This window comes from Lissotriton vulgaris, chromosome 3_1 (assembly GCF_964263255.1).
Source record: "Lissotriton vulgaris chromosome 3_1, aLisVul1.2, whole genome shotgun sequence".
Lineage (NCBI taxonomy): Eukaryota > Metazoa > Chordata > Amphibia > Caudata > Salamandridae > Lissotriton > Lissotriton vulgaris.
The window spans coordinates 1776565544-1776637632 of record NC_141689.1 but is presented as its reverse complement, the minus strand read 5'-3'; positions in this window follow the sequence as shown (position 1 = coordinate 1776637632).

Below are 72089 nucleotides of genomic sequence, written 5' to 3'. Positions count from 1 at the left end.
AACTCATAAAAAGGACTTAGTTCATAAACAAAAGATGAAAGTGTATTTTGACCAAAGACGACATGCGAAGAACATTGTTTTTAAGAGAGTAGATCGAGTGCTCGCACGCCAGATGCGGAACAGAAACTCTGATGCTTCATTTGATGCAGAACATTTTCAAGTGGTGTCTACCAAGGGACACATGGTGACTGCCCAGTACTCTCACAAGTCTATTGCCAGAAACTCTTTGCAGTTCAATTCAACACTCATCAGATCTACATGTTGAAGGAGCGACTGGTTCTGAAGCACCATTGACTGCTGTTGCCTCTCCACTGTCAACGCAGATCCTGGACATTGATGGTGACAGTTTCCCAATTTCTAATGACAAGATCAGGTCAAACAATTAAAATAAAAGATTGATTGAAGGGATTTGACTGTATATTTTGTAAGGATAAAAAATCATTTAACAGAGGGGGAGATGTAGTGTCTTGCACGTTAGCAATGAAGATTGAGTTAGAATGTTGAGTTTGCAGTTACATACAGATGAATAAAGACTTGTAATTCTGTGCTTTGTGTGTGGCGTAGTCACTGGCGGGTACCCAGGCTGGAAGAGACGCTACAAATGCCACATGCTACGTAGCTCTACATGACGCTGTTTTGGGTACAAATTTACATTACGGCTGCTCAAAATATGTGACAAAGTTGATTTTTGGTGAACCAGTTCATAGACTAATATGCTCCAATCTCAGTAATTTCGTTTGACATGAATTTTGCATGCATCAGTGTGACTTAAAATGTTGTTCATTTCAGCAGGCAGTTTTCATTTGATGAAGTGTTCATCTGTAAACTTTGTGCTTGTTTCTGAAATCAGCAATTTCATGAACGCTCAGTCATAAGGGTGCAAATGTTGTTGTCCTCAAATGAAATGTTACAGTCATATTAGCTTTCTGAACATTCTCACATCAGATCCCCTAGCTATCTTTTTTTTAATGTTGCACACTTAACCCTCTCACAAATACAACTAATTCATCTTTTATATAAATAAAGAGTATCTCACCATCTTTGGTAGCAGGTTCCTCTTTTTCCAGCTGTGGAAATATTGGCTTTATGCTAGTGCGTTCAGAATACCAGCCGTGAAACATTTCCCATTTACAGAGTGTCATTATAATGTGGCTAAACAGCAAATGTGGTCTCAATCTCTCAGTAATATGACGAAGGATAAGCCGATCTCGACCCTTTGAAAACTCTATGATGATATATGTGTGTTATGAAACAAAGTCCTTTCAGCCTGAGATGACAAAAACTTGGTTGCATAATGTATAGGCTCGAAAATAGCCTGTTACTCTCAATGATAGAGCTACAACCAAAAGTCCTGCAGATCACGTAAAAACACTCAGAGGCAGATTTACAAGAAAGTGACTCAGTGCGTTCCGCAAGCCATTTGGCTGCGCCGCTCTGAGTCACTTTCAAAGCACAGGGATGTGACATATTTACAACAATATGTCGCACCTCTGTGCTTCCGCCTGCGGTGGCGCACAAACTGCTGCCATGCACTGTGGTGCAAGGATGCATCCATTGTTCCGGAAGGGTTCCCTTCAATCAACCAAATAAACCAATTTGGCAATTCTTAAGTCCGTTTTAATTCTGTCCTAAGTTTGTCTTACGTTTGTCTTAAGACTGTCTTAAGTCTGTCTTTAGTCTCTCTTAAGTCTGTTTTAAGTCAAACTTAAGACAAAATCCTAACTTTACTACTACTAAATGCCTTCTGTGAATACCAAAAGTAGTAGGACAGACTTAAGACAGACTTAAGACAGATTTAAGACAAACTTAAGACAAACTTAAGACAGACTTAAGACAAACTTATGACAGTCTTAAGACAGACTTAAGACAAAATCCTAACCTTACTACTACTAAATGCCTTCTGTGAATACCAAAAGTAGTAAGTTTAGGATTTTGTCTTGTTAGTTCTGTGAATTGGCCCCACAGAGACCACGTGTGGGAAGAAGCCAAGGCAAGAGTCACGAAAACACAGCACACCATTTATGAAGTTGGGGACAAGGCCGGCAAACTCCTGGCCGTGTTAGACAAAAAGGAACCGGCCGGTTGCTGGGTAGCACAACTTCAATTGGCCACTGGGGAGACAATAACGGATCCACACGCCATAGTCACAGTGTTCGCACACCACTACGAAACAATATACACACCCAAAGCAATGACATCCGTGGAGGAGAATTTGGCCTTCCTTCAGGATATACGTCTGCCAAGACTGGTGCCACAGGACATACAGGCGTTAGAGGCGGATCTCAAGGTTGATTAAATCACTGCAGCCATTAGAGGACTCCATCCAGGGAAAGCACTAGGTCTCAACGGTATTCCCGTGGAGCTTTATAAAAAAGAAGCGGACACACTGGTGCAGCATCTGCTGAGAATGTATGGGGCCAGCCTGGAAATGGGAACACTCCCTAGAGACCAGCGAGTAGCGATGCTTATAACAATCCCAAAATCAGGTAAACCCCCACAGGAGTGCACCTCCTACCGCCCAATTTCGTTCCTCAACGCGGAAGCGAAAATACTTGTGAAAGCGCTGGCGGCCTCGCTCCAGCCCTAGCTCACGACCCTAGTACACCCCGACCAATCCGGCTTTATGCCGGGCCTGAAAACGGCGATGAATCTCAGGAGACTTAATGGCATGCTGGCTCGCATACCCACTATCCAAGAAGAGGCGGTCATTCTCTAGCTGGAAGCCAGTATGGCCTGTGACCGTGTGGAATGGCCCTTTCTATTGGCAGTGATGCACAATTTTTGTTTCGGGCCCAAATTTTGTGCCTGGATTCAACTACTGTATGCACAGCGAATGGCACATGTAGTGGTCAATGGGCGGATCTCTGGAGACTTTCCCCAGGGGCGCAGGACCAGGCAGGGATGTCCTCTGTCCCCCCTCTTGTTTGCTTTAGTGCTCGAGCCATTGGCAGCGTGGATAAAGAGGGATCCTGTAATACGCGGATTGAGGTGGACAGAGGGTTGAAAGGACCGTATCTCACTTTATGCAGACAACATTTTGCTATATATGGCAAACTCTAGACGGTCAATCTCCTGCTTGCTTGACGTCTGCGAGTCATACAGTAGAGTTTCTGCCTACACTATCAACTGGGCAAAATCGATTTTATATATACTTAAGGGCCCCCCTCCACGCTTGCCCCGGGGTGTCGCGATTCAGTTCGCAGAAGATGGGTTCAAATATCTGGGCATAAATATCATGCCGCAACCCACACAATTTTTTTAGCTTAATCTATTGCCACCTCTGAAGAGACTCTGTAGTGACGTGAAATGCAGGCACTCCCTGCCACTGACACTCCTGAGCAGAGCGGCCTTGTTCAAAATGATGGCTCTACCCAGGTTTTTATACGCTATGCAAAACACACCTAGCCCAGTCTCTCACTCCTATTTCAAGTCAATTGTGGTGGAGGTAGGCCACTTCCTCTGGGAATGTGCAAGCTAATACAGGATTGGTACGATGGCGGAATTGCACTCTCGGCACAGATGGAATCCTGGGCCCAATATATTATAAATCGCGGAAACACACATTGATTGGCCCCACAGTGCACACGTACACATCTGGTTTATGGCACTTTGTGCGCTCGGTGGGAGGGAGTGCTAACACAACACACGCCACTCTGGGACACCACGCGGTTGGGCAAGCTGCACACAAGTAAGGGTTTCTCCCGTTGGGATCTAATAGGTATATCCAAGGTGGGGGACCTGTGGAAGAAGGGGGTGGGGGTCCCTTTTGCTCAGCTACAGGCAACATACCAGATGGCAGAGACGGGGCAATACCGATACTTGCAAATTAAACACGCACTAATGAGGGCCATACCTCCGGGAACTGATCTCCCCAAGTCCTCACTGCTCGAGGATCGACTATTGATGGACTATCTAACCAAAAAGTAATTTCTTTAACATACAGCAAATTGGTTAACCATCAGAAAGATCCCACATACAACCTTAGAGAAAAATGGCAGGCTGAGGTGGGAGAGATGGATGAGCAGGAATGGCAGGAGGCGCTAGCATCCCTGCAAGAAGTGGCGATCCCCTCCAGACTAAAACTTGTGCAACTCAAAATAATGCACAGTATGTATTACACCAGAACAACACTCCACAAAATAGGGAGGACTGATACACCTCTGTGTCTTCGGGGCTGTGGCTGGTGGGCACCTTTTACCACACATTGTGGGACTGTCCCAACATCACACAATACTGGGGGGCTGCCATGGCCATGATCACTCGGGTATGTTGCTGCAGCGTCCCCCCTGAACCAAGGAGGTGCCTCCTCAATGTGTGGGAGCCAACAGACCTTAACCATGCAGAGCGAACTAGGCGACCCTGGTTATCACACTTGCTAAACAGAACATTGCTCAACACTGGAGAGCGCAGATGGTCCCCTCTCACCAGCAGTGGTGTCGCAACCTAGACAGTGCTATGGTAGCGGAAAAGGCAGTATTTATTCATAGTGGGTGTCCCTGAAAATGGACGTGAGTGTGGGGGAAATGGAACACATTTCGAGGGAACATATGCGCCCCCCCTCCTGAAGAATCCAATCCGGAACTGAGGTATTGACAAACACAGACGAAGTTCCTCATGGCAGAATTTTTATGCACTGTGAAGGTGGGGCTAATGGTAGAGGTGGAGAAGCGTAAGTACATATACTCTGTTCCCTATCGAGCACTACCTTGTATATTATATGAACCAAGAAATACATGTGTCTATAATGAGCTATGTTTTATGCAAATAATAATAACCATTTTATAAATAAAAAAACATTGGGATTGGAAACAGTCACTGTAACCCCTCCCCCACAAAGTGAAGCATTTTTCACAATGTGATTAAGTTTGGGGTGGGAATAATAAATCTGAAAATCCCAAAGTACAACACTTTCCCACATGTGATTAAAGTTGGAGTGGGTATGTTTAATCTGCCTCCCACCTCCCAAAGTCCTACACTTTCCCAAAGGGGGGAACATTTAGAGTGGGATTAGTAAATCTGATCCCCACAAAAAATGTTCCCTTCTCAAAGTACAACATTGCTCCCAATGCCGTGAAGTTTGGAGTGAGAATAGTATATCTGACCCCCACCTCCCCAAGGCCAACACTTTCCCCAGCACGTGTACCGCCACTAACAACCTGGTACTACCTTCATAGACAACCTCAACTTCAAGATCAAGAAGGACGGCGAGTCAACCACTAAGGGAATCCTTGCCTACAGACTGCCAGGCCCAGACGGAATTTCAGCAACCTCATTACCGAACTCACCACCCATGACACCCTCAGAAGTTCTCCTCCTCTGCGACCTCAATTTCCATCTGGACGACACCCCTGATTCCAAAACCACCGACCTTCTGGACAGTCTCTTCAGTGTTGGCCTGATGCAGATCGTTACTGGCCCCATGCACACAGCAGCCAACACACTGGACCTCATCTTCTCCACTAGCAACACAGCCAAGGTCAGTTACACCCTCCTGCTCACCTGGACGGAGCACTTCATTTCCACATTGTAACACCACTGTACACACCAACAGTGACAACCCACACCCAGAGTTGCATCTAGAAAAACATCACCCAACAAGCATGGATCAACACGCTCAACCTACACCATTCAACTTTCTCTGATGATGCCGTCAGAAACATCCAGTGCCTCAATAAATGGATCACCACCAGTGTCAACAGCCTCAATCCCCTGAAGGCCACCAAACCCAGGAAACCCCCAAAACAGGCAAACTGGTACAGAGACACCCTCAGGAATGCCAAGAGACACTACAGAAAGTGGGAAAGGAAGTGATGATCCTATCTGAAGCCCACAGACAGTAGCACCTATAAGAACTCTCTCAGATCCTACCACCATGAACTGAAAAAGGCCATAAAGAGGGCCCTATCCCAGAGAATTGAAGCCAGCAACAACAAACCTAAAGAACTCTTCATTATTATCAAAGATTTCACCCACCCTGCAGTCACATCCAACTCCATCACCCCTACACAGGACATCTGCAATCAACTCTCAGACTTCTTCTGCAACAACATTTTCAACATATAAAAGAATTTCGATCCTCCACCTTCTCCCACTACCCTTCCTCATTCACTGTCCTTCACCTCAAGAGCCCCAAATCTCTGCAAATGGATCCCGAAAACCACAGAAAAAACCACAGCAATCTGGGCATCCACCCACTCAGGTGCCCCCATGGACCCCCTGCCTGCACCACCTCTTCAACCTAGGTAGCACAATGGTAAGATCTGTACTATAGTTCATCGTCAACACATCTCTCAATACTGCCACATTCACGATGGCCTGGAAACACACAGATGTCACACCTCTCCTTAAGAAAGCATCGCAGATCTTAATGTTCTCAGCAACTATTCACTCATCTCTCTGCTTCCCTTCCCTGGCAGAATCATGGAAAAAGCAATCAAAAGCCAGCTTTCTCACCACATTGAACAAACATGAACTCTTTGACCACTCACAATCAGGATTTTGCAACAACCATAGCACAGAGAGGGCCCTCATCGCAGCAATGGACGAAATTTTCACTATCATGGACTGAAGACACTTCGGAGTTCTAATTCTGCTCGGCCTCACCACCGCATTCGACACTGTCTTCCACCACACACTCATCACCAGAACCCACCAAGCAGGAATTTAAGGACCAGCCCTCCAATGGATGTGCTCCTTCCTGATTGGAATAACACAACAGGTCAGGCTGCCACCTTTAATCTCTGAACCAAAGACATCAGCTGGGGAGTCCCACAGGGGTCATCCCTCAGCCCCACCCTGTTCAACATTTACCTGCTGTCCCTTACGATGATCACCCACACTAGCAGACTCAGCATAAACTCATCCTCTCCCTCTCAGAAGACCCCATCAATACCAAAGACAACTTCAAATGCTGCATGACTGAAATTGCCAGATGGTTGCCCTCCAACTGTCTGAAAGCCAGCTCAGAGAAAATGAAAGTCCTGATTTTTAGACTCAACAACTGCCCCTGGGATGCCATGTGGTGGCCCACCAATGTGGGCCCCACCGAGACACCCACAGACAGAGCATTAAACCTGAGCATCATCCTGGACACCGAACTCTCAATGAGACCACAAATAAATGCCATAGCATCCGCCTGCTTCAACATTCTCCATATGCCCTGAAAGATCTTCAAACGGGTACTCCGGGAACACCAGAAAGAGTGGCACCGAAGCTTTGATCACGATCAGGTTCAACTATTGCAATGCTTTCTACCATGAAAGACCTACCCACCTCACACACAAGTTCCAAACCACCCAAAACACCACGGAAAGACTGGTTCTCAACCTACCCCACTGCACCCACATCATGCCTCACCTCCAGGAATTCAACCAGCTCCTCGTCCAGAAATGCTGCCAGTTCAAGACACTTACCCTCACCTTCAAAGCACTGCAACAGAAGGGACCCACCTACCTAAATGCCGTCTGCACTTCCACCAGCCAACCCAGAACCTCCGATCTACCTTGCTTTCACTCACCGACATCCCCTGCATTCGCAGAAGTAGGCCATGAGGGAGCTCATTCTCCTATATAGCAGCAAAGACATGGTACGCTCTCCCCAATGACATCACAACAGCCACAACCCTCACAATATTCTGCAAGAAACTGAAGACCTGGCTCTTCCACTGATGCCCCTGATCTTCCACATCTCCTCAGCATCTAGATGCCCTCATGGGTGATTAGTCCATGCTCTACAAATCTTCTTACATTACATTACATTGCATGTTTACGTTTGGAGTGGTAATAGTAAACCTGACTTGCCCCAAAGTCCAACAAAAACAAGGTGATGAATGGAGTGCTTGAATTAATCTTAGCCACTGTCAATCCTTCTGGTCCGCTTCCAAAGCCATTGTTTTTTTTGCCCACCCTATCATCTCAGTTTTCACCCTGCCATATGCAATTCTGTCTTGACTGTGCTCCAAGGGGACCACCAGTCCAGCCCATGCCAGGTCCTCCCTGAACTGGAACACAAGCAACACAGGAATGTTTTAGCCCTTATTAGGGCTCATCAGCCAGACATAGCTTGGTTCTAGTGGCAAGGTGAACTAGACGTGTCTAGACATACCTGTCCCACTTAGGGTGTTGCATTGAAGTGTACAGAAAAGTAATGGATGGAATGCTTAAACTAACCACAGCCTCAGGTAAATTCTAGGGCCACATCCCAGTCCATCGTTATTTTACACAACATGCTACCTCAGTTTGGACCCACCCATATGCACGTCAGTCTTGACCTTGTTTCAATAGAAAAAGCCAACCCAAATATCCAGGCCCGGTCCACCCTGAACTAGAGCACACTCAACTCATGACCACTTTCGCCCTCATTAGGGCTCATTGTGTATAGCTTGGTTCCATTTGCACAGTGTGCACAGGACACAAGTCTGAGCATACTGTCCTACTTTGGGAATTGTACTGAAGTATACAAAAACCTCATGGATGGAATACTTGAATTAATATCAGTCACTGGTAATTACTCGGGGCTGATCCCGGATCATCGTTATTTTGCACACCATGCCACCTCCGTTAGGACTCAGCCATATACAAATCAGTCTTGACCCTCCTCCAATACGAACAGGCCAGCCTGAACTACCAAGCCAGATCGTCACTGAAAGAGAACAAAAAGCAGCCCAAGACTTTTGCCCTTATTAGGGCTCATCAGTCAGGTAAAGCTTGTCCACGTCTGGACATGTCCGTCCCACTTAGGGCAGCGCACTGAAGTATACAAAAAAGAGATGGATAGAATGTTTCAATCAAACTCATCCACTGATAATTACTTAGGGCCACATCCCAGTCCATCATTGTTTAGTGGTTCTTTTATAGGGACAATTGTTTTAAAATTTAATGCGCAAATTCGATGTAAGTTGCATATTCTAGACTTCGGGTGTATTTTTATAAATGCTTCCATATGCTCTGTTTAAAATTCTAGGAGCACCTCTGATGGAGAGGAAATCTCATTTCATTTGTAGGGGGTTCATCATATTCACGTGTAGAGCGCATCCGCACATAATCTTGCAATGATGTTAGTGCAAGGTGTTAGAATTGTGAAATGTATTAACGTAACTACGTGACATATTTTATGTTATTGACAAGTAGCATGCAGAATTAATGTTGGAAATGAATGTAACTAGCAGAAAACGTTAGCATGAAGAACTTATGTTGTGAAGTTAACGCCACTCACATACTGAATGTGTTTAACAGTGATAGTTCTATAGTTTAGTAAATGTGTTAATTAAAACATAATAGCGTTATGCCAATCTGTAATGCTTAAAGTGACATGTTCTTATGTTAGCTAAAACTGTTGGCCTGAAATGCAAGTCACTGACAACTCTCACTTTAAAATTAATAGTTACACTTCATGTGCGCTGTAGAATCTGTTCTTTCTCATGTTTGCATTGCAGGTAGAGACGCATTCTTTTAGGAAAAGTAATGTCTTTGTTGTAGAAGCTAGGCAAGGAGAGAAGAAATTACAGTTACATAGTTTGGAGGTGATAAAGACGGAGATGGATTCACAGGGAGAAGTATGGAAACCAAAGATGAATTGTTACGAGAGATGTACATGGAGAACATTGTGGAAAAGTACTCGCCTGACTGTACCCAATGTGGATTATGCTCACGCTGTGCATTATGGGAATTGTACCTGTGGATAACTGATTGTAGGAATTAGGTAAAGTGCCCACTTCTTTCTTGCCTTCAGAGGGAAAGCATCTCAGAACGAGCTCTCTCTTTTGCGATAGTGCCTTTACTCTACTTGACCTACGCGACTTGACCTCTTGATGGTAGAGAGCTTCCTATGAAGACTCCATGTACTGACACCTTTCCTTTTCATTGAAACTGCTAATGTAGGGATGTCATCATAGCTCTAGAGTAGGCATAAATGTTTTTTACTCATCAACCCTCGATGCAGGGACATTTGGATTCATGTTTCTCGATTCTCTGTATCCTAATTCTTGAATTAATAGTCTTGTTCATGCTGCACTGTTTAAATTGGATGCATATATTTGGCTTCATGCTAGTTTCTTTGTATTTCTATACCATCGTGTTGAGGTGTCTCTATTTACAGTTATTTTTGGCTTAGTAATAAATCAACTAACCTTATATAGTGGTCCGTGGATTATTATGCATTAAGGAGAGTTCTTGGCTAACTGACTGTGTATTAATAATATTCTCCCTTTCACACTTTCATGCTGCGAAAAAGAACCATGGGAGTGTGTCTCTAGAAAAGGTCTAGAACTAATGGGTCTGGCCCTTTCACCTCTGAATTGCAGTGTGTGAGTCCATATTTAGTATAGTGGAAATCATCAAACTGTTCTATGGTGATTTTTTTAGGGTTATGGTTCTTACTGGGTTGATTTATATATGTCAGCATTTCATTGAAAGTTGAATTTTGTTAGGTAGCAGTGTATACACTAATGGGAGGATTATATTTTGGTATCGCCCATGTATTGTTTATATTTGACTGAATGATGAAGGGCAGGACTTAAACGTGCCATCCTTCATCAATGTGATATCATGTGTTGGCATTAGTAAATTGTTGTTAGTGCCATAAAGAGCAATTCTGCTCTCTTTATTGTGGTTGTCATATAATAAAACATTGCCTACTTATGTGTGGTGATGTCAATTTGTTATATGACTATTTTCTTCTTATTTTATAGGTACCACCAGTGTTTCCCTTGCTGTTCTATCTATCTATCTATCTATCTATCTATCTATCTATCTATCTATCTATCTATCTATCTATCTATCTATCTATCTATCTAGGCACCCTTCCCATCAATGCAAATTTCACTATATATGCAAATCTATCTATCTATCTATCTATCTATCTATCTATCTATCTATCTATCTATCTATCTATCTATCTATCTATCTATCTATCTATCTATCTATCTATCTATCTATCTATCTATCTATCTATCTATCTGTCTATCTGTCTATCTATCTATCTATCTATCTATCTATCTATCTGTGCTAACTCTCTTTGGCACACAGTCTATCTCTCTTTGCAACATTACCCTTGTAACACTATCTATCTTTTCAACACTATCTATCTATATAACCCTCACTCTGTCTTTGCAAGCCTGACCAGCTGTCTTTGCAAGCCTCACTATCTAGCTGTCTTTGCAAGCCTCTCTATTTGTAAGAAAGTTGTATAAAAATATTACAGTTAAACAATATGAAAGGTTAGAGGCTGGTAGCCAATATCAGGCCAATTGGCTTCTTAACCCCTTCCCGGCGGGGGTAATTCCCCTCTGTGCTGGGGGGGGCGCGCACAACGCCCCGGTGCTCGTGACAAGCTCAGCTCGTCACGCAGCACGGTGGCAATGTGCTCATGACGAGCTGAGCTCGTCACGGCCACACCCGTTTCTGTGGAACGCTCAGCACAGTGGGGGAATTAACCACGCATGCGAGCATTGCGGCCGTTATGACGAGCTCAGCTCGTCATGAGTACACGGCCACCGGCCACCGTGCCTCATGACGAGCTGAGCTCGTCCTGAGCACCCATGTGGTTAAGGTCTGGTGTTAGTCAAGGCCTTTCAATTTCACCTTAATTATTTGCGAGGCGAGAGGCGAGAGAGGTGACGAAAGAGACTGGGCAGCCGCAAGTGCCGCGAGTACTTCGAGAGCCGGGGAGGCCATTGAAGCACTGAGCAAAGCACACTGAGGAGCAGGAGAGCCACGGTCAGGGGCGGTGGTGAGGTGCAATTCTGCTAACTACCCCCGCTATTCTCCCGCGTCCCCCCCCCCACCCACGCTGCGTCTTCCAGCAGCCTGAAAACACCTGATAACGCTCAGGACACTGCTTGGAACACAGCCATGTTAGTGCCTGTGCCATTCCCAGGGGGCGTGTGGACTGAGCCCGCACCTGAGCCAGCCATCGAAAACCTTTCACTCAGCCGCCGAAGCTGCAACTGCGAGTGCAGCAGGGAGCCTCTAGCGCTACTGCCCCCGCTGTGTCTCGCCCGACGCCAAGAGGATCTGTGCTAACCCGGAGACCCACCGGGAGAGTGAACAGGAGGCACGGTGCAGTGGCCAAGAGGTTGGCAATGGCAGCCCCAAAAGACAAGATATTGCTGCTCAGCACCCAGACAGCACGATCTGCACCGTGAAGTGGGGAAGCGGAGCAGCCGGATGCGTGTGGGACGCGGGATACAGGTTACCGCCAGTCCTACCTGCTTCCAGAACGAACTTAGATCCTGCTTTCAGAACGAACTCCTCCTACTCAGAAGTGGTCTGAGATGCAGCAACACATCAGTAGATGAGCTAAGTTCTATCAAAACGCGGCCGGGGGGCCATTCCCTAACAACACAGGAGCCGCGGGGGGCTTTTCGGGCAGAAAAGGGGGATTACTGATACTGCCCCAGCTCACCTTTTGCAGCAGGCATCGCCCAGGTAGGAGATCAACAGTGCCTTAGATAAGAACAATATACATATATCCAACAGGAGATTTTGCCAGAGGGGCCGCTGACTCCGGGTGTCATGACAGCTCATAGAGGCTTTACAGAGGCCTTGTATCGGCACTTTGACTTTCGTATTCCCTTGCCAAGTGTTTCATAAGGGTGCAAATATAAAGACACAGTCTACTCAACATTAACACGAACTCCGCTTTCAGGCTCGAGCTCGGGCATCAATGTGCCGACTTAATGTATTCTGGGTGCTGTAGTCTCGTTTGGTGTTTGCTGAGCAAGTCTTTCAAACCAAGCACAGCTCATACACATTAACCAGGGGGCCCATAAGTACTGAATAGCACCGAATAGATTCCTCAAGAACCCCTGACGCCAGCACTTAAAGATGACGCTTAAAAAGACATAGCCAGGAATGGAGGTGGAGGTGGACCCCGCAGGCCCTGCACAAAGAAGGATAACAAGGAGCATAACTACCCAACAATCTCAGGAACTAATCAACGGTAACATCCTGCCCCAAAGACCCATCACTCACTTCTTTCAGGCCTCCAGTGGTCCAACAGTCTTGGACGAGGGGCAAGTGGAGACTGAGACCATCCCCAAACTATCAGGAACCCCAAAGACCAACAAGGGTCAGAGGGGGCACATTTCCTGTGAGCCTGCCACCACACAGAAAACTGGGAGTCCTGAGACCAGTCCTAAGCCCACTGCCAGGGCGAAAGGCCCAACAAGGATCACAGCTGATATCCATCAGTGGCCCAAAGAGGAGGATGATGAGCATGAGGAGGTGGTCGCAGCAAATCCCCCAATGAGCACATGCAAGAGAATTAACCCAACAGCGACACCCTGGGTAAACCAAAAGACAACTTCCCCTGGAATAGATGCCTTAACTACCTCATTCCTGCAAAAATTAGAACAGTCCATCGAACGAACGCTGGATGCAACACCAATAAATCCTGGAAGAACCGCTGACCTGAGAACGCTCCAAATAGAGGGTTGCAGCTCGTTGGGCCTAGCAGATCAGCAGGATGCAACGGTAGAGGCAACTCTCAAAGAGTTAAATCTGTCACCAATAAGAGAAGTACAGGACACAATGGCTAGGTCATTGCTATGGCAGAGTACAAAGATGGAAGTACAAATTGATTTACTGCAGTCAATGGCTAAGCACCTGGTGCGCCAAGACGACAAGCTGGTAAAACTAGAGGCGTCACTTGAAGCTTACAATGCCAACGCAGCATATACTAGCTCCTGTGCCGCCATCCTAGAAAAATGGTCAGGGCTACCAGAAGTATTAAAGGACATGCTGGCATTTGCCAAGGGCCAGAGGGAGAAGTTCCCTTTAGAACAAACAATCCCAAAGACACCAGCTGTGAAGACGGCGCCACCAGAAATTACCAACTACTTCCCAGCAGACAGCCGCGTACCCAAAGACCCACCAGCAGAGCCAAGTTTCAAGAACATCACAGAAGCACAAGGGAATTGGGACTCCGAGGCCCTACCACTTGACACAACTATCGACGTTTCACACGGTGTTGCTTCTCCGGCGGAGAAGGTGGGTGGAGTAGTGGCAGGGGCAGAAGCTCCACTGTCAAGGAGGGCGAAGAAAACGTTGAAGAAACAACTGAAGAAATCCAAATCCAAAAGAAGACAAATATTACCAGCAATACCAACTTCAGGTGCCACAGAGAACAAAAACAGCTCAAAGCCATTTTTCCCCATTTTTTACTTCAAACAGGTAACCAAGGCCAAGATGACAAGGGACAAACCCTCTGTGTCAGGGGAGGACCAAAGTCAAAAGAATACCCATTTGGAGGGCCCACAAATAGTCGGGCAAACTTTAGCGAGGACCCATGATGAGTGAGTTCAGCAGAGCACATTACAGGAGGAAGCCTGCACAAAATCCATGGACTCTAGCTCCCCAGGCTGGGAGCACCAACACAGGACTGCAAAATACCCTAAAACAAATCAGGACGATCTGCAAGAAGAACAAATAGAGGCAGAGCGGCCAAATGGGGAGACAGGCAGACATCACCCAGGAGACGTCCATAAAAACCCACTAAATCCAAATTTCCAGAGGTACACCACCTGGGGAGAAGGGCAGTTATTGCGCACCTCCAAGCATAACAATCAACCTGCAATACATGAGGTGATGCTTACTCCCAGATATACAGCCAAAGGCTCTTACGAAATTCTAAATAGGTCTAACATTGTCCGCCTTTTTGGCCACATTGAACCCTTGGCACAGATCACCTCAGATAAGATAGAGTGGGTGAAGTTTAGAAGTCTGGAGAGGGATACCCATGGTGACTCCACTGTGTTCGGATTCTTACAACAGCAGGCCCAACATGCCGTCCTCAAGGAAGCGTCACATCTCGCAGAATGGGGTATTGAAGTTACTGTCCTCAGTGCGCCAAAATATCCACACGTCCTTACGCCCAATTATGATCAGCAAGAATCTACATCAGTCCTCAAAGGTACAATGATCAAAAGCCTAGGTGGGGGTGCGAAAACAGGGAGGCCAAGAACCCCGTTAAAAATCAATATCTCGCACAGAGACACGCATCAGAGAGTGAACCCGCTCCAGCAAGTGCTGGGCCAAACTGAGGATATATGGCGACAGGGTCCCTAATCAAATACCCAGCAATTAAAACAGAGGATGTTCGAACTTAATTAGTGGCCAAGGGCCCGATTCACAGAACTAACTTAAGACAAAATCCTAAACTTACTACCATTTTGGTATTCACAGAAGGCACTTACTCATTTTGGTATTCACAGAAGGCACTTACTCATTTCGGTATTCACAGAAGTTAGGAGTCCTAAATTTAGGTCTCTTAAATGCCTTCTGTGAATACCGAAAGTCTTAAAATTAGGATTTTTTACAATTTAGTAGTAGTAAAGTTAGGACTCCTAACTTTAGGACTCCTAAATGCCTTCTGTGAATACCGAAAGTCTTAAAATTAGGATATTTCTCAGTTTAGTAGTAGTAAAGTTGAGAAAAATCCTAAATTTAAGACCTTCGGTATTCACAGAAGGCATTTAGGAGTCCTAAAGTTAGGAGTCCTAACTTTACTACTACTAAATTGCGAAAAATCCTAATTTTAAGACTTTCGGTATTCAAAGAAGGCATTTAGGAGTCCTAAAGTTAGGAGTCCTAACTTTACTACTAGTAAATTTCGAAAAATCCTAATTTTAAGACTTTTGGTATTCACTGAAGTCATTTAGGAGTCCTAAAGTTAGGAGTCCTAACTTTACTACTACTAAATTGTGAAAAATCATAATTTTAATACTTTCGGTATTCACAGAAGGCATTTAGGAGTCGTAAAGTTAGGACTCCTAACTTCTGTGAATAGCGAAATGAGTAAGTGCCTTCTGTGAATACCAAAATGAGTAAGTGCCTTCTGTGAATACCAAAATGGTAGTAAGTTTAGGATTTTGTCTTAAGTTAGTTCTGTGAATCGGGCCCCAAGATCGTAAGCTAACCCTTATCTCATGGAACATTGCCGGGCTCAGTAACATTTTTAGAGACAAGGCCACACTAGATTATCTCGCAAAGGGGGACGTGTTGTGCTTTCAGGAGACCTGGGCCAAGTCAACTACCCCAATTGGCGGCTTCTATGAACATTACATACCAGCGACCAAAAGGACCATCTTTGGACGCCCGTCTGGGGGCTTATCAAGTCACGCTTGCAAATTTAAAATCAAAGAAATAAAAGTAGAGTCATCTGACCTTCAAGCCATCACAATAGAGGGGCTGAAAACAGGACAACAGCCCCATCCTCTGCTATTAATCAATTGTTACATTAACCCAACTAAACATCAAACGCATCAGGCCATGGAATCCCTCACCAACATTCTGGAAGACATACTCATTAGATTTCAGCATCATAATGTGATAATTGCAGGAGACTTCAACACAAGAGGTCTGGGTCAGATCCCTGCTGCACCCCATGGGAAGAAGTCGGTCCCATTGATTTCACTTCTCACAAACTTTAACTTACAATCCACTCATGGGACAAAAAAAAAAGCAGCTGCCCCTCATGGATCCCTAAACCAACCTTCATGGATGTCTCCACCATTTACTATATTTTCATCAATGAAGGGCAGGCACACAAACTATGTGACTTCACTGTGGACAATAGAGACGAAAGCGACCACAGGCCTCTCTGCTCCTCCTTTAACCTGGCGTGGGAACAGGTGGAAGCCCAGGAAATAATTGGAGCAACCACAGGCGATGAACATTATCTAGTCCTCAAAAGAATAAAATGGACGGCCAACCTCAGTCACAGCCTGACAGATTATGTAGCCAAAAGGGAGGCGGAACTAAAGACACAAGATATAGAGAACATCTCACATTTTTGGGAAATACTGACAATGGATTTACAGAAGAACTTGGGTAACACTAACCAATCAAGATGCAGCCAACACTTAAATCAATCCTGGTCAGTACGTCGAAAACCGTGGAGCCTGACACAAAGCAAACAAGTCCTTAATAAGGCAATCAAGGCAAAAAGAATGGTATCTACTTGTCACAGATGCCCTCCATCCCTGCCTTGCGAGCCACTTATAAGAAGAAAGTCTGGGAGTTGAAAAAACAGCGGACAGAAAAGAACTGGCTTAAAGTGTTCTCCCTAATTAAAGAAAAAGACAATAGCAAGCTATGGCGATACATCAACAGTCTGAGCTCTGGAAGCCAGCGCAAGGAAAATAGTGTTGCAGGCAACGTGTGGGAATAAATAAAATAAATAAATAAATAAATAAACAGTATGTGAAGGGTCTGTACACCTGTGGAGCAAATAAGACGGGTGCTCTCAGCTCAGAGTGGTCGCAGGTGGCACCTGTAACCATTAAAACTCAGAGCGCGCTGAAAGATATTACAGTGCACGTCACTTACACAGTGGAGGAGACTGTAAGGTACATTAGGGAAACAAGAACAGATGGGGCCCCTGGCCCAAATGGTATTCCTGCCCAAGTCTTCAAAATCGCCCCTGCCTTTTTTGCATCCATACTTACCCCGCTATACAATCATTCATTCTCCACAGCAATTTTACCAACATCCTGGAAAGGCTCAGTCTTATTTCCAATAAGAAGGGAGACCACTCAAACACGGCAAATTACAGGCTTATAGCCCTTCTTGATATAGAAGCCAAGGTATATGCTCGCCTATTACTATGGGACCTAGAGGCTTGGGTGGACAAGAACGGCATTCTCCCGCCTTTCCACACTGGCTTTAGGGCCAATAGCTCCACCATGGACAATATCAAAGCGCTCTCCTACCTTTCGAAGCAAGCCGTATTGAGGAACAAGCTGCCCCTGTTTTGCTGCTTCATAGACTACTCCACGGCCTTCGACCGAGTCAATCGAAGACGGTTATGGGCAAAACTCGAATTTAGGGGGATCCCTCAAACCCTACTAAAAGCTATAATTTATTTATTTGAAAAGTTTTATATAGCGCTGGCTAGACCCGGAGGTATCAGAGCGCTTTACATGAGGATCAGCGAGTTACAGCCCAGGTCAAATTAAGTCCAACAATCCTAACACCAAGAATTGAAACTAATACCGGACTAAAGCAGGGTTGTGTTTTGGCCCCCCTACTTTTCAACTTGTACACTGCAGACATGGGGCAAGCCCTGAAAGACGTCAACCTAGTACCTCCGAGATTGAGGAAGTTGGCCCTGGGAACTCTCCAGTATGCGAATGATACAGTGGTCATGGACCACACCAGGGTGGGGATCCAAAGAGCATTAAACAGTCTTGCAATATACAAGAAGGAAAATAGCCTACAAATTAACAAGTCCAAGAACAAGATAGTAACCTTCCGTAAATACCCCCACAAAAAACAAGCAACATGGTCTTTGGGTGAGCACCGAATCAGGACAGCCACATCCTACAATTATTTGGGGGTATAGGTGTCGGAGAGGGCCACTACAGTCAAACACATAAAGGAGTTAACACAGAGAATTAACAAAATAATTCTGTCTTTCAGACCTCTAAGCCATCGCCTAGTTAGTCCATCTATAGAACCCATGCTGACTGTACTTAGGGCAAAATTGATTCCCGCAATCATGTACGGTCACTTAGCCTTCCCAAGAGCACTTGAGAAAGTCATCAACGCGGCCCAGATGAAAGCCTATAAGACTGTGCTACAAGCTCCTAGACAAGCAAGGAACACCAGCCTAAGGTTGGAAATAGGTTTGAACCGCCCGGAGTTGGTACTACAGGGGGACCTAATAAAATATTACATCAGAGTACTGAACGCCCCTGAAAACAATCTCAAATATTTTCTAAAATTTATTTTCAGAGTAGCGGGCTCCCCATGGCTCTCGAAGTTGGAACAAGCAATAGACCTATTGAAAATCGAGGGAAAGAGCATGCCCCTTCAGGAAATTCCTTATTCTGCCTGGGCCCAAGCTGTAAAGCGCCAAGTCCGGATCATCTCGTTTGAACTGGATCGCTCATCACTCCGGTACAACTCCCTCACATTGGCCCAGGACAAGTCATATACTCCTGGCAAAGTTCAACCATATTTGCAAGATTCACTTTCAGCTCAAGCAAGAAAGAAAATTCTGTATTTGCGCCTCCTGGCCCTCAAGATTTTTGATTTTAACCCAAAATGGGCACAAACTGACAGCACCGTCTCCTGCCGGTTATGCAACTACCACAGAGAATCTTGGCTACACCTTTTATGCTGCTGTTCAAAGCTGGCCAGCTATCGTCATCATTTGCTGCGCCCGGCCCTAAGGGATTTGGGCTTTAGAACCTGCAGAGAGGCCTCGGACTGGTGCTTCTCAGAAACCACAACTTGTTTACTTGCCAGGGTTGGCAAGTTTATCCATCAAATCAGAATTGCACTTGATTTCCATCAAAAGGCCACAGAACTCAAGGGGTCATGTCATTCTGTAATGAAAATTATCTAGTGCCCCAACCCCGTTAGTCGTCACCTAATTCAGGGGTTTCTTGCAAGGCCACTGAAATCAGAAATCAAACTTGGGGCCAGACAGGGGGCCCGTTAAGAATTTATCTTAATGACAATTAGTATGATGGAGAGAACGACCCTGTTGGACTTTTATAAAACCATTGATCCTTAGAGGTGTAAATATGCTAACCCAATATTTTAATAAAAAAAAAAAACTTTTAACTGAAGTTTTAAATGGACACAAAGTAGTAAATATAGTCTGCGTAGCCACCGTGCTGTTTTAAAGCTGATCATTGGGTTTTTATTGGGGAAGGGTACATCGGAGGAGGGTGTTGTTTATGTGTTTTATACTGTAAAGATTTTAAGTAATCGCACAGTTAATAAAGTTACTTACCTTAATTATTTGTATATCATAGTTCTTAATTGGGTTTTTTAGTTAGACTTCCCCCGTTAGTTTGTTGTTGTATCATTGACAATTTAATTCCAGCCACTACAGCATGCATACTGGGGCATTTGGTTAGCATACTTGGGCCACTGACTGACTTCACTTTGTGCTACAGAATGCAGCCCTTTCACAAAGAGCACATCCATACACAACTTAGTCCCCGTCTGCGCCAGAAACGTCTATGGTAATGTGTGCTTTTTTTATACCAAAAAATAGTTTTGCCTTTAACCAATGATTTTAGATTGACGATGGCCTGATGGCTTCCCCAAAAATTAGGTTTTGTACAAACCATGACAGAATAAAAAAAGAATTACCAAAGTCAAAAGTCTGGTGGCCAACGACAGACCTATTGGCTTTGTCAATGCTTGTTCCCCTTTAAGTACATAAAGCACTCCTTCCTCTTTGTACGCCACTTACAGTAAAAAACAACGGAGCTTCATGCAATTCTGTGTTACTTAATTCAATTCCCCTCCGCTGCGTCCTGCCGGATACCTATTTCCGGCTGCAATGTTTGGATGTGACAAGGAATTACCCCAAGCGTTGGCCTTTTGCGACAGTGTTTGACAGATTTCTTTGCTTGGTCTTAAAATAAAGCGACAGAAACATCTTGCTGCCCCCTGGAGTCTCCGTCCGAACCCTTCCCGGGGCTTTTACACAGTCATATCTTTTTCAGTACTTGCAAGGTCACAGCGCGCAGCGTCACTGTTTCTCGAGGTCGCGCGCTAATAACACGTTTCCGCGGCAAGCGAGCATTCGATTCCACGAGACGGACTCTTCGAGCTGTCTCTTTGCATCGCTTCAAACTGGGCTATGCCTGCCGGATAATTGATATCAGTTTTTTCCACACAACATTCTCCTGCTATAAGTCTCTTCACACAGGTACAGGAGGAACTGGACAAAACATGAGACTAACATCGGTAAGAGGTTTACCAGTATGCATGAAGTCAAGGTGCAGAAGGCCGTTTGAAAAGGAAGAGTTTGTAAAAGGGATAAATAAGTGAATTATAGTAAAACAAAATACAGTGAAAATCAAGTCAGTCAAATATCCCTTTTACATCTCATACCTTTTACTGTATGTTCATCATAACTCTGCTATTATTGTAATTTGCATTCCTTCATATTCTTTACCCAAATAAAATTCTTTTGAACTGAAAAGGAAGAGTTTGTCAGACAATATCTAATTTTCACAAACATATGTGTATACCTGTTTTCTGTTTTGTATACATAATTCCAGCATTGTCACTGTCATCAAAGCGCCCCCACTATTAACATGTCACCTAAGTAAGTTTAGGAATAATAATGAAATCAGATGTCCAAGTGCTTGTTCAAACATACAGTATTGTATGGCAAGCCACAGAGGCCAACATTATGCAAACCTCTATAATTCATTCCGCTCACAATTGCACAAGGCAAGGAATGTGGAGCAATGTAACATTCCAGGAACCTTTAAAAACCAGTGAGCAAGCAGCTGGGGTCCTTCTTTTGCTGCTCCTGCTCACACACATCGACCTGCAGAGCAAATTAGACAATAGTTCGGTTGGTAGCTCCAACAGCCTAAGAGTACTCAACTGGCATGAAAGAAGCAGTGCGAGTGAGGCACGAGCATCCCGCGCAAGTAGGAATAGATAGATAAAGAAAGTGTAAGTCCATGCGTTTAAAGAAAAGTTTTTTTCCTAATTGATTGGACCTGACCAGGGCATAGGTTCTGAAAAAATAAGTGGGGGGACTAACCTAGTTAACTAGAATGCAGGTCAGATCACGGCGCATGACATCACGCCGCACAACATCACACATAGCATCACAGGAATTGACATCATAGAAAGTGGCATCACAAGCCCCGACTTTACAGGATGTGGCATTGATAGAGCGCGCAGGTCGCCCGACTCTTTATTTCACCAGATTTCACGCACTCGGGCCCATGACGTGTTTATGACTGTATTTTTGTGAATCGGGCGATTTTACACGACACCATCAGTAATTCAATGTGGTTTTTCTTCCCACTTTTACTAGAGTATCTGACTTACCACCTTGACACAGGTACCTATGTTTCCGATAGATCAGGAGCTATTAGTGGGTAGGAGATAAGACTAGCAAATATACCTTATACATTTAATAACATTTATACCTTTTGTATTAACCACAGACAACTGAAGGGGCTTAAAGCCTTTATATAGTAAGTTTCAAAATACAACTGCCATGAGAATATAATTGATACAGATTAGAATATCAATAATCAAATTATAACTATAATGTAACTATGAATGAGAGCAAGCACCATTGAGTGCGAGTGAAAACTACAGGGTAAGGGTAACAGGGAACATGGTATTCAGAATTCAGGCTTATACTAAGGTAAGTGAGTTTAATACATATAAGTCAGTGGATTGCTAAATTCCTACAAGTGATTCAAACTGATCTTAGTCTAGTTGCTAATTTAAGCAGAAATGCCAAACTCAAGTAACATTTAGATCACACCAATTAAGTAAACCGTTTCAATAATGTCCTATAGGTCAGGGAAAAATGGAACATAACTAATACAACAATAGCATGTGAATTTGGAAAAGTCAGAGGATATAATACGGGCAAGAATGCTTTATTAAAGAGGGAAGGAAAAGCGGATAGATAGACGGACACCCACAAATATATATTTACCTAGGACAGGAATGAGGACTAACCCTGGCCACGGGTCAGTTTGGGAAAAGGCGAGGACAAGGACCCTCAAGGACTTAGGATGCCAGTAGGCGAGCAGGTACTGCTCATGGACAGTCGGGACCGGATACCCCTCAGGATTTGGGATCAGGACTGGGCTCACCAAAGGGCATGACCAACACCTGCAGCTTCGGATGCAACGCCTGCGCTACTCCCTCTCTGCACGGAATCCGCCAGTAACCCCGATTGGGTTCTCGAATCTCCCAGCAAAGTGCTTCGCCAGCACTTAAGACTATTCCACCCCTTGGAGTTTGTGGAAATTACGGACAGAGTGCTCCGCAGCTCTCTGTATCAATCACCTATAGAGTTCGTAGGGTCGGTGACAGGTCTGCTACTCGGACAAGTCTGACAATTTCTCTAGCTAAAACTAGGCTAGTTATACTGTTTTTCGGGTCCCTAGACCACCCACAAATGTTGCAAGTGATAGGATCCCCAAGTTTGGATTGGTCAAGAGAGGTGGTTAGGTCATTGTCACCACCTAAAATTCTGGGTTCCCACCATGAATATTCAATTTTTGTACCCACCCCTTACATTCCAGTTCCCATGGCATATGGAAGGTGTAAAACAATGGGACACACATAAGAATATACATTTGTAACAGTTTTAGGTACAGCCGAAATCTTTCCTGGTGCAAGGGTGACTTTCCCAGGCGCATCTCAGCTTCAGAAGCCAGCTGGCTTGGTTTCGCTTCTGCGCAGCTCGGATTTTCCCTCATCACATGATTAGGGTGTCATGGGTTTCAAAGATGGAGCGGCTCCCCACTCCCAGGCCCACAGATACGCGGTACATGAAAAGTAAGCGAAAACAAATTAGAAACACAGAACAAGTGAATACACTGTACACCATGATTAGCTACACTGCACCCCTTACTTTATAATATCTATAGCATTAGAGATTACGCAGAAATAGACAGCTGGGCAAAAGCGGCAGTAGCAAGCAGAGTGCATGTTAAAGACAAAGCAGCCATATTTAGCAGTATTGCGCATGTGCGAAAAATCCCTCCAGAACTTCGAGTGCGTCACATCACATGGGTATGACCGATGCATGCGCAGACTGAAATCCCGAATAGCAACTACCAAGTCAGTTGCAAGCATCGTTATGATTAATAGACACATAGGCAAGCATCTCTGGGACACCCGCGTGTAGTGTGAAAGTGCAATATTAATGACAAAACGGGTCGGTTAATGACGTTACGAGTTATGTGAGGTTCTTGAATGTGAGCAAGTCGCTTTACGTGCAAATCCTTGCTCCATCAATCCCCTCTTTGATGATATTTACTATCATCGCTATTAATGGAAACAGATGCCAACTTCCTTTCTCACATTCACTCATCTCAATCTCTACGAATTTGTTGTTGAGTCTTTTCTCAGCATCCTTATTAGGATGGGAACTTTTGGCCTTTTTATAGATTTGATTTCTCAGCTCTTCTAATTCCAGCTCATCAACATTCCGTTTCACTCCTCTCTTTTTTACTGTGTACTTCTTTCTGCATTTTTGACATTTGCAGCAGATTATTATAATCAGCACAATCAAACTTATTCCAGCTATTGGCATCAGTATTTTTCCCACAATACTTCTACCTATGTTAGAAAACCAACTACCTACAGAGGAGAGACCATCTGTTAGTCTCTTCCAGGCACTATCAACCTCCAGTGGTTTGAGTTCTTTTTCCAGATTAGTAATGTTTCTTACATATTTCTTAAGCTCAACACTCTTATCAGAAATGTAAGTGCAACAATGTTGCGCCTTCAACATCCTGCAGACTCCGCCTGCTTTTGCCAATAAGGTATCAAGAGCAAGTCGATTCTGCAAAACCATTGATCTGATCGCAACCATTTCAGTATTGACCAGCAGGAATCCTGCAGCAGTGTCAGTTGATAACTGATCCACTACTGTAGACAATTTGCAAATTCGGTGAGTATTCAGAACCACTCCCACTCCAGGTATCAGTGCACTAAATATATCACCTATAATTTCTCCTACACTTTCTCGTCTACTACGTACTAAACCATTAGTATTTTCATTGCTTCCAGCGGCGTTGTTCACATGGTATATTTTCGGGAAGACGATGCCAAAATAGCAGCTTCCATACCAGTGATCCGGCAATTTGAAATAAGCCTTGTTTCCACATATATAATAAATTCTGGGAAACACAGGTTCTGACCCATTTTTGAAACCCCAACCTCCAATTACCTTATAATTATGTTCGCATTCACTGGAACCGATGAATACATTGTTATAATAACTAGTCTTTTCTCTATGAAGACAGAGTTTCCCTTTTCGTTCGAAGTCCAGCAACAGTGCAGGATTAGCCTCACCATTTGAGGTGCTTTCCATGTTTTCAGCCCATTTAGGAGTTTTCTGTCTCTTATCATCTGCCTTTTTCTGGAAACTCTCCCTTCTCTTTTCTGCCATTTTTAAGAACATTTTCTCTTGTTCATGTAATGAACAGGTCAAATTACTTCTGCGTGCTTCATTTAAATCTATGTCACCTAAAGTCAGAAAATATTCTCCCATATAACGAGTCACGTCACTTCTAATATGTACAATGTTCAGGTTTCCCCGAATAGGAAGTTCAGAAAAAATTACGTCAGAGTTTGAATAGTAGTACTGTAAGGTGCTTCTATAAAATAAGCTTGCTAATATACTACAGGAAATTCCATAGGTCAGGGGTAGATGGTGATATGTCACACCTTCAGCTACAGAAGTAGGTAGCTTCATGCAGACATAGCAATCTTCTATTTCCATAGCTTCTACATAGTGCACTAAAAGATTTGCAAAGACATTTAAATGTGTTCTGTTTTTGATTCTGTGATAATGTAGTCCTCCCTCATCTGATGCATCTAAGTCAGGTCTAGTTTGTTTCAGGCTAACTGTATTCTCACGTCTTTCTACACTTCGTGGTGTTTCTTCGGTTTGTACAGCTTCTGTGTCTGGCGTCACTTGTTTAGTAGGATACAGGTTAGTATCTTTACTTATCATAAAAGGTATAAAGACTGTTAGTCCTATCCATACTATCATTACTATTGCTACGCTACATAAGCATATTTTACAGCATGTTTTACAACAGTTTCCTCTAGGTCTTCCATTCACATTTGAATCAGACATTTTGGCTCACAAGTGGCTTTCCAACCCCTCTTTGTTTCTTTACATAAGAGGCTTACGCAGTTTCACTTTCAGGTTGGGTCTTCTTCTTCGGAACCCTGATCAGTAATTGATTCTTTGTCGCTTTTGTCGCTTATTTCGAGGTCATCAATTTCTTCCAACACCAAGTAGGTCCATTCAGGACTCCGATAATTCTTTTTTTTTCTTTTTATTCTGGTGCTTCGTCTGTTTGGCTGAGTTCCTGTTTTCTGTTTTTCACTGGCAGCCCTTTTTCGGTCTTCTAATTTCTCCTCTACTGTCTTTAATCTTAGTTTCAGTCTTTTTATGTATCTGGGTTCACTTTTCTTCTTGAGCCTTTTAGCTGTTACTGTAGTTTGGCTCTCCTCACGAGCCCTTTTATTTTCGTTCAGTTGTGGCACTGTTACTTCGATTGTATCTTTTTCCCTTCCTGTCTGACTAGTCCCAGGTCTTTCTTCAGTTTCTTCTGCCTGGTTTCTAAGCTGGCCTTGTTCAGGTATATTTTGTATTTCTTTTTGATTTTCTGCCTCCTGAACACGTTCGTCTATTTCTATCTGTTCCTGTTCATGCACTTCGAACCCTTGATTTTCTTCCGTATGAACTTCAGCCCTAATTACTATCTGTCCCTTTTCAGTTTCTGGAGTCTTTGGAGGAGTGTTGATAACTCGGTCTGTCCCTACTTGACCTATTTCCTGATCAGGTCTGATGTGATTCTCGATAACCTGATCTTCTCCTTCTATTCCTGTCTCATCCTCACTATCCCACTCTCTATCTAGGTAGGAATACTTTCTGGTTCTTATTGGATCAAGAATCAGATCATCTGCTGGGAACCATTCGTCTTGACTGGTGCTCGGTAGTATGACATCAGCTAAATCAGGACCCTCATCTGGAGACTCCTCAGCTGCACCACCTTCAGCTTCAGTCGCTTCTTCTCCCGTTACCCGCTTAGTATGGCTGGCATGGATCCACTTCGGCACGCCTGCACACTTTACTGCAGTTGTAGTGACAAGGATCACCTGTCTCGGATTTCCCCACTTTGGTCCGAGGTAACTCTTCCGGGTGTGTTTTTTCAACACAACCCAATCACAAGGTTTCAGTTTATGAGCTGGAGTTGTTGGCCAGGCAACGACGTCCTCCCCAATCTGGTGAGAGATAGAACGCACTTGGTCACCCAGCTGCTTGCAGTATTCTAGTACCAAATCATCAGAAATACTTAGCAGTTTGTGTCCAGGTACCCATGCCTGTCGCATCACTCTTCCCATTAATATCTCATGGGGACTCAGGCCTGTCTTTCGGTCTGGAATGCTTCTTAATCCCATCAGGACAAGGGGCAAAGCTTCTATCCAGTTCAATCTTGTAGAGTTACACATTTTTGCCAATCTTGATTTTATAATGCCATTCACCTGTTCGACTACTCCAGAAGCCTCTGGATGATATGCACAGTGCAGTTTTGGGGTAATCTTGAATGCTTTATAGAGTTCAGCTAAGATTTCGTTGGCAAAATGCCCACCTCTGTCTGTTTCAATTGTTTCTGGAAAACCGTACCTAGGTATTAGTTCCCTTAGTAACAGTTTGGCTACCGTAATGGCATCATTTTTCTTTGCTGGGTAGGCCTCCACCCATCTTGAAAACAGGCAGACTATAACCAGTACGTACCTATATCCTTTGCACATGGGCAATTGGATAAAATCAGCCTGTAGTCTGACAAAGGGACCTCCTGCCTTTCCGATCGTACTCTGGTCCACTACTGTTCTTTTTCCTGGGTTAAATTGATGACAAACCAAGCACCTCTTGCAAAGTGCCTCCGCAATGTTTCTGAACTTCGAATTGTACCACACTTCTTGAAAAACACGGCACATTGCATCCCTCCCTATGTGTGTGTCTCCGTGTATCAATCGGGCCATTGGAGCAACCATACTGTCTGGCAATACAGGCATACCCTTCCCACAAACAATAACACCATCCCTATCTCTCGGTTGGCATCCATCTTTTTCCCATTTCTCCTTTTCCTCTTGTTCTGCTGCTTGCTGCAACTCTTTCAGTTCCCTCCAAGTAGATACATTCTCAAACACCATAAGTTGGCAGCTGTTTCCGCCTCCCCATAATTTGACTTTTAGGGACATTTTGTATCGGGCACAATATTGGGCAATTTGGTCAGCATACCGATTTCCGGCTGTCACATCATCGTTACCAGATTTGTGAGCAGCACACTTGACCACTGCCAATTCTTTGGGCAACTGGATTGCTTCCAGTAGGTTCTGTACCACTTTTCCATTTCTGATAGGGGTACCTGAGGAAGTCATGAATTCTCTTTGCAACCATAGCTGGCCGAAGTCAGGCACAACCCCGTAACCATATTGGCTGTCAGTGTATATGGTTACTCTCTTATTTTTCCCTTGTTTACAAGCTCTTGCCAATGCAATTAATTCAGCTACTTGGGCAGATTTTATTTCACTTAAGTAAGATGCTTCTAGGGTCGTTTCTAGAGTGACTACTGCATAGGCAGCGCTCAGAACTCCATCCTCATGTCTTAAACCGGAGCCATCTACAAACATCATAAGGTCTTCTTCAGGTAAGGCTGTCTCCTTTATATCCGGACGTGGTTTAGTGCTAAACTCAGTTAAGTCAATGCAGTTATGCTCCATATCACTCCCAATTTCTGCACTTTGGGTGTTTGGTAACAAGGTTGCTGGATTTAGAATATTACATCGGGAAATTATTACATTTTCTGCACCTATAAGAATTCTCTCATACTTAGTCAGCCGACTGGGTGTGAGATACTGAGTCTTAGTGCGGGTCAGCAGAATCACAACTGAGTGTGGAACATATACTGTTACAGGATGTCCCATCACAATTTTTTCACTTTGTTCTAGACTAGTGCAAGTTGCAGCTACTGCTTTCAGGCATCCAGGCAATCCAGCAGCCACCGGATCTAAAGTAGCCGAAAAATAGGCCACCGGACGTCTGGTCAGTCCATGTTCTTGTGTTAGGACTGAGAGTGCACAATTGTCTCGTGTATCACAAAACAATTCAAAGTTCTTGGAATAATCAGGCATTCCTAATGCAGGAGCTGAACACAGGCAATTTCGTAATTTTATCTAAGCTGTCATACTTTCGTCATCCCAGGTAACTGGATCTTGTACTCCTTTCTTGGTCATTTTTATCAATGGTTTGGCTAAAACAGCAAATCCCACAATCCACTGTCTGCAGTATCCTACAACTCATAGGAACATTCTGACTTCTTTCTGGGTTCTAGGTAACTCCATATCTCGAATTATTCTAATTCTTTCTGAAGTGACCCTTCGAATACCCTTTTCTTTCTGGTGCCCCAGATATTTTACTGAGTTCTTACAGAACAGCAATTTGTCAGGTGATACTTTATGTCCTCCCTTGCCTAGGTGATTCAATAAGGCAATGGTGTCAGTAACACAGTTGTTTCGACTTTTAGATGCCACCAGAAGGTCGTCTATGTACTGGACCAAAACTGATTCTTTAGGCAAGATTAATGATTCAAGGCATCTTTTTAAAATCTGGTTGAAAATCGAAGGACTTTCTGTGTACCCTTGAGGGACACGATTCCAGACGTAGACATGACTGTCGAACTCAAAAGAGAAAAGAAATTTGCTGTCTGGATGTAAAGGGATGGAAAATAATGCGTAACACAAGTCAATGACGGTAAACCATTCCGCATTCCATGGAATCTGGTACAAGATCACTGCAGGGTTCGGCACAATAGGACAGCAAGGTACAACAATCTGGTTTACCTTTCGCAGGTCCTGTACTAGCCTGTACTTTCCGCTAGGCTTTTGAATTCCAATTATGGGTGAATTACAAGGACTGCCCATTACTTCCTGTATTATGTTTGCCTCTAGCAACCTCTTCACTTCAATAGCAACTCCAGCCTTTACTTCTGCACTCATTTTATACTGTCTGGTTTTCGGGTAAATAGCATTTGTTTTAATGGCTATTTTAACTGGGTCTACATTTACCATTAATCCCACATCTCTCCCAGTGAAATCCCACAAATCTGGTATCACTTTTTGTTGGACCTCTTCAGGTAAGTCCTGTATTGTCAGCGTCTTCATTTCTGTGTCGGGCCTCAATAACATCAATTTGTACAGGCCATCTTCATCTGGGGTCTGAATTTCGACGCCTTTTGGTGTGCAAAAGATGGTACAGTTCATTTTGCACAACAAATCACGTCCCAGTAGGTTCACTGGACTAGAGTCACAGACAACAAATCTGTGCATTTCTTTGAAGTTCCCTATAGAAATCTCCATTGGCTCAGTTACTGGAGTACTGATTATCTGATTTAACACACCCACTACTTGGATGGCTTCTCCTGAGAGGGGTAGGTTGGGAACGTCTACTGTTCTCACAATACAACGGGTAGCACCAGTGTCCAACAGAAAGGTGACATCATTTCCTTCAACCTTCCCTTCAATGTATGACCCTGTCTGGTCTACCGGTAAGGAGGCCCCAAGCACGCACTCCTTGTCCTCCCCCCTCAGGCCCCGTCAGTATGGTTCATCACAGAGGAATGTATCATTTAACAGGAATTGCGAAGTTGCTGCATTTCTCTCATCTCCTCCTTCCCATACCTCGACCCCCTCATTTTGCTGAACCTGATTCTTATAATTAGGTCTAGGAGCTCGAGGCAATGGATGCTGTTTTACCTGTTGCTGGTTCTTTCGTGGCCCCTCTTTCTGCACCTGCGGATTTAAACCATTTATGGGGGCATTACCAGCCTGCAAAAGTGGACACTCGTCTCTCCAGTGCCCTATCTGACCGCACCCGTGGCAGGGATATTTCTTTTTGGCCTCCTCTTTACTCATCTTTACCCGGGGCTTTCCCCCTCCCCCAGAGGTAGTGTTGTGAGTATTATTATTCATTTTACTTAACTGTTTCTCTTGTTGTTCAGCCAATTTTACTTGTGCCCACATCACCTTCTCCTTCAGGGCTTTCCTTTTGTTCTCCAACTCATTCTCACAGTACTTAGCGTACTTGAGGACCTCATCTATGGGTTTGCCCTGCCAGCAGATTTTATTATCTCTGATCCACTGGGATATTTCAGGCCTCAACCCCAACACGAATCGGTAAATGAAATGGGTCATATCCTTCATTTCAATGTTATCGATTCCACTGTAGGTTTTGAATACCTGTAGTAATCGTTCATAGTAGGAGTGCACTGTTTTATCACGATTTTGGGTAGTTCTATCTATTCGGGTCCAATCAGTTTCTTTTGCTGGCACTTTTTCTTTTAGGTATTGTATGACTTTATCATACTTTCTCATTACATCTGGCGAGGGAGCTCCGGTTCTGGAGTCTCTCTCATATTCTTCAATAGGCCAATCTACGGCAATTTTGTGTTCTGTCCACAAATCTACAGGTACTGCAATGTCAAAGAACCCATCCAGGTCCTTCAGGAGACATTTTTGGACCTTCACGAATCGCTCAACCTGCCCATACCATTCTACAGGCTTCTCTCTTAATTTTGGGAAGTCATTGGTAAAGGACACAATATCCTGTCAGGACCATGGGACATGTACATATTTCCCAACTGGTACTTCTCTCTTTGGATACAGATTTTCTGCCTTTTCAACTTCTTTTAGGACATATTCAGAAGTCTTTGGTTTGGCCCTACTGTCTTCCTTTTTCTTTGCCCACCTGGCTTTCCACTTATCTAGATCTCCCCATTTCTGCATTATGTTCAACAATTCTTTTATTTGTATCTTCTTTCCTGACACATTCATGTTTGCCAGGTCTTTATCTGAAAATTCGTCTCTGTAGGGCTTTTGTAAGACGGTGGATTTGCTAACATCTATCCCCATATTGGCTGCAGTGTCCATTAGTTTCTCATGGAACACTCTGGTGTTTCGGGTAAGGCTTTTACTTATGAACAGCAACTCCTCCTCACTAAGAGTATTCAATTTGTCTAATCCCACATTTCCGGCCATTAGTTCCTCCATTTCTATCCTTAGTTTGTAAATATCTAAAGGTTTGGGCTGGGGAGATTCCTTTTCTATTTCTCGGGTCCATCGATCTAGTTCTTCCGGGGTCACTACTGTGGCACTCCGAGTCCCTGAAGCTGTTTAAATTAGGACTTCTTTGGCCCTAGTCTGATTTCCCGACCGTGGTTCACTGGTTCCAGGTTCCCTTATGGGTAGATCCATCAGGGAAATCACGGACTCACATTCGCTTGCCTGATCATCAACTATAAGCGGCTCTTTTCTCGGCGGGGCTACAACCGGTGTAATAACTGGAGTTCTTGGGCTAACCTGTCTATCCCCATAAAGAGGAACAACAGGACCAATAGTTACTGGGATTGTCAAGGCGTCAGGACTAGGATTTATCTGAGCTATAGTCTGAATTAATTCATTTCGCTGTTTAATCAATGCTTCCTTTTCTCGTTCATGCAAAACCCTTTCCATAGAGTTGTCATGCATTACTTGGGGTACTAATGGAGGGTATATACTCGGGCAGTTGGGATTGCAAAACCTGGTCTGTCATCACCGAAGGGTCTGTAATTTGGGACCGCTGTGCCAGGTCTACAAAATTCATCACTACCACTGATTTTACTACCGGTACCAGCTACATCTGTCTCACTGGCCCTTCTACTTCTAGGATGTCGGACAAATGGTTTTTTTGAGCTTAGGGGCCCAGACTCTTCAGCATATGGAGGTGGATTTTTCATTAGCAAATCTTCCAGGTATTCATCCTCTGAGTCCCCCATAGCCATTAAATGTCGGGTTTTCTCTGTCCCCACCCCCCCTTGTTCAGTTACCCCAAACATAGGAAATAGTCCCTCAACCATCATATTCTGTCTCCACTGTTTCATCTTTTTCTCCTTTGTTACCCGCTGCAATTTTGGGTACCATTTGCTCACTCCCTTATCCATTCGGGGTCTGTCTCGTTCTAGAGCCTCAATCTCCCATTCCGCTAAAGCTTCATATTGCGTTAATCTGGGTCTGGGGTGTAGTTCATTCATTCGGGTCCTTAAATTAAACAGGATTCTACCATTAAAGGTACCATCGAGGGGAAATGCTAAGACTCCGTCATCTTCAGTATACTTTACCCAATTTTCCAACCATACACATGTATGATACCCTTTATCAAACATCATAAATGATGCGGGAGTATTAGGTGGTGGAATGATTACACCCTCTCTAGTCCTGATGGGCTTGTCTTTCTTGAAATAATTCTTGATTTTGTCAGCAAATGACATCTTTCTCTTATTTCCGTACATATTGTAAGGTCTACCTCTTAGCATCTGCTCCTTATGAAAACCTAGATTTTTCGGATCAGGTAAAATTCAGGATACCACATACACCTCTCCAAACTATCTTCAAGCTTGGATTGAATATTTTTGTTCACTTATGTGCTTCCAATGCTAGCGCGTCTTTCAATTCACAGCAACCAATCAGCATAGTGGTTGCAAAACACTCTTGACCAATGGGTGCGCAGCCCCTACGTGAGACACGGTCTCACTCTTCGGAACTCACCCCTCCCTTACAATTCTGGCTTCGCTACACACCCGCTGGCTCAACCAATACCAGCGCGGCACGGAGTGATGTCAGTGCAGCCTTGCGACCGACTCCCTCCTTCACAAGGTAACGAAAACTTTGAATTTTTCTTAAAGTGCAAGTGCTTAATTTAGTTAACAATGTATAACATTCGCCAAAGAAAGAGGGTTTTTCTCTTACTGCAAGTAAACCACTTCTGTCTACTTTTCATTCAATCCGGATAGATCTCTTCTGCCTATCCTCTCACACAAGCATTAGAGAACCTGCTACTCCTTTGACTCATCCACTTCTTTCCGGGATATATACTAAGTCAAACTTTCACCAGCGGACTCCTCTGCTGTCACTTTAGCTCCGAAGAACCTATTACTCCTTCCGCATGTGACCCTTACTAGGTGATATCACAACGGGAGTTTCAACAGTGGACTCGTAGCTATCATTTATTCAATAATTCGTTCAAATCCTAATTAGTGCTTCCAGTTCTGCCTAACCATGCACTAATCTCCCTCCCAGCCAGTGACCTCACAGCCAAGTGGATTCTACTCACCACCTGCTATTCTATTTCCCCGGGGATTCCAACAACATAAAACAATCACGGACAATTATGTTAATTACATGCAATAATATAGCAGCAATTCAAAAATCTTTTAACATTCAAATGCAATAATAGAAAACTTAATTTAGCAGCAATAAATTTTAGCAGCACATTTTATTTTTCACAGTTCCTAAAAACTATCTTATCTACCTATCTTAACTAGTCCTAACCATCATCTTGCTACCAGAAAATTACTGATAGAGCGCGCAGGTCGCCCGACTCTTTATTTCACCAGATTTCACGCACTCGGGCCCATGACGTGTTTATGACTGTATTTTTGTGAATCGGGCGATTTTACACGACACCATCAGTAATTCAATGTGGTTTTTCTTTCTTTTACTAGAGTACCTGACTTACCACCTTGACACAGGTACCTATGGTTCCGATAGATCAGGAGCTATTAGTGGGTAGGAGATAAGACTAGCAAATATACCTTATACATTTAATAACATTTATACCTTTTGTAATAACCACAGACACCTGAAGGGGTTTAAAGACTTTATATAGTAAGTTTCAAAATCCAACTGCCATGAGAATAAAATTGATACAGATTAGAATATCAATAATCAGAATTATAACTATAATGTAACTATGAATGAGAGCAAGCACCATTGAGTGCGAGTGAAAACTACAGGGTAAGGGTAACAGGGAACATGCTATTCAATATTCAGGCTTATACTAAGGTAAGTGAGTTTAATACATAATAGTCAGTGGATTGCTAAATTCCTACAAGTGATTCAAACTGATCTTAGTCTAACTGCTAATTTAAGCAAAAATGCCAAACTCAAGTAACATTTAGATCACACCAATTAAGTAAACCGTTTCAATAATGTCCTATAGGTCAGAGAAAAATGGAACATAACTAATACAACAATAGCATGTGAATTTGGAAAAGTCAGAGGATATAATACGGGCAAGAATGCTTTATTAAAGAGGGAAGGAAAAGAGGATAGATAGACGGACACCCACAAATATATATTTACCTAGGACAGGAATGAGGACTAACCCTGGCCACGGGTCAGTTTGGGAAAAGGCGAGGACAAGGACCCTCAAGGACTTAGGATGCCAGTAGGCGAGCAGGTACAGCTCATGGACAGTCGGGACAGGATACCCCTCAAGATTTGGATCAGGACTGGGCTCACCAAAGGGCACGACCAACACCTGCAGCTTCGGATGCAACGCCTGCCCTACTCCCTCTCTGCACGGAATCCACCAGTAACCCCGATTGGGTTCTCGAATCTCCCAGCAAAGTGCTTCACCAGCACTTAAGACTATTCCACCCCTTGGAGTTTGCTCCGCAGCTCTCTGTATCAATCACCTATAGAGTTCGTAGGGTCGGTGACAGGTCTGTTACTCGGACAAGTCGGACAATTTCTCTAGTTAAAACTAGGCTAGTTATACTGTTTTTCGGGTCCCTAGACCACCCACAAATGTTGCAAGTGACAGGATCCCCAACTTTGGATTGGTCAAGAGAGGTGATTAGGTCATTGTCACCACCTAAAATTCTGGGTTCCCACCATGAATATTCAATATTTGTACACACCCCTTACATTCCAGTTCCCATGGCATATGGAAGGTGTAAAACAATGGGACACACATAAGAATATACATTTGTAACAGTGTTAGGTACAGCCGAAATCTTCTCCTGGTGCAAGGGTGACTTTCCCAGGCGCATCTCAGCTTCAGAAGCCAGCTGGCTTGGTTTCGCTTCTGCGCAGTTCGGCTTTTCCCTCATCACGTGATTAGGGTGTCATGGGTTTCAAAGATGGAGCGGCTCCCCACTCCCAGGCCCACAGATACGCGGTACATGAAAAGTAAGCGAAAACAAATTAGAAACACAGAACAAGTGAATACACTGTACACCATGATTAGCCACACTGCACCCCTTACTTTATAATATCTATAGCATTAGAGATTACGCAGAAATAGACAGCTGGGCAAAAGCGGCAGTAGCAAGCCGAGCACATGTTAAAGACAAAGCGGCCATATTTAGCAGTATTGCGCATGTGCGAAAAATCCCTCCAGAACTGCGAGTGCGTCACATCACATGGGTATGACCGACGCATGGGCAGACTGAAATCCCGCATAGCAGCGACCAAGTCAGTTGCAAGCATCTTTATGATTAATAGACACATAGGCAAGCATCTCTGGGACACCCGCGTGTAGTGTGAAAGTGCAATATTAATGACAAAACGGGTCGGTTAATGACGTTACGAGTTATGTGAGGTTCTTGAATGTGAGCAAGTCGCTTTACATGCGAATCCTTGCTCCATCAGCATCACAAGAAGTGACATTAGATCTAAAGCCCTCACATATATGTTTAGCAGGTCTATCATGTGTACGTTTGAGCGTATTGCGTGGATAATAGCACAGTGAGCTATGAAAGATGATATGTGACTTCTACATCTTGCAATACCCTAGTTTTATGTAACAGATCCTGTACATTGATTTACAAGCTCATATAATTTATTGTACATATAATATGCATGTTTTGATGGAAAGCGCTCTGGCACTCTGCATTGGGATGAGTAGGGCTATACAAGAAAAAATAGTAGTACTTAAATCATTTCAACGCCTCTTCAGGTGTAGTAAGCTCTATATAAATGCAATTTGTTTTGCGTAAATACTGGGAAAGACCAACACATATGACATTCTTACAGTGCATGCATATCTCATAAACAGGGACTGAACAAAGTGAAAAGCTGCCTCTCTTAAGTATGTGTGAAGTGCTAACAAGGAGTGAGCCTTTGTTTCCCCTCCGCTTCAGTTGCATCAGGTGTAAGGCTCCTGACTGCTGGCTCCCAGCCAGGAGACTGAACAAAAGGAATACAGACGACCCCTCAAATTCAGCCTTTGTTATGGACCCAGCAGGAGTCCTAAATAAGAAAGTCCCGTCCCTGCCTGCACGTTGTTGCTTGTTGCAGATAGAAATCAGACAACGTGCAGGCGCTGCTGAAAGTGTCTTGGTGTTTGGAAATTACACCAGGAGGAATTCACTTCAGCACATTATTAAGTGGGGCCCACATTCTTGGCAGGGTGGACGGCGTTCACCCTGTGAAAATGGCGGGTAGACGCCGTCTAACTGCGTGTACCCCCGACTCGTGCCCTGGACCTGATATACATTCTGATGCTTTGTGTACGTGCGGAAGCCATCTTGGTGGTACCATGGGAACCTCTAGTTTGTAAGATTAGAATAAACTCATTAGAAATCTTATGAACGCTTTTTAACAGTCGCATTATGAGCTGCGGATTTGAGGGATCCCATTTATGGTTGTAGTCAGGAGAGACTGAAAATCTGTCATTTAAAGCATTAGTGTTGGTGAGGTGTGAAGAAAGGATTGATGATGATTGACAGCGATGGAGCAAGAGTAATTGACAGGAAATAGACAATTTAGTGAATAAGGCTGAGGATAAAATTACTTTGTAAATAAGCAATAGGTTTGGTAACACGTTTGGATGCTTTGTAATGAAAGGATAGATAATGGGTCAGTCAAAGGGGAAAATATCAAAGGAAGAAATATATTGGTCTGTAGGGCAGCTGGAAGTTAATAAGGTGCTTTCTGGTAGACAGGTTTCTAGCAAAAAACTCATGAGAACAGATTTGCCATGTCACATATTCTGAATTGTACAGACAAAGGAAACGCTGAGAGCAATGAAAAGGTCCAGAGAAGAGCAGTATAACAAGAATTAAAAAGTCAAAGAAACACAAGGTTGTCTTATGTGAAGACTAATGAGACAGTGCAGAGGTGGAACAAAACTGCTAATCAGTTTCTGGGTCACATATTGAAGTGGAGATAAATATTATGACAAAAGATATCTCAGTAGAGTGGAAGAATAAAAATGTGGAGGAGTTAAATGACCCATTGAACTGTAGGTGGGACCCAACATCACTAATTTTTGAAGAGCGGAACTCATTTTTCCTCATCAGACTTTTACTTGAAGCAAAAGAGTGAAAACACGTAGAAGGGAAAGAAAGAGGCAGCCAAAGAAGAACAAACTATGACAATTTGAAAAAGTCTGGATGAAAAGGTACCCTCAAGAGTGTGATAGACGGGTAGGGAGTGTTTGGTTATGAATGAAAGATGCATCAGGTAGAATCAAGACTACACAGCCTTGGTACTTGACACTCTTGATATTTGTAGAGCTGGCCGCAGGCTTCTGAGTAAAACTTTAGGCATTGACACTTATTGTTTTACAATTAAGCACTGGCAAAATATTTGACCCATTATCATCGAAAAAGGTGTTATCCCCAGAATGAACGGCACCCTGTGAAGCATTTGGCTGAGTATGTGAATAGTGGTTCAGAAGGCAGATCCCTAAGGAAGTGCGGTTCAGATAAAGATCAAAGCAATGGGAGGGTTCACAATTTCTGGAAGAAATAGTGCAAGTAAGAGTTAATCAGGAGTTGAAATTCAGAGTTCAAGAGACACAATCAAGAAGCACTAGATTTGTGGAAGCAAGGAGCAATTTTGTATATGGATCAGAGTATCAAAGCGCTTGTTAGCTAAATATTCTTGGTAGAGAAGAAAAACAAAGGGAACATTCCAGTGATATATTCAAGACATTTTTGTATGGTCTGGCATCTGAAAAAACAATTGGCCCCAACAGCTTTCCCACAGAATACTATGCCACATATCGAAAAATTCTTCTCTATATCTTGTGCTTATATACGAATGTCTGCCTTGTGGGCTCCTTTCCGTTACAGCTGGATTCTGCCACTTTAGATACCTAAGTTGCAGCCTCCCTCTATTTTTCTGTACCAACTGTTGCCCAATCTCACTCCTCAACTGCGAGGTCAAAGTTTTCACCACAGTGTTGGCAAAGAGACTCAACAGGTCTTGACTAGATTGGTGCAGCCAGACCAATGCAGCTTTATGCCATCCTGGAGCATGAAACATTGTATTTGTCGGATTTTCGTGGCCCTGGCCCACCGTCATCGATTGCATCAGGATCTGGCATTGCTTCTCATTGACTTTGAATAGGCTTTCGATTGGGTGCATTTGGATTGCGAATCTGAAATATGGTTCATGTCCTTTATTCTAATCCCACTGCTCAAGTGTGAGTCAATGGAGTCCTCTCTGCTGTCTTTCCCATAGAGCGAGGGACCAGGCAGGGCTGCTGCCTGTCCCCCCTCCTCTTTGCTTTGGCAATAGAGCTTTTGGCCCAGCTTATCTGTACAGATCCCCAGTACTCTGGATGGGCTTGAGGTATGGGGCATGAGGACCGCATCTCTTTATACACAGATCACGTTCTTTTATATCTCGCAAATCCGGCTGTAAGTAGTCCTAGATGTCTTCAATTGCTTAAACATTTTGACGTGGCCTTGGAATGAACCCCTCTAAACCTGTGGTGGTTCCCTTGGCATCAGCTAGAGACCTCTTTAACTGGCAGACAAATATCTCTCTCCGCCGGCTTAGTTTTAAATATCTGGTGGGCGTATGGGCTGTTTTGCATCTAGAAATTTCCTAGGCCCTAATTCTTCAACCTCTAGTTTGAAAAGTTAAAACAGACCTTGCTAGATGGTAAATTCCTACTCTTAATTTCATGGGATGTCGTGCTTTTATAAGATGATGATCCTTCTGCGATTTTTTTATATGTTTCAGAATTTACCACTTCAGTTGTCTTGGGAGTGGTTTCGCTAATTAGATGAATCCGTTAGAACATTCCTGTGGTGGGGTTCTAGGTCTTGTTTAGCTTTCACGCAATATCAACATGGCCCCTTTGACCATGGCCTGGCAATGTCAAATCTTTACCTTAATTATTTGTCCTCCCACCTTATAGTTATCTTCGATTGGTTTAATGGGGGATGGTCTGATCCCACCTACTGCCTAGGGCTTTAATTGTTGGGCTTCCCTCATTTGCAGGCCATGCACTATGGATCCCCAGTTTAATTTTCTATACCTTTGGTAACTAGAGTCGTGGTCCTTGCATGGAGAGCTGCACTCCTACATGTACAATGAGAGGCCAGACTTACACAACAAAACCCTCTTTGGCACCGCACCTGGCTGGGAGAAGTGGCAGTGCTTTGTCGCTTTCACTCTTGGGACCTTATTGGTATCACACATCTGAGAGATGTGTGGTCCGTATCACATATACGCTCCTTCCAGGACCTTCAATGAACGTACACTCTTGCACATACCCAATTCTATAAATACATCCAACTCAGACACTCTCTCCACGTTCATATCCAGTCAGCTGATGCCCTCCCAGGGTTCAACCCCCTGGAAGCTAAGCTTCTCATGAGAGGCATTGCCCTTCTAGTCACAAAACAAGATACTGCTACACAATGGCTGTCCCCTACCCCTTTAACTCTCTTGAGATGGAAAAGGGGTTTGAATTGGTGTGCTCTACAGGAACGCGTGGACTTTGAGGCCACCAGAAACATGGGCGGGTGTGGGGAAAAATTGTTAGGCCAATTTATTTGAGACTGCAGTTCCGAGTCGGTTGCGGTGGTCAAATTGTGGGCTGACTGCCAAAGTTGTAATAGGGTGGTAAGACCACCAGTGCAGCAGTGGCTGGACCCCACCGTGAGTTTGGCGCTCCGCAGACCGCCAAACTCATAATTAGGCCCTCAGTGTGTAGGTTTCATTGATACCATGGAAGGAGTATTGAAGTTACCAAGAAAGAGAAGCTTAGGAAGGAAATTTGCAGCGTACAACGTGATCTCTGTAGTTTATTTCTTTTTTTTAAGGATACTTACATGTGTTATAGGTTTTCTTATTGTCAATGATTCAAGCATTTTCCCAGGAACTTTACATTATCATGCTTTGTTGAGACTAAAAATAGCAAAAGAATTCCAAGATTATTTGGCTGCCACGGGAGGCAAGAAAGGAGCTGATTTGGTGGTGAAGAAATGTTCAGTTTTGGAATGGCAGAGCAATATTCATGGTGGCAGCAGATTTGAAGGTAGAATCAGATTTAAGATTGAGTGACTGGGTGCAAAGTGTGGATCAATTACTATGGGGTCAGATTTTCCAGTCTAACTCCAGGCTACATTGGAGAAAATGCATACATTGAGCAGGGTCAGATTTACTAACTCCAGTACAACAAGCATTAGAGAAAGCAGGTGCATTGTGGAAAAGTGGGGTTTGATGTAAGATTCACTATTCTAACTCCATTCTAGCAAACATTGAGCAACATGTACAGTGGAAAAAGTGCATACATGGGGCAGTGGGGATTTGATTTTCTATTATAACTCCAGTTTTACAAACAATGGGAAAAGTGCAAATATTGGGGGTCAGATTTACTGGTCTAACAAACATTGGTATAAATGTATATTTGGTGGAGACAAATTTGCTATTCTATTTCTGGTCCACCAAATATTAGGGAATGTGCATTCATTACAGGAAGGGTTTTCAGTTTAACTGTTCTAATCCCAGTCTAAGAAACATTGTGGAAAGTGTTTTCATTGCAGGTAGGGATTCAGATGTACTGTTCTAATCCAAGAAACATTAGGAAAGTATATATTACTCTTCTAACCTCAATTGAACAAATGATAGGGAACTTGCATATATGGGGTAGACAGATTAACTATTCTAGTACCAGTCCAAAAAATATTGGGGAAAGTGTATACATTGGAGGTGTGGGTTTAAATTTTATATATTAACTCCAGTCTAACAAACACTGGGCAAAATGCATATGCTGGGAGTTCGGACACATTTTCCCAAATTACATAAGTATACATTAAAATTTGTTTCATATATTTAAATACAATCAATGAGATGAGGAGCCAAGATGGCGGATTGAGCAGACGCAGAGGCTATAAAGCCACAATGGTTTAGTCATACACAGTTCCCACACTCTCTCGGCCCCCAGTTAGTTGGGGGGCGGGGGAAGATGTCAAGGGTGATCCCCATCCCTGCCATCCTGGTAAGGTGAGCAATGAGGCTATAATGGCCCTGATATCCAGTGAGCCATGGTGGACCTGGCTGAGGAGAAGAGAAATGTCAAGAATGCAGATGGGGACCCTGTGTGGTGCCACCCACTGAGACACCAAGCTCATATCTAGACATCAGCAGCCCTTGAAATTAAAACTGTACACTGGTCATACTGCATAAATAGTGGGGCCCTGCATACCGTGAGGAGCTGGGAGGGGACATTGAGAGAATTGACACAGAAATCTGCTGTCGTTACAGTTTAAGCTGCACACTGGAAGAGCTTGGGAGGTGTAGTGGCATTGTTAATCATGGGGAGATGAGCAAGGTCATCTGGGACCTGACACAGAAATCACATAAAAACTGATTTTGAGGGGTTAGCAGCAGACCATCTCCCTAAGTGTCACATGAAGATCCATGGCACTGGCAGGGCAGATTTGTGAAGCAAGCAGACAGATGGAAGATGATCTGAAGTAATGCACACTCCTTGTTGTTGTTGCTTCTGCAATTTCTGCAGACCCATTAGGCCTCTCCCTGACCAGCATGCCCCAGATAAAGCTAGAACAGAAAGTACAAAGGCACCTCCTTACATATTTGCAGTCACCACAGTGTGTGGTCCCTGACATTCCCTGACATTCCCCCACATGAGAACCAAGCTTCTCTGAGTCCACAGAACCCTCAGGGAAATAACTCTATCTAGCATTATGACCCCAGAGCTAAGAAAAAGCTCTCAGAAAGTCCCGGGAGCGTGAAGGACTGGGCTAATTTAAAGCCCAGCGGTGCCACGGGACAACACCTGAAACCTTCGTGGAGATACCTGTTCCGGCGTACAAATTACAGAGACACGGGACACTTCCTTCGGCGTCAAAGATCAGCGTTTATTTACTGCAGGGACACAGAAATCGCTAGAAGTACAACATAGTGTATGTTCAGAGAGTCTGCTTCAAATTGCAAAAGTGGATCGCTCCTTTTAAACACATTTTCGTCATTGTACAACATAACGAACAAAAGGTTATAACTCAGTTCCCACAGTAAACTTCAAAGGATCGCATTCATGCTTTCAGAAGCCCGGAACATAATTACAGAAACATGTTAGTTCCCAACTGTAAAAGCACACTATCCCACCGTTAGGCACATTCCATTCTAGTCGTAAACGACCTAAGAGAAGGGACAGAAACAGATGCAGGGAAAACAAAGACAGACAACAGATTGAAAAGAGTGTGGGGGCAATATCGGAAGCGTGATCATAGGATCAAAGGATCCGAGCCTAAAGTATGCAAGGCTGGAACAATAGACCGGCACGGCAAGATGAGCCTCGAGCGGAGCCATCTGCTTTTGCTGTGTCACTTCCCTAGTCATAAAGGCACACTCAAAGGAATATGCATCTTCCGCAAGAGCTTGAGAATCCCAGGGTCATCAAGCGGACATTGTCCGTTCGCCGGCTACGTGAGGGCAAGAAACAAAATGGATGCCATATCTAAAATGGAACCCGAAGGTTCAGATGAAAAACCCATAAATAAGACGAACCCTTCCAAGTAGTGTGACGAAAACACGCACATCTACTAATCTCATCATTTACGGTTCGTAGATACCAAACTCATCCATATCCGAACAAGCCCAAAACGTCGTTCCGATTCTCACCGAACCTCAGACGCTCCTTTTGCCCTCATGTAGGCAAGCACTAGTCGATATCAGAATCAATATCGATATTCATCAGATCGTTTAGATGTTGCTGGAACATTATTCTATCCATCAATGTCTCTCTGGTAACAGATGGTCTTCTTATACACGTTGTAGCACAAAGGCTACATAAGGCTGGACCACACTGTACACAAAGACAACACATGAGGAGAAACGTCACAACAACCCCTACAATCATCAGAATCTTCCAACCCCAAGTCGACATCAGACCCCAAAACCATCCTAGAAGCGTCCAATCACCTTTGTCCACGTGTATGGACTCGGAGATTTTATGCAACTTCGAGGTGGCTTGATAAACAGTTGGAGCATTATCAGGTATGAAAATACAGCAGCTCGAATGGATCACTTTGCACACACCACCTCTATCTGCGAGTACAACGTCTAGAACCATACAGTTCTGTAATGTCATCAGTCTATCCGCTTGAAGCTCTGCTGTCAGGTTACCAAGAGCACTTGCAGTTATGTTAGCAGTCGATTCTACCACACGAGTCAACTGTCTCAGGTTCCTGCTATGAACCATAGGTCCCCAAAACGGTAGGAAACCCTTAAAGAAGTCTCCTGCTTCTTGACCGGCAGTGTCCTCTTTACTAATAACACCTCTCACAACTCTCGTTTTGTGGTAGTCTGAGGCAACTGTGAAAGTCGGTGGCAAAAGATTCGCGATATAACAGGTGCCCGAAAAGTCACGGGGCAACCATGTATAAGCGCGATCATAGCACACAAAATAGGTACCCTTGGCAGTCAGAAATACAGGGGAAGAGAGCATCGGTAAAACGTATGTCTCAGTACAAGCACTCTTCCCAAGCTGAGCTCTCGGATTTCGACCAAGACCTTGCAGACAGAAATGACCAAGGTGGGGTACAATCCAGATTGGAGACGAGCTCTTAAGCTGTCTATCACCTACTGAAATACTATACTCGGCCTCACTCAGATCCTTGTAGGCTCGCACCTCCTCCTCTGGAATAAGCGATGCATCAAAAATATCTCTATCCAGATCAGCAATCGCTATCGTCAAAGACTTGTGGTACGGGCCAGAACCAAGGTCTGTGGAACGTGGCTCTCGATGGGGGTAGGAATCTAGTGCACTACGGAACATTGTTTGGAATGCCCGAGCTGACCCCTGGGAGCTGTAGGGAAGAACTAAATATGGGATACCCTTATCCATGGTATGTGGCATTAACCCACACACCCAACAGTTGGTAGTGTTCATCACCAACTGATGCTGATGCAAAAGTTGGACAAAGGAATTGTTCATAAATTCCGCACGTCTGACCTGTTCATGTTGGGGCAGAAGATGAAAAGAATGTGGAGAGATAGTGGGAACGAGAACAGAATTCAGATCATGAGAGGGGGAAGTAGGTGAAGTGGAAGGCAATAGTGACTGAATCCCAAAATACACTCCACCCACCAATAACATAGACACAGTTAGGAACAACATGAAAATCTGAAACAAAAAACACTTTGTTTGTAAAATCTTATGCAACCTAGATCTTTGCGCCGACCTCATCTCTATTTCTGACAGCTAAGAGAACTCCATCCTCTAAGGACAGTCCGTAACGTTCTTGATGCACCTAATTCTGAGTAGCAATTGCCAATTCCCAGGAGTTCCCAGAAACCGACAAAAGTAACCGACCTAGTGTCAGAAACCTGCCAAACAGAAGTAGGTACCCGTACGGCCCTACGGCCAACCCAGATGGTAGGTTTAATCAATTAAGCATTCAATTTCATATAAGTCTCCTAGCTGCACAGAAAAGGAACACACGTGATATGTAAACAAAATTAAAGAACTCAAGATCAGGAAAAAAAAAATGCAAATGTCCACAATATGCATAGCAACAGGGAGGGGGTAATGTAGATTCAAAAAGGGAATTTTTATTTGTCCTTAATCACGCGATCGAAGGAAATATCGACATTTTCCAGGTCGAGTTTGCTCTTCAAACAACGGTTCAGGTGGCAAGGCAAAGTTCAATTGTTCAAGTGACGGTTCAGAACTTGAATTCTCCAATGCTGAAGACAAAGGTACAGTTCCAGATGATTCAACAAACGTATCTGGCTGAGCTGGATCGATCTCTACAGGTTGAGCATCACTAAATGGCACATACTTTGGGATGATATCGGTTTCAGTCGGGGCAAACCCTTTCCTTATCCAATTATTTGCTGGCAATGGGAGCGGGACTCTCTTCGTGTGGGTGGCGTGCACCCAATGTTTTCTGCCGTCCAACCGAACTGCAGTCCTCGTTGCCAACAAGACTTGGTAGGGTCCCACGAACCTGGGATCGAGATTTTGTTTTCTCCCAAAGTTACGAATCAACACCCACTCTCCAGTTTGGAGTCGATGTCCAGGTCCTTCTGTTTGTGCCGGTAGAGATTCAAAAACCTGTTGATGAATCAAACTCAATTTAGCAGTCAGGTCGTAAAGATAGTCAATCAACATTGGATATTCAATTCTGCTAAATTCCTTAGGCCTTGGAACTCCCCAAACGTTCGCGGGACGGCCGAACACAATCTCATATGGGCTAAGCCCTACTCGAGAGTGCACAGTCGCCCTGGTTGACAGGAGAGCTTGAGGCAATGCATCAGGCCATGATAACCCACTCGTTGCTTGGATTTTGGCAAGTTTCAGTTTCAGAGTACCACTGTACCCTTCTACCAAACCCGCCGATTGAGGATGGTTAGCACTATGAAATTTTTGGCGAATACCCAAACCCGCACACACACTCTTCATCACACTTCCCACAAACTCACTACCATTATCCTACCATACGATCCGTGGCATTCCATACCTTGGGAAATACTCTTTGAGTAGAACTTTTGCTGTGGACAGGGCAGTATTATCCTTAAGAGGGTATGCCTCAATCCATCTGGAGAACGCACAAACCACAACCAATACATATTTTAAATTATTGCATCTCTCCATATGGATGAAGTCCAACTAGATAACTTCAAAGGGGCATGTAGGAGGAGCAAAATGACCAGGTGGAGTGGGGGTGCCCTTGCCAGGATTATGCATCAAACATACCATACAGTTCTTGACCACTCTCTCAGCACACTTAGCAATCCCATCATTCTTCCATACGGGAGACAACAACTTACATATACCTTTCGTGCTAATATGTGACATGCCATGGGCCATAGTAACAACGGCAAGCACATACGCATCCGGTAACATCCATCTCTGATACTCTGACAAATCAACCCAACATCCATTTATATCTAACTTCCCCGTGCTTTCTTTCCACTTAGCCTTTTCAGTTTCGGTGGCCTCATTCTGAATCGCTTTCACACTCTCAACTGTGTCCTCACACATACCAGTCTCCGCCGGCCATCTCACTGAACTCGTAACATACATTCGGTTTGTCAGATTCTTGGCCGTTTCCTTAGCAATCTCATCTGCAAACGCATTACCACGACCAACATCATCTGTAACCTTACGATGTGCGCTGCATTTAATGATTGCCACTTGCTTAGGCAATGTAAGTGCATCTAGAAGATCGTTCACGAGCTGTCCGTGTTGAATCTTCGTGCCATGAGACGTCATGAATCCTCTCTCTCTCCACAATCGACCAAAACTATGTGCTACGCCAAACGCATACTGACTGTCAGTAAACACATTCACTCACTTTCCTTTAGACAAAACACGCGCTCTTGTTAAAGCAATCAACTCTGCAGCTTGTGACGAATTCTGACTCAATCTCGCAGTTTCCACAACCGTACTCAAGGTTACTACAGCATACGCAGTCGTCACATCACCATTCGGCAACTTGAAGCATGAACCATCTACATACAAAGTACCATCGGGATCTACAAATGGAGTGTTTTTCAGGTCTATACGACCCTTCGTCTCTTCTTCGGTTCTTAAATAACAGTCATGTGGTGCTACATCACCTGATTCCATATGAATCGGCAACAATGTCGCTGGATTCAACACATTACAACGTTTTATCTGTATATGACTTGCCAAAAGTGTCAACTCATAGCCGGACAACCTTGCACTCGTCAAGTGTTGAGTCTTCGTTCGATTCAAGAGAGTGTCAACTGCATGCGGAACCATCACTGTAAGCATGTTATCCATGACCAGACCTGCGGACTGTCGAATGGACACCGCAGCTGTCGCTGTCGCCCTTAGACAACTCGGCAATGCTCTAGCTACTGGGTCCAAAGTCGAAGAAAAATATGCACATGGACGCTGTTTGCCGCCAAATTGTTGCGTCAAAACACTTAACGCACAACCTTCTCTCTCGTGAACATATAGTGTAAACGGCTTACTGTAATCAGGAGTACCTAACACAGGAGCCGAACACAACGCATCACGCAATTCAGAAAAACTTTTCTGACAATCTTCAGTCCATGGCAAAGGAGTCGGAACATCCTTGCACGTGAGAGCTAACAATGGCTTCGCTAACAATGAGAAGTTTGGAATCCATTGTCTGCAGTATGACGTAATACCTAGAAAGGCACGTACGTCTCTCTGAGTTGTTGGCACAGTCATTCCAGCAATCGCTGCAATTCTTTCTGGGGTCAATCTTCTTCCCTCCTTTGACAATAAGTGACCTAAATAGGTTACTTCTTGACAACAATACTGTAACTTAGAAGGTGACACCTTGTGATGTAAGTCACATAAATGCTTTAACAACGATACCGTAGCAGTTTTACAAATTTGCTCAGTGTCGGCAGCTACTAACAGATCATCGACATACTGAATCAAGGCCGCACCAACAGGTAACACAAATGCATCAAGTTGACTCTTAAGGGCCTGACTGTAAATCGATGGACTCTCACAGTAGCCCTGTGGTGCGCGTTTAAACCTAAAACTGCGACCACCTAATGAGAAGCCGAATAGATCTCTGCTTTCCTCAGCAATCGGAATACTAAAGAAAGCATTCTTTAGGTCTATCACCGAAAACCAGGAGGCAGAGGCTGGAATCAGGGTCAGCAAAGCTGTAATGTCAGGAACCACTGGAAACTGTGGAATCACGATTTTATTCACTTCTCTCAAATCAATTACAAAACGGTACACAGGAGGCTTGGATGGGTCAGGTTGTTTCAAAATAGGTAACACAGGACTATTACACACATTTCCCCGAGTTTCTTCAATAACATCCTTCTCGATCAAGTCATAAATGATCGCTAATAGAGCTCGCTCGCCATCAAGAGAGATACGATACTGGGGGATACGTGGTAATCTCACATGTGATTTCAATTGGACTACATAAGGTGGTATGTCCAGTAGGCCCACATCATTGGGACCTGTTGCCCATAAAGACTCAGGAAGGGAACTCAATTCCGGTGGGAGCTTATCAGTTGATAAGTACATAGGAGATATCACTCTCTGACCTAATGTAAGCTCCACTCCCGTAGGAGAGCAATACAGAGTCGCATGTAACCGTTTCAACAAATCCAAACCCAAGAGATTCTCACCACAACCAGTAGTTAAAATCAAAGGAGCCTCTAGCTCACGTGTCCCGATCGTAAGGGACAAAGGGCTAGAAACTGGATTGCTAACCGGGGCGCCAGAGAATCCAACAGAAACATTCGTTAAGCCAGACAAAGGTGCGCCAGGGAGTTTCAAATGCATGATGGAACTTTTTGCTGCACCAGTGTCCAACAGAAAAGGCTCAACTACGCCTGATGTGGCAACTGCGACGTAAGGCCCTCTCTGATCAACCGGAACTGATACTACACCCTCTCTTTGTCTATGGCTGTCCTAATAATCGCTGTCTGCACCAATCTCATGCTCAACATAATAGTCATCCACATGATACTGTGCAGATCTACCAGACGATGCATTCCGCTGATCAAAACAATTGTTCGTGTCCGATGGAGGAGCAGAACGCTCATTTTGATTTTGAGAGGTGCCACAACCTCTACCTCGAGAGACTTGCTGATAACCACCACGACCTCCTCAAACCGAGACACCATTCGTTCGGTCACGTAAAACAGGGCAATTAAACTTATAATGACCCTCACCCTTACAATATGCACACTGATTACTCCCAAGCATAGATCTGGATGCAGAATATTCAGAACGCGACTGCATCCGAGAAGACTGCGCCTGTGGTCGATACTGCACATGCTGCTGTTGTGAGTCATTCTGATTCGAACGCGGAGGATACGCTTGCTGCAATAAGACCTTAGTTTTTAGCTCCTTCGTTTTTTTCTGCACAATCTTTTTCCTCTTTTTCTCTATTCTCATAATATTGAGCCGTTGCTAATATTTGAGCTGTGGTTGAAACAGCCCAAGCACTTTCAGAGTTTTTCAATTTGTTGCATAACTCAGGCAACAGATTGAACACGAACTTATCGACAAACAATCGCTGACCTCCCTCAGTGCTCATATCCTGACCACTATGATCAATAAATGCCTCCTCAAACCTAGTAAAGAAATCAGAGACACTCTTGTCTTTCTTTTGTTTGCAAGCAGACAATTTATCCCAGTTCACCTTCATCGCTGGCATGAGTGCTTTCATGAGCGTAATGATTCTTTGGGGCAGATCCGCAATTAACTGATCAGGCTTGGCCCCACCAACTTGCTGTGCATCGGCCGCTACAATTGCAGCCCAATCACCACCTAACTAAACTGCATGATTCTCGTTACGAATCTTCGCCCAGATCGGTTGCGGTACTACGTTACCAAACAACATATCGATATCAGCAAGGTTCATAATAGAAGCATCCACAAATTGGGATAACTCCTTGTAATAACCTGCCGGATTCTTCCGTGGGTCAGGCAAGGATTGTTTCACCTGCAAGACTTCTGATCGCTTCCATGGGAGGTGTATCCAAACTCTCTGGAAGTGTGGCAAAATCGGAGGAACGGCAGCAGCATCACCTGGCCTCCACACTGGGGGGACTTCTCGCATGGGATACTGACCAGATTTCATTTTCAGATCACCAGAGTCGTCGTCAAACAACACTCGTGAAGGCACTGTGGACCTAAAAGCTAACAACCGCTCTAATGCACGCCGTACATCACTACCTACAATCATACCGTTCGAAAACTGACTCTGAAGTTCAGTCATATCGGGCGGTACGATATCTAACTCATCATTATCCCACTCTTCTCTCAATGATTTGCACATTTCTTCGAACACGAATCTCTGTGTGGGCTCATTAAACTGAGAGAACGTATCGAAAACTATGCGTGAAGTGTATTTAGCAGGGTGTCTAATCCACTTACGCGCCATAGATACTAACATCTCACTCTCTCTTACACCAGGAATTTGACTTCGTCTCTGAGAGATTTCAGAGACATCGGATTCAAATAACGATCCGAAAAGTGGAGAATAGAGATTAGCAATACAATGAGGTATATGTTTACGAACAGAAGGGGAAGAGGAAAGAAGAACAGGAGCAACAATATTAGGACTAAACGTAGGAGCAGTGGAAGTAGCCAAGATAACAGGAGTAGTAGTAACAGTAGACTGAGAGGTTACGGGCAGAGGAGCAGTAGGAAGAAGAGGTGGTAAAGGAGCAGGGCCCACTTGAAGAACAAGTGAATTTGGAGGAACAGGGCCAACTACAGGCTGACCAGCAGCCACCGGAACGACAGGCGGAAGAACAGGAGAAACTATAGGGGCTATAGTACCCTGTACATAAGGGGGTGGTGACTTTAGTAAATAAGATAACAAAGGATCCTCTTTCGATTCTTCTTCCTTCTTTTCAGAACCCGACGGTAAAACCGGATAACATTTATCCACCGCCATGCTATGCTGTCTGATAGAAACTTCCCTTTCTTTCTCTGCCTTGTCTCGCTGATGCTGTTCTGCACCTTGCATTATCGAAAGGACACCCTCTTTCTTATTTTTCTTAATCAGCTTGATTTCTTTCTGTCTGGCCTCTTTGCGCCATAACCTAAAGGAATCAAACATTGCTGGCCTAGCTTTCTTTTTAAAAATTTTGCTTCGAGATTATCTAAAATCTCAGTTTCAAAGTTACCATGGGGTGGCCAACTAAGGACACCATCTTTTCTCGTATAACGAATCCAAAATGGGTTATATATAATGGGGCCCACTCCATGTCGACTATAGAGCTCATAAATCGGAGTTCCAACTGGAGGTATCGGACATGAGTCCTCCAACCAGGAATCCGTGTTGCAACATCTAAGGAAACCAAACAAAATACTACGGCCAGGCATCGTGCACACTAACCGAGTTTCAAACTTCAAGGGTTATCAAATTACGATATCCTCGCAAAAATACGAGACCCTCGGTTTTTGGCAATTGCAATTGTCAAAGAACCCAAACAACAAAAAGACCAAAAATGCAATGGAACCATGCAATTAACCGAGTTTCAACAACAACAACCAAGTTTCAAAGTACGAAGCAAATGTCAAGCAAATGCCAAGTTTTCAAGTTTGAAACAAATGTTCCAAAAAAGGAACCAAAGAGCTAACCTAAGAACTGGGAGCGACCCACAAATACTTAACTGAAAGAACAATGGCGTCACCAGGAAGGCCCGTCTATCGTCTCGCAGTACAAAGGACTACGCCAGGCGCCAAAACAGGTCGACAGTCAGGGCATCAGTCCATCGCAGCCGTCGGGAAGCGGGAATCTTCGCGGGAAAAATCTTCGGACCACTTATTTCGACAACAGGATTGATAAAGCGGGGTGCACCTTCCCTCAGAGATTTCACACGAAGTTCCTCACGATCGTCAGGCTTTGGACCGGTACCGCATGATGTCGCCCCACGTTGGGCGCCAACTGAAGGACTGGGCTAATTTAAAGCCCAGCGGTGCCAGGGGACAACACCTGAAACCTTCGTGGAGATACCTCTTCCGGCGTACAAATTACAGAGACACGGGACACTTCCTTCGGCGTCAAAGATCAGCGTTTATTTACTGCAGGGACACAGAAATCGCTAGAAGTACAACATAGTGTATGTTCAGAGAGTCTGCTTCAAATTGCAAAAGTGGATCGCTCCTTTTATACACATTTTCGTCATTGTACAACATAACGAACAAAAGGTTATAACTCAGTTCCCACAGTAAACTTCAAAGGATCGCATTCATGTTTTCAGAAGCCCGGAACATAATTACAGAAACATGTTAGTTCCCAACTGTAAAAGCACACTATCCCACCGTTAGGCACATTCCATTCTAGTCGTAAACGACCTAAGAGAAGGGACAGAAACAGATGCAGGGAAAACAAAGACAGACAACAGATTGAAAAGAGTGTGGGGGCAATATCGGATGCGTGATCACAGGATCAAAGGGTCCGAGCCTAACGTATGCAAGGCTGGAACAATAGACCGGCACGGTAAGATGAGCCTCGAGCGGAGCCATCTGCTTTTGCCGTGTCACTTCCCTAGTCATAAAGGCACACTCAAAGGAATATGCATCTTCCGCAAGAGCTTGAGAATCCCAGGGTCATCAAGCGGACATTGTCCGTTCGCCGGCTACGTGAGGGCAAGAAACAAAATGGATGCCATATCTAAAATGGAACCCGAAGGTTCAGATGAAAAACCCATAAATAAGACGAACCCTTCCAAGTAGTGTGACGAAAACACGCACATCTACTAATCTCATCATTTACGGTTCGTAGATACCAAACTCATCCATATCCGAACAAGCCCAAAATGTCGTTCCGATTCTCACCGAACCTCAAGCGGACTTGAGGAGGGATATTGAGTGAAGCAGTTCTCATCTAAAAAAAATGTTTAGAACCAAGACTGATGAACTCTGCAAATATGCTGTGGGGTCGAGAATGTGGGTTGTCGAAGGATGGACGCATTAACTGGTGTCAGTCAACACAGCAGCAACACAGAAAATGGTATACATTAAAATTTGTTTCATATATTTAAATACAATCAATGAGATGAGGAGCCAAGATGGCGGATTGAGCAGACGCAGAGGCTATAAAGCCACAATGGTTTAGTCATACACAGTTCCCACACTCTCTCGGCCCCCAGTTAGTTGGGGGCGGGGGAAGATGTTGAGGGTGATCCCCATCCCTGCCATCCTGGTAAGGTGAGCAATGAGGCTATACTGGCCCTGATATCCAGTGAGCCATGGTGGACCTGGCTGAGGAGAAGAGAAATGTCAAGAATGCAGATGGGGACCCTGTGTGGTGCCACCCACTGAGACACCAAGTTCATATCTAGATATCAGCAGACCTTGAAATTAAAACTGTACACTGGTCATACTACATAAATAGTGGGGCCCTGCCTGCTGTGAGGAGCTGGGAGGGGACATTGAGAGAATTGACAAAGAAATCTGCTGTCGCTACAGTTTAAGCTGCACACTGGAAGAGCTTGGGAGGTGTAGGGGCATTGTTAATCATAGGGAGATGAGCAAGGTCATCTGGGACCTGACACAGAAATCACATAAAAACTGATTTTGAGGGGTTAGCAGCAGACCATCTCCCTAAGTGTCACATGAAGATCCATGGCACTGGCAGGGCAGATTTGTGAAGCAAGCAGGCAGATGGAAGATGATCTGAAGTAATGCACACTCCTTGTTGTTGTTGCTTCTGCAATTTCTGCAGACCCATTAGGCCTCTCCCTGACCAGCATGCCCCAGATAAAGCTAGAACAGAAAGTACAAAGGCACCTCCTTACATATTTGCAGTCTCCACAGTGTGTGGTCCCTGACATTCCCTGACATTCCCCCACATGAGAACCAAGCTTCTCTGAGTCCACAGAACTCTCAGGGAAATAACTCTATCTAGCATTATGACCCCAGAGCTAAGAAAAAGCTCTCCGAAAGTCCCGGGAGCGGACTTGAGGAGGGATATTGAGTGAAGCAGTTCTGAATTAAAAAAAATGTTTAGAACCAAGACTGATGAACTCTGTAAATATGCTGTGGGGTCGAGAATGTGGGTTGTCGAAGGATGGACGGATTAACTGGTGTCAGTCAACACAGCAGCAACACAGAAAGTGGTATACCTGTAGCGACAGTTGAATACAACCATGCTGAAGATTAAGGACATGGAAAATAGAGCAAGGCAAGCAAATATTAGAATTTGAAATCTGGAGGAGAGATCGGAGGGCCACAGTGTGGTCTCCTTCTTAACAGTCCTCTTCACATCATTGCTTGACTTGGGCTATTCAAAAGTTCAATTGTATGGGTTAACGTGTGGTGGCTAGTAAACACGAGAGGAAATGCTTGGCTATTCGATGTAGTGGCTAAGTTTCATTACCACTGTGAGAAAGAACAAGTGCTTTGAGCCTCTAGGAAACTCAAAATAATCCCCCTCAATGAACACTCCTTCTCCCTCTTTAAGGACCATTCGCAATCAACGTTACAGAGAAGAGCCTAATTCTGTCCAGTCACAGAGAAACTAAGAGCAGAAAAGATGAGGTACAGATAGACACACGCATTTGATGTGGTGTTTGACTACTCCAGATCAACATACCATGTTAAGGACTGGAAAAAGTTAGCAACAAGCATTTACAATGTAACGGTCTCGCCTTTGCAAAAGTTAGAGCTATTAGCATTGTACATGACAAAATCTTTATGTGTGTTGGTTTTGAAAACAGATAAATAAATGGCATTATCATTTACAATGCCAATAGCTTACTCTCTTGCAAATGCAGGACCTATTGCATTTGCACCCACACACACCCACACACAGACACACACAGATCCACACACACACACACACAGAGCCACACACACACAGAGCCAAAGACACACACACACACACACAGCCACATACATAGATAGGGAGGGGCTGTGGAAAAAAGGCAGACAGTGGAGGCTGTGTGGATGAAGAAACATGGATGTGGGCAAGAAATATAGGGAGACAGCGGTTGTAGAATGCAAAATTATGAAGATGGGGGACCACAAGTAACATTTCCATGTGCCACGGGAGGGACAAACAGGAAGAGGAAGGAAGCCTACAAATGGTAAGCAATGGGTATCCTCTGGGACCACTATTAGAAAACAAAAGTTCTCAAAGGAACAGCGAGACTTAAAAAATGAGAACAAAAAACCCACTACGTTACCGACCTGACAGAAGATTTGAAGATTTTGGGGCTTCCGCTTCCTGAGGAGTCTACTGACTCAGGCTCTGCGTAGGCGGCGGGCGCTTCACGGAATGGCTCTAATGCCTGGCACACCATCACCAGACGCCGTTGAACTTTTTTTGCCCCCCTCCGGGCTCTGGCAGCGTTGATTGAGTGATCGCTGCACTTCCACCAGATCTTTGGATGTCCATGTCCCCTGGACGGGGGGTTTCCCTGCCTGAAGCCCGGTCCTTTCCTGACCAATTGTTGGTGTTCTTTGTGGCTCTGACATTCCTATTTTTCTACTGGAGTCTACTTACCCTCTGGAGGCCGTCACCCATATATGGGTCATTGGGACTTTTGTGCATCTGCGGCTCTCGGCTTGTGAATGAGGTCCCACCTTGGATTTTTGTGATCATCTGTTTAGTCTCCATGCGCTGGCCGCACCACAGTGAGGTGTGCCTGTGGTATCTGAGTTTTGATTGCAGCCATGACTCATCTTGATAGCAGGTGCACTCGTCGGTGAGCGACTGTCTCTCGGCTTTTCCAGTCTAAACACACTGAGGTTTTTATTTTCTTGCCTGTTTGCTATTGCAATTTTTCCCCTAGGATATTTGAGCTTTACGATCGGGGGTGCAGGCCTTGTCCGTGATTCCCACTATTCCTCCTTTCGTGATAGGGAGGAGTATTCGCCGAGGGTCTCCGGACCCTTTGGCTTTAGGTTTTTGGGGCTGTGTGGGGAGGGTTCAGGGGGGTGGGGGGATTCCGGTATTGACTATGGGGGGTATTTTTTTGGTTTAGACGGTGCTCTTTTCCAAGGCAGTGGTGTGTTACTATAGGCGGAGGACGGATAGGTGTTGGGCAGAGAACGTGGAAGGGGGTCTGTGTGCTGTGTAACGTCTTTTACACAGGGGGACTTCATGGGCGGAACAGGAGGGTGGGGGGGGCCTGTATGTCTGATGGTTACCATCGCATCGTGAAATGTTAAGGGTCTAAACTCCTCACAGAAGCGCCAAAAAATCTGGAAGTATTTGACAGATCATACATTTGAAGTAGTGGCCTTGCAGGAGACGCATCTTAAGAGGGCTGAAGTCTCTCGGTTACGTCACAGGTGCTACCCAATGATCTTTTCTTCCTCTGCCGCTTCAAAACACAATGGTGTAGCGTTACTGTTTCATGTATCCGCGAACTTCCAACTCGAGTCTCAAAAGTCCGACAAAGAGGGAAGGCTGCTAATGGTCAAGGGCCGTTTAAGGGGTGTACCCTGCACTTTTGTCTCCCTTTATGCACCAAATTCCGGTCAGTCTGCATTTCTCTCAGAAGCACTTGATTTAATTGGGGGTTTTGCTGACGGGGTTATTGTGCTGTTAGGGGATTTTAATCTTGTTTGGCAGGGCTCTGTGGATAGCACTAGCTCCAACAGGACGGATAATAGTACATTCCCTTGTAGCATACAACAGAAATTCAGTGATTTGGGGTTCATTGATTCTTGGCGCGCACTGAAACTCACTGCTAAGGATTACACCCACTACTCCCACGTCCATAAGACGTACTCGAGAATCGATGATATATTTGTCAGCCAGGCTTTGCTAGGGGCTCGTCAGGCTGCCCAGATCATGCCGATCTCAGTGTCTGACCATAGCTTGATCACTTTGGGTCTTCAGTGGGCGGGGCCCTCCCCCAGAATCCCTCAATGGTTTTTCCTTTAGTTTTACTCCGAGGCCCAGCAGCCAAAGAGGAATTGTGTGCGGCTATCGCTGATTTTTTTCTCACAAAACGATCCCCAGGACACAACCCCTCAGAACAACTGGGATGCTTTTAAAGCATCGATTCGGGGGAAGTGTATTCAACTCAACTCGACTTTAAACAGGCAGTGGGCGAGGGAAAGGGAGGCCTTAGAGGAAGAATTAGGGGCGGTGGAGCGAGCACACAAAGCCAATCCGACACGTGTTTTGCAGCGGCAACTCACTGCTCTCCGGGGTAAATTAAGATCTATTTATTCCAACCGAGCGGAATTCTCCCTATTGAAGATCCTTCAGCCCTCTTTCCTGCAGGGTAATAAGGTGGGCCCCCACTTAGCACGCCAAAGGGAAAAGACTTTTATTGGGGGGATCCTAACTCGCCAGGGAAATATCATCCACTCAGATGCTGTTAAGGCTGAAGTGTTTGGGGATTTTTACAGGGAACTCTATCAGGGCTCTGCGCCGGATACACTACGGCAGCAACAGTTTCTAGATAGTCTGGCCCTCCGGCAGTTATCGAAGGCTTCTGCTGCGGAATTGGATGATTGGATGCCCCTATTACCCAGGAAGAGATTGGTGAGGCTATCTCGCGACTTAAGTTACACAAGGCCCCGGGTCCCGATGGCCTTACGGCCCATTTTTACAGATGTTTTGCTGCAGAACTTCTTCCTGATCTTACAGCCCTGTTTCAGGCTGTCGCTAACGATGAGCAGGTCTCTCATTCGATGGCGGAAGCAGTGATTTCTGTCATCCCCAAACCTTGCAGTTCTTATAGGCCAATTGCGCTCCTCAATTTGGATGCCAAGCTTTACTCTGCGGTGTTAGCGGCAAGATTGGAATCATTGATGCCTACCCTCATTCATCCCGACCAATTGGGATTTATCAAAGGCAGACAAACCCATGATAACAAACCCATGATAACATACGACGCACGATCCATTTGATTGAGAAGGCCTAGAGATTTCGGATTCCTGGAGTGTTAGTGCGTCTTGATGCGGAGAAGGCCTTTGACCGGGTCGATTGGGCCTTCCTTTTTTTAACTATGCGCAAATTTGGGTTTGGGGTCCCTTTTATTAATATGGTGAAAGCCAATTATTTTCGTCCTACGTCGTGTGTGTTGGTGTTCCTCTTCCCCCTTCGCTCTGAGTAGGGGCACGCGACAGGGGTGTCCCCTCTCGCCCCTTCTTTTTGCGTTAAGTATAGAACCCCTGGCGCTTAGATTTTGCGCTAATGACGAGGTCCGGGGCATCCCTTTTGACGAGATCAAACATAAGGCTTCGTTCTTCGCAGACGATATCCTCCTCTCCCTTATGAATCCGGCTCAGTTGCTGCGCGCGGTGCAGGAGGAATTGCGGAGCTTTGAGCAGGTGACTGGTTTTAAGGTGAATTATTCAAAATCTTTCATACTTAACCTTACTCTCCCATCTGCGGAGGTGTCCCGCTTGAAACCTATGACCCCCTTTCAATGGGCAAAACATTCCTTACTCTACCTGGGGGTGCGTCTTAAGGCCAAACTGAGTGATCTGTATAACGCAAATTACCCGCCTCTATTAGCCCAGCTCCAGCGAGATTGCAAACTGTGGTAACCTCTTTATATCTCATGGCTGGGGCGGATTAATGCAGTTAAAATGACGGTCTTACCTACATTTTTATACCTGTTTCAAGCACCTCCCATAGTGCTAGAGGATTCACTTTTTCCGACATTCCGCACGCTGGTCACTAAATTCCTCTGGCGGGGGGGGGCTTGCCTCCCTCTTCACGTACTTCGTCGCTCGCGTGACCAGGGGGGACTGGCCTTACCTGATTTTGCCTTATACTATCAGGCTGCTCAGCTATGGGTGGCAACAGAGTGGTCCACAAGGAAGTCCGAGAAACATTTTCTTCACATGGACCGCGCTGTTTTGGGGAGATCTATTTAGGATGTGTTATGGAAACCTAAACAACACCGCCCTGCCAACGCTTATATTAGCACTCCCATCTGTACGACTCTCCTTACCTGGGATAGGGTTTCTAAGAGGAAGGGTTGGACGTCTTTCCCTTCCCCATACACACCTATTCATTTTAATCCAGATTTCCTGCCGGCGTTATGTGAGGGGCCCTTTGATTGCTGGAGGAAGGGGGATTACCTCAAAATAGCGGATATGTTTCGGGAAGGGGGGGGTTTGACTGTTGAGGATGCAGGAAGGAATACTCACTCCCTCTGAGCGAACAGTACCACTACTTACAACTTAAGCATTGGGTTCTGTCGCCGCCCTTCTGAGAGGCAGCTGTTAGGGAACGTAGGGAAGTGGAGAAATTCGTGGCTTTACGGGCAGGGTCCATGAAGGGAGCTAATTCAGCCTTATATGCTATGCTATTCTCCACCACCTTTCCCCCCAGGGCGAGGTACATGCATTTTTGGGAGTGGGTTGTGGGGAGGGATATAGAGGACGGGGAATGGTCTCATGTCTGGAGAGATATTTTTAAGCATAATCAATCCTTAGCTCTACGGGAGGCACATTATAAACCCCTCTACGACTGGTACCTCTACCCTACCAAGCTTAGGCATATCTTTCCAGACACATCAGATTTATGTTGGCGGGGATGTGGCCTGCAGGGGGACTTCAGGCACATTTGGTGGGACTGTGCTAAGATCCGTCCTTTCTGGGATGAAATCCTCTCTCACATCAAGGATATCCTGGGCTACCCCATTCCCATATCTATAGACTTCGCCCTTCTAGGTCTCTGAGACCCTCTTTTGGTTAGACAAACTAAGGCAGGCAAAGCGATCATGTGGACCTGTTTGGGAGCGGCCAAGTTCACCCTGGCAGCTGCATGGAAAAAACCTGAGGCCCCGGCGATTTCATTATGGCATGCTCGCCTATGGAGGATCATATCCATGGAACGCCTGGCGGACATTTTCCAGACTGATATTGAGGACTTTACACTGAGCTGGGGTCCTCTGGTATCCTACTTATCCCGGGGCTTACCCTCTGCGGTTTGTCCGCCAACTGTGTGGGCTATTCATTTATTTCAGTTTTAGTGGCCTCTGGTCGCATATGGTGAGCTTTGATAGCAGCCCGAGTGTTTTCTAGTCTAGTTTGTGCATTGCCAACATTGCCTTTATCGCTGTCTTTTTCTGATTCTGTTACTTACTGTTGTATTTTTTTTATTTTTTATTTCATCACCACCGGCGGGGCGGGGGGGGGGGGAGAGGGGTAGATTCTGTTGGTTCAGGGGGGGTTACTTATTCCGAAATTAGCATTATTTGCCTGGTATGGGACGGTGACTGGCATAGAGACTTTGCGAAGCTAAACCCATCTAGCTCCTTATGTCGCCTCCCGGGCAGTTACACGCTCTTTGGTACTCTTAAGATTGCAATCCTTTGTATTTGATTGTGTTTGATGCTTAATAAAAAGATAAACTTGAAAAAAAAATGAGAACAAGAGATTTTCATGTATGGGACAAAGGATATAAATAAGCTGTTTGAGGTGTAAACAGGGTGACTTCTGAGCTTTGATGATCAGAAAGGTAAAAATGCAGGCAAAGGTTTTCAGAGTATCAAGGAAGAAATAACAGTCCACAAAGGGACAATTCACAAAGGCACCTTTGAAAACGTATTGAAATGAACTCACAACAAAGTCAATACAGCTTTGATGGGGGCACGTTTGCCTTGGGAGGTATCCCCTTATAGTTGCACACCTGTGTGCAGCAGCGTGGGTAATTTTGCCTAAATGATGATAGACTAGATTGAGTTATTCCTTTTCTTGCCATTATAAAGCATTACCTAGGATTAATAAAAGCTGTCAATGTTTCAACGCGGGATACAAGGTTCCGACGACGAAGCTGAATAGACTCCACCTGGAATCGTGCAATTTATCTTTTTTAAAAACTGTGTAGTCGAGCAATTATAGAATTAAAAAGTCTTCAACTTAGAGCGTGTGTATTGTTAGTGTGAAATGCCACATGCCGACTATTGCTTTCCCTCGCAGGAAGTCCTCTGTCAGTGCAGGAAAGTAAAGTCTAAATGCATTAAGGGGTGGGTTTAATGCTTAAACGTCTGCAATGAGAGACCTGATCACGGGGGAGAGGGCCTAACTTTTTGCCTCGAACTTTCTAAATTTACATAACCTTTAGAAAAGCTGTAAAAATTGTGATTTTGCTCCATCCGATTGAATGCAAAAGGAAAATTTATTTTCTCCACTGTACCATGCAAACATGAAAGTATGCAAAATGTATTTGCTCAATCTTTTCTGTCCTGAAGCTAAACTGTGTGCAATACGCCACGGCCTACATCTATCAACAGAATATGTAAACTTTTCAGCAAACAAATCTCTTTGGTGGGCTTGCAACAGGTAGACGGTACAAGCTCCTTTTTTCAGACCTCAAACGTCATTTCCACCTGTCAGATATGCGAAGTTGGTACATCTCGACTAAACCTGGGTTTTTTCTTAAGGTTTGTCAAGGACTGAGTGGCACTTCTTATAGGTACCGAAAGCTACAAGTATCAGTACAAAGAAAAAGGAACGTGAGAGTTGACATGCTTCACTAAATATAAATCCTTGCTGCAATTAAGGTGGATAGGGCTTGTTCTGCGTGGTATCTACCACTATCAATCGTCATTGAGAATGAATGAAATGGATCCAACCAGTTGTGGATGGAGGACGACTAGGAATGTCGCCCCTCCCCCATTAGTCACAAAAGTCCCTAACTCTAACATTGTGCAAGCGCGCAATACTACTCAACCAAGGCCTCGAGACCTCCGAGCCCCACAACACATCCAGCATCTCCGCACACGCTCACCTGCGTCACAGCTGGCCCCAACAAGGGCAGGGAAGGACTGGCAAAGCCTGAACTGAAAGGAGGCTCCGCGGGCCTTTCAACGACCCTACTCCAGCAGTCCCTGCCACAAAAGCGAACCAAGCGGGAGCCGTTGGAGACACACACAACTGCTTACGGATCGACAAGCCTGACGCACCGCCCTTTGGCAAGGACCTGGGTCTAAAAGAGGAACCTCCTGTGGTTGGATGAATGCAACACCACTCAAAACCGAGGAAACTGCATGCCACTGTAAACACACCGAAACAGTTAACGTAGTGTGCTTCCAGCCTACCCAAGCTTAAATCCCATCCCTTTGCATTTGTCACCCTGTGTGGGACGGGTATGCTCAGACGTGAGTCCCGTGCTCTAAACACCACTGGAGTCAAGCTATCCTGGCTGAAGACGGCTGATAGCCAGAAACCGGTCCTAGGATGCTTGATTCCAGTCCAGGGAAGACATGGCTTGGCAGTTCGGGCTGGACTGTTCCTATGAGGCACAGGTTCAAGGCTGATTTGCATATGGCCATGTCTGAACTGGGTTGGTGTGGTGAGCAAAAAAACAATGGATTTAGGCCCCGATCTCTGTACTGGGGTGAATGTATGACATTGTTCTGCATTCTGTCCATCAACTGTTTTTTTTGCATTTGTCACCCCAAGTGGGACGGGTATGCTCAGACGTGAGTCCCGTGCTCCTCACACCACTGGAGTCAAGCTATCCTGACTGAAGACGGCTGATAGCCAGAAACCGGTCCTAGGATGCTTGATTCCGGTCCAGGGAAGACATGGCTTGGCAGTTCGGGCTGGACTGTTGCCTGAGGCACAAGGTCAAGGCTGATTTGCAAATGGCCATGTCTGAACTGGGGTGGTATGGTGAGCAAAAAAACGATGGATTTAGGCCCAGATCTCTGTACTGGGGGGAATGTATGACATTGTTCTGCATTCTGTCCATCAACTGTTGTTTTTGCATTTGTCACCCCGAGTGGGACGGGTATGCTCAGACGTGAGTCCCGTGCTCTCCACGCCACTGGAGTCAAGCTATCCTGGCTGAAGACGGCTGATAGCCATAACCCGGTCCTAGGTTGCTTGATTCCGGTACAGGGAAGACATGGCTTGGCAGTTCGGGCTGGACTGTTCCCATGAGGCACAGGGTCAAGGCTGATTTGCATATGGCCATGTCTGAGCTATGGTGGTGTGGTGATCAGAAAAACAATGGATTTATTCCCAGATTTCTGTACTGGGGTGAATGTATGACATTGTTCTGCATTCTGTCCATCAACTGTTGTTTTTGCACTCGACCAAGATAGGGCGGAATTTTCAGCCTTGCGGCTGAAACACGCTTATTATACCGGGGGAGGGATAGGTGCGGGCGTCTGCTTGCCCATAAATTGCGTGAGACTAGACAAAAGCAAAGTGTGCAGGAGATTCTCCGGCGAGATGATAGACGTGTCTCTGAGGACAGTGACATTGCTGAAGTGTTTCGGGATTTTTATGCCAACCTCTATGCTAACTCTCCACTAGAGAGCTCGGTAGGGGAGGCCTTCCTTGACTCCATTCCTCTACCAGCTTTAACCAAAGATCAAGCCGACTACCTCGACAGAGATATCCGTCCAGAAGAAGCTATCGCAGCCATTTTGTGCCTCAAGCTAGCGAAAACGCCCAGGCCCGATGGCTTCTCTGCTGAATTTTACAAGACATTCTGTGCCCAACTCGCCCCTCTCCTCACTCGCCTTTTTAATTCCTTCTCGCTGCCCGGTGCGATCCCAGGAGACCTTCTAGAGGCCTCCATAGCAGTAATCCCCAAGCCGGGGAAGGATAAGACTTAATGTGGGGCTTACCGCCCTATCTCTCTTCTTAACGTGGATCTCAAACTATATACCAGGATTCACGCCTCTCGCCTCTCACCGCACATGACTGGTCTGGTTGATCCAGATCAAGCGGGCTTCATCCCGGAACGCCAAACTTCTGACAACACGAAGTGGGCCTTACATCTTATTGAAAAAGCCACACGCACACAGGGGGAATACATGATGCTGCTATCGATGCCGAGAAGGCGTTTGATAGGGTTCACTGGCCCTATCTGAAGTGGGTTCTAGAACAAATGGGGCTGGGAGTGAAGTTTTGTACATACGTCTTGAACTGCTATAAGTTTCAGATGGCCACGGTTCTCATCAATAGACATACATCTCCTTGGTTCGCCATTGAGAGAGGCACAAGGCAGGGGTGCCCTTTGTCACCCCTCCTTTTCACTCTGTACATGGAGACATTGGCCCAAAGGATGAGGCTCTACCCGTTGGTCACAGGGATCAAATTTGGCGGCTACATCTATACGATTAGTCTTTACGCGGATGACGTTCTGATTTCACTATCTAACCCGCGAGACGCTCTGCCAGCATGCCTAGAGGACTTAGATTTCTTTGGACGAACTGCCGGGTTCAAGGTGAATATGGACAAGTCAGTTGCCCTGGACCTGTCGCTGAAGAAGTCCACTAGGGAATATTTGCAAAGCTTTCTCCCCATTCAATGGGCAGCAGATACGGTCCCATATTTGGGGATTCAGTTAGCCTCCTTGCTTTCGAAAACGGCTATTACTAATTATACCCTTCTGCGACAAAAAATTCGGCGGGAACTGGGGAGATGGAAACATTACCCTTTGTGGTGGTTAGGCAAAGTAGCTGCAGTCAAGATGACCATTCTTCCACAAATCCTATACCTGTTTCGTACCATTCCTCTCAGGTCACCTTCGGGATGGATACAGCAAACGCAATCAGAGCTTGCCCAGTTCATATGGAATGGTCGGCGCTATATAAAATGTTATAAATAAATAAATAAATAAATAAGCCACGCCTGAAACAGAGGTTGACAATGCTTCCCCCAGAGGGAGGGGGTCTTGGACTCCACAATTTACAGGCTGCACAATTACGTTTGCTGGTCGAGTGGAGTCGATGGGAATCAGAGAAACATTGGTTATTCCAGGACCAAGCAGTAGCCGGCAGACGCCTACAGGAAATCCTAACAACACAGGCCCCCTAATCTATACGCTTCGTATATCACGAGAGTCCCAATGGAGATATGGGATCAAACCAATCTTAAGCACAAACTTACAAACTTTCCTTCCCCACTCACTCCATTGATGGACAACCCGGACTTCACCCCCGGTATGGACACGATAGCTTTAGCGAAGTGGCAGCCCTCTGGATGTCGCTACCTCTACCACTTGTATTCCGCCAAGTGAATTATCCCTTTTTACCAATTTAAACATGAATATGGAACAGAGAGACTGAAACAGAGAGACTTCGATATCTGCAAGCGCGGCATTGGGCGCTCAATGACCAAGTCCGTTCCATGGCTGATAGGCACCTTCTACCCTATGAGCACTGGCTTATTACACGCAGGACAGACAAAAAGCTAATATCCGATTTATACAATATGCTACAGGCCAGATTTGCTCACACTGATAGCTCCGGTAGGGCACAATGGGAGAGGGATCTAGGCAGGTTGCTCCGTCATAAAGAGTGGGAGGGCATATACTATAGAGCACTGCATTTTGCCTATCACATGGGACTCACTGACACCCTCACAAAGATAGCAACCTACTGGTACTATACACCTGAACCTATCCATACCATGGACCACACTAGAGAGGCGACTTGTTAGTGAGGCTGTGGACAAATAGGCACACTAGTACACCTACTGTGGGACTGCGCTGTCCTCCAATCCTATTGGAAACAAGTACTGGATGAAGTATATACACATTTTGACACAGAAATTCCAAGATTTCCCTCATATGTCTTTCTGGGCCTCCCAAATCCTTTGACCTATCCTTTGCGCTCTTACAGAGGTCGACAGATAGCAATTGCGTTAGGCACAGCAATGTAAAATATACTTACACATTGGCGTACTGCCCACATCCCAACCTTCACATGCTGGCTCCACCGTTTATGGCAAGTACTTGGTATGGAGAAGCTAACACTGACCATGGCGGCGGAGGGATCCAAATATATCGAACTGTGGCAACCCTTTTTGTCCCTGTTGGCCTCTGAATTCCTGGAAATTACCTGCCCTCGATACCTCCGCTTACTGCGCCTCTCTGATACGAACTAGACAACATACGGCTGGAGGTCATGAATACCCTAGATAGCTCAGGGGGTGGACTTGGAACTCAGGTGGTGGGCGGGAAGGGGTAAGGGAAGGGTTTAGGGGTTTTTGTACTGTTTTGCTTTTTTCTTGTCATTTGTAGTATACACAAGGCTTCTTACATTGGCGCAGACTCATCTGAGCACTAATGGACTTAGCCTGTCCTTTTCGGATCTCAGATTTAGCAATGTTTAAAGATATGAGGGCCAAACATGAATATATGTTTCTTGTATATGCACAATTTTCAATGAAAAGATTTAATACTACATTTTGCGCAGGCTAAGCCAAATACTTATGACGGTCCGATTGGATCTGCATTACATAAGATTAGCCCCCCTTATGAAAGAGGCTTTAAAACCTTTTACATATTGTGTAAATGGTACACCTTAAAAGGTACACCAAGAAATTAGCCGCTAAGCACCATGGCCTGCATATTATGGAACATTGATAGTGGGGCAAATGTAACCTTTTCATCAAATTAGAGTAGCAGGGACTGAACTACATGTGGTAATCGTGGCAAGGAGTAACTAATACTCAAGACAGCATGAACTTCACAAAATGGTTTATTCTTCAATGAAGATCCCATCTAAAACCCAACAGCATCCTCTGGCAACTGCCAGTTTCCTCCCATAGCGTTCCAGTCCTCTCGCTGACATGGTGACATTCCAATGACAACATTCAACCATGTCAGCAGGAGCGAGCCAGGGATCAGATCCAGATACCACACACCTCCCTCCTGTACCACACAACCTAAGCGTATGTACAACATGATATTTACAAAGTTATCCCAATAGAGATTTTAAAAAACATTAAAGAGGGTTTAAACAGAAGGCTCCTTTCCACGAAATCCTTCAGATGTGAAGGTCTCTTTTCTTCCCCAGAGGACCTCCTGAGGCTACTCTTGGTATTAGGGTAAAGCAGATTCTGTTTGTATACCATATCTTCACGGCCCACCTCTCAGAGCCCAAAATTGGGACAATTGTACACTACAATTCTCCAAAAGTTCCAAATGCGAAGGTCTTGTGTCTTCACAGCAATGTCAAACACCTTGGTAACACGAATGGTTTCGAGAACTTAGATCGCCTATGAGTATAATCGAGTTAGGGTCCCACACCACAAAGTAAAAAATGTACAAATGGTATCTTCAATATAGATAATTTCCTTTCCCTACTTCAATATTCGTAATTGTAAACAGTTTCAAAACTGCATCAATAATAAACAAAGGATAATAATCAGGTAAGGAGAGGTTTTACAATTTATATAAAAGGTTTATTATCGCAAATAATGTTTTTTTTACATTCAATAGTATTCCATAAAAACAATTAATCACATATACTTTATTAAAAACATGATGTTACATTTCTTTTTGTTAAAAAAAGGTTATTTCAAGAAAAAGCACGAAAAACTGTCGACACAGCGTTTTGGTGAATAGGCTGATCACCTTCTTCAGGACAATGCTTTTTAAAGTTAAAAACAATTTTTTTATTAATAAATTTCTTGTTTCAGTTCAACTATATTGGCCTTAAGTTGTGGTACCGGAACTTTACTGGGGCACCAATTGTTCAATTGTACTGAATTAAATGAACCTAGAGACTGTAGGTTATTGATTTTCTCTATTAAGCTGCATTCCCCTTCTATGTTCTTTCTATTTCCTCACAAATGATTCTTGGAGGGCTCAAGCTTGTTGGGCTTGAAATCTTTTAAGAGCTGGTTGTGGTCCAGGGTTTAATTTACTTTGAGCTGTGTACTGATGTGGACCCTCTTATCTGTGGTTGGTCTGCATCTTTGGTTGGCCTGATTTTATATTTTCAGGAGATTTTGTGGGTTTTCTGAGAAACAGCTTCCACAACCGTCCTGTCTCGTGGCTGACAGAAAGACTACAAGGCTAATTTGTTCTGTCACTTACAACTGGAAAAAGGGAACTCGAGTCTTTGTTGTCCACAAACCCTTTCGCTTTTTCTTTACAACGGGTGACTCCTTTTATATTTTTACTTCGAGAACTTAGACCCACCTCCAAACCACCAAGGACGTTTGATCATTACCAAGTCACCCACCGCAACCATTGTTTTTTTGCTACTTTCCGGCAATCAAAATTCACTTTTCTCTGTTGCAACTACATGGCCTCCTTCTCATGCCAGGTGTCAGCAGGTACACCATCTTTAAATCCTTCTCTGAAGTTTCTAATCCATGCCGGCTCCACAGAGGTAATGGTAGTCCTTCCCCTAAATAGCTCAAAAAGGGGATTTTTGCATCATGCTGTGGGGCGCCACTCTATATAATTCGATTTTCTTTGCCAACTCTTCCTTCCAATTCAAACCATTAGTTTTTGCTTAAGATATGTCTCTTTGAGCAATCTGGTATATCTCTCCACCATACTGTTAGTTTCTAGGTAGTACCGAGCACACTTTTTATGCCTTATGCCCCTCGACCTCAAGAACTCCTCCAACTCTTGGGATACCTGCTGAACTCCAGTGTCCATCAGCGGCACCTCTGGATAACCCTCACTGGTCATTAACTCCCTCAGAAACGTAACCACATGCTTGGTTTCCACCCCCACACTCAAACGCACTTCAGGCCACCTGAAAACCATGTCTACGACCACAATCACGTAGACTTGTTGACCTTCTCCGTGAACTGGATCAAGAATATCAAGAGCAATATCCTTCTATGGACCTGAAGGAGAAGGTATGCCAACCATTGGTTGAACTCTCACTTTTGATTTCTCACTCATCAAGAAAGGCAAGCACTCACACTCCGGCTTCTCAATCTGTAAATCCATCCTGGGCCACCAGTAGGGTGAGCGGAGCCTTTCCTTGGTTTTGGACATGCCAAGATGAAAATTGTGTGCAAGCTTCATTAAACATGCCCGAAGCTTGACAGGAGGAATGAGCCGGTTAGCACAAAATAAGAGGTCTCCACACATGCACAATTCTTCCTTCACACCCGAATACATTTTGCCCTCATCCGAGGCTTGCTTTTTAGCGTGCCCACCATTCCTCACCAGCAACATCATTTCTGACAGCACAGCATCCTTTTGCAGCTCATCTCGCCACTGCTCCTCAGGAATGACTGCACTTTCAACTGCACATACAAACTCTATTTCATTTCCTCAACACTCTGCATCATCTTGCATATCATGTCCCTTAGAGACTAGCCCTGAAAACGTGTCAGCAACTCTATTCTCAAACCTTCATATATATCTCATATTAAACTCATACTCCTGTAATGCAATCACCCATTTGGTTGTCCTCCCTGATGCCAAGTCAATACCATTTCTCATAAACGACTCACACAAGGGCCTGTAATCTGTTCTGACTTCAAACTTTACACCCCACAGAAACATCTTCAACTTCCTTATGGACCAAAACATAGCAAAGCCCTTCCGTTCGATAACTGCATAGTCTGACTCAGCATCGCTTAATCCACGTGACAGAAACAAGATTGTTTTCATTTCTTCACTCCCTCTCTGCTGCAGTACCGCACCTAGACCCTTAACTCTAGCATCTGTTGTGTCCACGGATGTTCTCCGTGGATCAAAGTATTTAAGTTGGGGCTATTTTAAGTTTCTCCTTCAAGACTATAAACTCTTGCTCACACGCTTCCTTCCACTCAAATCTGCCTTCCGTCCTCAACAATAACCTCATGTTTGCACTCAATTCAGCAAAATTTCCCACAAACTGGATGTAATATTCAACCATCCCCAAAAACTTGATCAGTTCTTACCGTGAGGTGGGAGACCTCATCTTAGATATGGTACTAACCACCTCATTCTTGGGATTAATTCCATCCCCAGTAATGGTATGGCCTAAGTATTTTATTGTGGTGGTGGCAAAGTGTCATTTTTTAGCCTTAATGGTTAGATTAAAATCATTCTATTTCTTTAAGATATTTCGAAGACGCACACCATGCTCTTTGCCATCTTTCCCATAGACAAAGATGTCGTCTTGGTAGACACATTCTCCCTCAATACTTTTTAATATTTTTTCCATGGCACATTGAAAAACTGAGGCTGCCGAAATTATACCGAACGGGATTCGAACAAACCTAAATGTGCTGAAAGGAGTAATAAACGTAGTGTAATCCCTATAGGACTCTTTCAACTCTACCTGGTGATACGCATATCCACGGTCAATCGTACTAAATATTCTAGCCCTACCAAGAAACAACAGCAACTCTGAAATATTAGGACGGGGATACCTATTGACTATGATACACCTGTTCAAATTCCTCAAGTCCACATATAGGCGCAGGCTGCCATTGGACTTTGCAACCACTGGTGCGAGCCACTCTGTACCTTCAACTTCTTCAATTATCCGCCCCCTCTTTAGCTTGCATCTCATCTCTAAGGGCTATAGGAACATTCCTTACCTTGCAACATACAGGTTGCACCCCAGAGCTCAGATGTATCTCATGCTAAAAGCATCTCTAGCATCCTAGCTCCTCTCTGAAAACATTGAGAAATTATTTTCTTATCTCACTCCCAACATCATTACTAAGTGAGGTGCTGTCCAGGATCTCATTCACTCTCTCCTTTAACAAGATGGAGGGACAACCACTCGGGTCTAGCATGACACCCAGGTCACCTTGATGAATCTAGCTTATAATGCTGTCTCCTTTTTCTGAGACATATATCTTGCCTGAGGTAAACTATCCCTTACATTATATCAAACCTGTGAAGTAACCTCTTAATCATATAGGTTCTCCCCCATACGCAAAAGGATTAATGTCAAGTTTTAACAAGGAGACTTTACCTTCCTGTGTATCTTTGAAAAATATCTTAGATACAATCATTATCTTGGCCCCTGAATCAAACAAAAAGTTTGTGGTCTCCCCCTCAACCAATACCCTATCAATATGGCAGGGTTTATTCTTATCATCAGTACCAAATTCCCATAAGGCAATCTGACCGCATTCAAAATCCTCTTCCATGTGATCATCATCAATTTCCACACACTTGACATTAGGCACTCGCATCTTTGCTTTACACTCACTAGCCTAATGTCCCTTTTTGTTGCATTTCAAACAGAACACTTTCAAAGCTGGACATCCTTTGTTGTTGGCCAAATGATCTGTCTTATCACACCTATAGCATCTGTGTAACATCGTTTTGCCCTTCAACCCACTTCCTTCACACTTGATTGTGGGTTTTCTCACTTTCTCCTTAATTACTTTCACAGTTTGCTCCTTATCCTTCTTTATCGTGGCAACACATTTCAGTGAGTGTTCTACCCTTTATGCCACCTGTATGACTTCATCCAAAGAAGGTTCATCTCTCATCCACAACACTTCTCACACTTTCTCCATATCACAACCTAACATGAACTGATGTCTTACACGTTCATCCAAAAGTTCAGAAAATCTACAAGAGGAAGCATGCTTCCTCAATTGGGTAACATAACTTTCTAAAGATTCGCCCTCGGTCTGCATCTTTTTATCAAAGTGGTATCTTTCGAGTATTGTGCTAACCTTCAACAAGAAGTGTTTGTATAACTTCATGATACACACCTAATATTCATTCAACTCATCAAACTCCAATTCACAAAGCTCTGGAAGGAGATCAAATGTTTCCTGTCCCTCCGACCCCAAACAATGAAGAAGGAGGTATGACCTACTTTCAGCAATCAACGGCGCCCCATGTACTTTAGCATATCTTTCAAAAACTTTTTTCCATTTTTTCCATTTGATTGGGGATCCCCTGGGATTGTTTGGAAAAGCCATCAAAAAAGCCCAAATCACTTTTGTCACACAAAAGAATGACTTATAGCTCAATGAACCCCCTCCACCAAAGTGTCATTGTCACAATTCATGACAGGGTCCACACACACTTAGCGCCAAGAAACCACTGGTGAACGTGCGCTCTATAAATTTCTTTTAACAGAACATACAGGCCAATTACGATGACATTTAGAAAGACTCCGGTTGGGATTTGGTATTGCAGAATCCGATTCGGAACCCTTCTTCCCAAACAAAGCGTAAACATTTCCCAACTACTGATTACTATGCCTAGAAACCGTTCAGACAGGCTGAATTGGTTACTAAAGGAATTCAGACAGCCCAAGCCTTTCTGAGCTGAATCGTACAGCTCTATGGACATGGTTTCCGAACGGGCATTTACGATGACCGATTCGGACAACCATTCCAACACAAAACGGCTGTCA